The sequence below is a fragment of the Sciurus carolinensis genome, chromosome 17 (genome assembly GCF_902686445.1).
Source record: "Sciurus carolinensis chromosome 17, mSciCar1.2, whole genome shotgun sequence".
Lineage (NCBI taxonomy): Eukaryota > Metazoa > Chordata > Mammalia > Rodentia > Sciuridae > Sciurus > Sciurus carolinensis.
Window position 1 is genome coordinate 31,192,860 of NC_062229.1, and position 62,641 is coordinate 31,255,500.

Sequence of the window (62,641 nt, forward strand, 5' to 3'; positions counted from 1 at the left end):
ATTTCTATTTGCACTTCTATCAATTTTTATCTGTTGTATTTTGATAGGCACATATGCCTTAAGGATTATTATAGCTTCTTAGAGTATTGATCCTGTTATCATTATATATTACCCTTTTTCCTTGGTAACTTTCCTTCTTCTGAAGTCTTCTCTGCCTGAAATTAATCTAACTACTTCCGCTGTGTGTGTGTGTGTGTGTGCATTCATGCATGTGTGCATGCACTGAGCCCAGGGCCTTGTACGTACTAGGCAAGCACTCTATCTACCACTGAGTCCTCTTTAAATTTTTTATTTTGAGGCAGGTCCTCACTAAGTTGCCCAGGCTGGCCTTGAACTTGTGATCCTCCTGCTTCAATCTTCCAAGTAGCTGGGATTACAGGTGTGTGCCACCACAGCCAACCCCACTTTCTTTTAATTAGTGTTAAAATGGTTCATCTTTTTGATCCCTTTTAATCTATATGTGTCTTTATATAAAAAGTGGGATTCTTGTAGAAAACACATTCTTGGGTCTTGGTGTTCGTTTCATTTGATCCAGTATGATAATCTCTGTCATTTAATTGATGTGTTCAGACCATTGACTCTTAAGGTGGTTAACTAGTTGAATTAATTAATATCCACCTTATTTTTTGTACTTTGTACTTTGCCTTCCACTTTTTGAGATTTTCATATCACTCCCTTTTCTCTCTTTTCTTAGTGTATCATTAATACTACTTTTAAAAAGCCTTTATCTAATAAGTAGTAGATTTTTTTTTTAACATTTATTTTGCTTGGTGTTCTCTGAGCTTCCTGGGTCTGTGGTTTGGTGTCTTGACATTAATTTGGGGAAATTCTAAGTTACTATTTTTTCAAATATTTCTTCTTTCACTCTTCATTCTCATTACATGTATTTACACCTTTGGTAATTGTCCCACGGTTCTTAGATAGTATTTTCTGTTTTTGGTTTTGGCTCTGCACACCACCCCCATCTCCCCCGCCCCCCAACTTAGTTTTTCAGTTTGGGCAGTTTCCGTTGATGGCATCCTCAAGCTCAAAAAAGAGTGTCTTTCCTCAACCACGTTTAGTCCACCAGTAGGTCCATGTGGGGCATTCTTCAGGCCGGATGTGGCTCTATGAGCTGTAATCCCTGCTGTTTGGAGCTGAGGCAGGAAGATTACAAATTCAAGGCCAGCCTGGGCAATTTAGTAAGCCTCTGTTTCAAAAATGCATTCATTTGTTACAATTTTTTTTATCTCTAGAATTTGGTTGTTAGAATTTCCATGTCTGCTTACATTGCCCTTCTTTTTTGCTATTTTATCAACTGGATCCCTTAACATCTCATTCATGGTTTTAAGTCCCCAATCTGGAGGGAGGGGCAAGATGGCAGAGTGGAATTAGGCAGCAAATCTCTATTCCTCTGCAGTCCAGAATTGAAGTAGTAAGAGAGCAACTGATCAGAGAGGTGGGACAGAGAGAATGCACTAATACATAATAGTGGACAGTCAGTGACCTGGAGGGAATCAGAAATTCTGGCTACCAGAATAGAAAACAGAAAATAATTCATTAACCCTAAACGAGTCTAAGGGTGGGTCATGGGTGAAGAGTAACAAAGAAAGAAGGGGAGGCAGAGGAGACAAGCTTACTTTGGCAACAATAGTAGAAAAGAAAGTGTTAGGACAGGAACTGAAAAGCCTCTTAGTGAGCAAGAAGTGCACAGCTTATCCCAAATTTGCTGAAAAACTGCTGGGCAGCCATCTTGTTGAGATCACACTTAAGTCTCCCTACCTAGAAGAAATTAAATCTATACAGCTTCATCCTATCTGCACACAGCAGCAAATCCTATTATAGGGAACACCTTTGATATGGGCTGTTCCATTAACCTTTGTGGAGATAACTGCTAGCTAACGTTTGCTGAAACTGAAGAGCAGTGGGGTGGAGCAGAACAGAAAGTAAGTCACTATCAGCAAGTGTGATACCTGGGGAGTGGCAAGTGCCTTAGCTGCTGGCCACAGCTGCAGGATCCATAACCAACAGAAGTCCTCCCTACACACACACCTCAGCAGTTTTGTAAACCCCACAGAGGCAACCCACAATGCAAGCTCCACAGACCCCAGCCTACGCCAAGCATGCCCAGGCATGGACCAGCACAGGCAGAAGCTGCACAATCCCACTGTACTAGCTGCACAAGCCCCTAGCAGCTGGTAGAGCTTGCACCCCAGCAACACTGTGTGCCCTACAGAGGTGGACCACAGACGTGCATCCCAGACACCGTCCCTAAAGTGCCAGATGTTGGCCCATGGCCACAGGTACTCTGGGGGAAGTTGTCATGCTCTTCCAACACGGCCACCCTGGCGGCCACCCTGTGCCACTACCACTGGATTGCTATGACTCTGCTATAGGCCATTGCACTCCAGGAAACCTGGAACCTAAATAAGCAAGCTTACACTTGAAGTGTTTCTGTAGGTGAGCCCATAACCACAGATAATTACAGGTTGTCTCCTTTGACCCTTCAGAAACCTATGTGTGCCTGGAAACACCAAAGAACTGAGGAAGCCTCGTAGATTTACATCACATGTGGATGGGTGAGGTTGCTCCTCTACTCCCAGAGAAACTTAAAGGCAAAACCAAGGAGGAGTGGGCATTTACTAAGCCTCCTAAAACCTGATGGAATCCAAATCAGGAAGACCCAATAAGAAGTCTCTCCATCTCAGTTAGCCCAGCATGGAATGACATAGAAGTCTTTAATGTCAGTTTCTTATTTCACAGATATTATTTTCTATGTTGGTTTGATAGGTTTCCCCTTATTATTTGATATTACATTCCTTAATCCAATATTATTTATGTCTTCTAATGTTTTGGTGTTAGTTGGAATTAGTCTTTTTCTCCTTGTTCATATTTGTACTCACTCCTCTTGTCTCTTCTTGCATTATCTGATCCTACATTTATTCCTCCTCATTTTTCTTTTTCCTTTTTATTCCCTGTATAGTTTAATAGTAATTTTATTTTTTAATACCCAATTTCTCAACCTATTCTAGAAAATCACTCCCATTTTCCACTTGGGTAAATGGAGTTTGAGAATGTTTTCAATGAATTTTTAAAGGTTTTTATTAGTACATGCCTTTGTTCTAAAGTGTCTGCTATTACCAGGATTATTATTTCTTATCAAAACTGTTAAGAGACTGAACATAGCATTGTGATCACAGTAAGTGGAAGTCTTACTCTTAGAAATACACCCAGACGGGGGCACATACAAATAGTAGAAGAGATAGATGATCATTCCAGCAGGTGTGCAAAAAATCAACACAAATACAGGTAACATGAGAAAATGAGGTAATAAGATGCCACCAAAAGTTTATAACACTCTAGTAACTGATCACATTGTTAATTGAAGTGAATAAAAAATTCAAAAAGTTGATGTGAAAATGTAAGGAATTAAGGGAGAAAATTCAGGATATGAAAGGATTTCAATAAGAGAACAGACATTCTGAAAAAAAAAATCAGAAATCCTGGAAATGAAAACCCCAAATAAAAAGTCAATATATTAAGTCACATAGAGGACAAAATTTTAGATCTTGAAGACAAGGTATGTGAACTTGAACACTCTGAAAGAAAGAAAAGGGAAAAAAAAAACATGATTAGAATACACAAGAACTCTGGGACATTAAAAGACCAAATTTAAGGATCACTGATATAAAGGAAGTAGAGATACAGGTTAATGTCACTGATAATCTATTCAATGAAATAATAGCAGGAATTTTTCCAAACCTGGGGGATAATATTGGTGAACATTCAGATACAGAATGCATCGAGAACCCCAAATAGACAAGACCAAAAAAAAACAAAAACAAAAACAAAACAACAACAACAAAAAAACTTTCCATGACATATTATAATTAAAATGCCAAATATACAGAATAAAGACAGATTTCTAAAAACTTCAAAACATAAGGTCACATTTAGAGATGAGTCAATCAGAATAACATATTTCTCAGAAGAAAGCTTAAAATCCAAGAGGGCTTGCAATGATGTGTTTCAAGTCCTGAAAGAAATAACCGAGATTGCTTTATCCATCAAAGAAATCCTTTAGAACTGAAGAAATTTTGAAACCTTTCAAAATAAGCATAAACTAAAAGAATTCATGACTTGTAAGCCACCATTGCAGAAGATACTTAAATCCTACACACAGAAGAAAATAATATCAAACAACAGAGCTCAAGAAATGATATGTCCCATTAAAAGAGTAGTTAAGCAAAGTAGAATTAAGACCAAATTAAATATCAGAAGTAGATCAAAATGGCTGGAAGTAATAAATGCCTTCTATAACACTGTATGAACATGGTCTCAACTTTTCAATTAAAGATGTAAACTGGCAGATTGAATTAGGAAATAAGCCCTGGCTCTATGTTGTTTTCAAGAGACACACCTCACAAGTAAAGCTATCCATAGACTGAAAGTGAAAGTATGGAAAATGGAAAATCTAGTTCCATGCAAATGGAGCCCCAAAGCAAGAAGGAGTAACTACTCTTATCTGACAAGACTTCATGCCAAAATTAATCAGAAGAGACAAGGTCATTGCATACTTATAAAGGGAAAAATTCAATAAGAAGATATTATAATAGTAAAGATTTATGCCCCAGACATCAGAGCACCTAATTACATAAACAATATTCAACATAAAGGCTCAGATACCAATACAACACTGCTAGGTGATTTCAACAACTCTCTTACCGAAAGGTAAGTCATCTAGACATAAAATCAGTAGATACTTTAGACCTAAAACATACTATAAATAAAATGGACAACATATCTTCAGATGATTTCATTGGACAACACATAAATATAATTTCTTCTCAGCTGCTCATGGAATGTTCTCCACAATAAACCATACTTTATGACACAAAGCAAGTCTTAGTACATATGAAAAAGCCTTTATAATGTCTTGCATCTTATAATATAATGAGATTAGAAACCAATGACAAGAAAAACTATTTAAAAAACAGATAAAATACCTCTTTAATATTTTATTAAAAAAGATTTTCCCACACATGTAGGGTAATAATGCCTGTCTCATTCTACTGTCCTTCCTATCCCCACTGCCTCACCCTTCCTCTAACTCCCATCTGCATCATCCAATGTTTTTTTCATTCTTCCTTATCCACCCCCCCACTATGGATCAGCATTCACATATCAGAGAAAACATTCAGTCTTTGGTTTTTTGGGATTGGCTTATTTCACTTAGCATGATGGTCTCCAGTTCCATTCATTTACCTGCAAGTGCCATAATTTTATTCTTCTTTAAGGCTGAGTAATATTCCATTGTGTATATGTACCACATTTTCTTTATCCATTCACCTGTTGAAGGGCATCTAGGTTGGTTCCATAATTTAGCTATTGTGAATTGAGCTTCTATAAACAGTGATATAACTGTGTCACTGTAGTATGCTGATTTTAAGTCCTTTGGGTATAAATCAAGGATTGGAATAGCTGTGTCAAATGGTGGTTTCATTTCAAGGTTTCTGAGGAATTTCCATATTGCTTTCCAAAGTGGTTGCACCAATCTGTAGTCCCATCAACAATGTATGAGTGTACCTCTTCCCCCATATCCTTACCAACACTTATTATTGCTTTTATTGATAATTGCTATTCTGACTGGAGTGAGATGAAGTCTTAGAGTAGTTTTGATTTGCATTTCTCTAATTGTAAGGGATGATGAACATTTTTCATATGTTTGTTGATTGATTGTATTTCTTCTTCTGTGAAGTGTTCAGTTCCTTAGCCCATTTATTGACTGGGTTATTTGGTTTTTTTGGTGTTAAGTTTTTTGAGTTCTTTATACATCTTGGAGATTAGTGCTCTATCTGAGGTGAGTGTGGTAAAGATTTTTTCCCATTCTGGAGGCTCTCTCTTCATGTTATTAATTGTTTCCTTTGCTGAGGAGAAGCTTTTTAGTTTGAATCCATCACATTTACTGATTCTTAATTTTACTTCTTGCACTTTAGGAGTCTAGGAAGTCAGGTCCTAAGCTGACATCATGAAGATTTGAACCTTCTTTTCTTCTATGAGGCACAGGTTTCTGTCCTAATGCCTAAGTCTTTGATCCACTTCGAGTTGATTTTTGTGCAGGGTGGAGAGATAGAGGTTTAATTTAATTTTGTTACATATGGATTTCCAGTTTTCCCAGCACCATTTGTTGAATAGACTATCTTTTCTTCAATGTATATTTTTGGCAACTTTGTCAAGTATGAGATAACCCTATTCCTGTGGATTTGTCTCTGTGTCTTCTATTTTGCACCATTGGTCTACATGTCTATTTTGGTTCCAATACCATGCCATTTTTGTTACTAGTGCTCTGTAATATAGCTTAAGGTCTGGTAGCACGATATCTCCTACTATACTCTTCTTGCTAAGGATTGCTTTAGTTATTCTGGGTCTCTCATTTTTCCAAATGAATTTTATGATTTACATGAAGAATGTCATTGGGATTTTAAGAGGAATTGCATTGAATCTGTATAATACCTTTGGTAGTATGACCATTTTGACAATATTAATTCTACCTATCCAAGAGCATGGGAGATCTTTCCATCTTCTAAATTCTTCTTCAATTTTTTTCTTCAATGTTCTATAGTTTTTAATGTAGAGTTCTTTCACATCTTTTGTTAGATTGATTCCCAAGTATTTTATTTTTGTTGAGGTTATTGTGAATGGGGTGGTTTTCCTATTTTCTCTTGCAGTGGATTCATTGCTTATGTACAGAAATGCATTTGATTTATGGGTATTGATTTTATACTCTGCTATTTTGCTGAATTCATTTATGAGTTCTAGAAGTTTTCTGGTGGAATTTTTGGATCTTCTAAATATAGAATCATGCCATCAGCAAATAATGATAGTTTGAGTTCTTCTTTTCCTATTCGTATCCCTTTAATTTCTTTCATCTGTCTAATAGCTCTGGCTAGAGTTTCAAGGACAATGTTGAATAGAAGTGATAAAAGAGGGTATCCCTGTCTTTTTTCCAGTTTTTAGAGGGAATGCTTTCAGATTTTCTCCATTTAGCATGAATTTGGCCATGGGCTTAGCATAGACAGCTTTTACAATGTTGAGGTATGTTCCTACTATTCCTGTTTTTTTCTACTGTTTTCAACATGAAGAGGTGCTATATTTTGTCATATGCTTTGTCTGCATCTATTGAGATGATCATATAATTTTTGTCTTTAAGTCTATTGATGTGATACATTAGATTTTTTGATTTCTATATGTTGAACCAACCTTGCATTCCAGGGATGAATCATACTTGATCATGGTGCCCTATCTTTTTAATATGTTTTTGTGTGCAATTTGCCAGAATTTTGTTGAGAATTTTTGCATCTATGTTCAACAGGGATATTGGTCTGAATGAAGTTTTCTTTTCTTGATGTGTCTTTGTCTGGTTTTGGCATAAGGGTGATACTAGCCTCATAGGATGAGTTGCAGGAATTTCCTCCTTCTCTATTTCATGGACTACTTTGAGGGGTATTAGTGTTAATTCTTCTTTGAAGGTCTTGTAGAACTTAGCTGAGAATCTGTCTGTTCCTGAACTTTTCTTGGTTGGTAGGCTTTTGATGGTGTCTTCTATTTCATTGCTTAAAATTGATCTGTTTAAATTGTGTATGTCCTCCTGCATCAGTTTGGGTAGCTCTTATGTCTTTAGAAATTTGTAGATGTCTTCAAGTTTTTCTATGTTATTTGAGTATAAATTTTCAAAATAATTAGTATTTCAGTATCATCATGATATCTCCTTTTTCATCACAAATTTTAGTAACTTGAGTTTTCTCTCTCTTTCTCTTTGTTAGTGTGGCTAAAAGTTTATCAATTTTATTTATTTTTTTCAAAGAACCAACTTTTTGTTTTGTCAATTTTTTCAATTGTTTCTTTTGTTTAAGTTTCATTGATTTTAACTCTGATTTTAATTATTTCCTGTCTTCTGCTGAGGCAGGAGGATTGAGAGTTCAAAGCCAGCCTCAGCAAATAAGCAACTCTGTCTCTAAATAAAATACAAAAAAGGACTGGGCACTCTGGAAAGCAGTGTGGAGATTCCTTAGAAAACTTGGAATGGAACCACCATTTGACCCAGCTATCCCACTCCTCGGCCTATATCCAAAGGACTTAAAATCAGCATACTACAGAGATGTTCATAGCTGCTCAATTCACAATAGCCAGACTGTGGAACCAACCTAGATGTCCTTCAATTGATGAATGGATAAAGAAACTGTGGCATATATATATATATATATATATATATATATATATATATATATATATAATGGAATATTACTCAGCCATAAAGAATAATAAAATTATGGCATTTGCAGGCAAATGGATGAAATTGGAGAATATCATGCTTTAAGTGAGATAAGCCAATCTCAAAAAACCAAAGGACGAATGATCTTGCTGATAATCAGATGATGACACATAATGGGGGGTGGGAGGGGGACAAGAATGGAGGAAGGAGGGACTATATAGAGGGAAAAGAGGGGTGGGAGGGGTGCAGAGAAAGGAAAAAACAACAATGAATCAAACATCATTACCCTATGTAAAGGTATGATTACACAAATGTATTCCATTTGTTTACAATAAAAATAAATTTAAAAAAATATCTGGGGAGGGCTTCCTTCAAGAGGAAAACTGTTCTGGACCTTGAAACATCATAAGGAGTCTTCCACAATCACTGGAATTGGGAATTGGGGAGGGCAAGGTTAATAGGAGAAAGAAGTAAACCCCAAAAAATTAGGATTTGAGGACTATTAGAAGCAAAATGAGACCAGTGACATACATTGTTATGATTTGGCTGTGGGGTGTCCCCCAAAAGTTTACATGTGAGACAATGCAAGAAGGTCCAGAGGAGAAATGATTGGGTTGTGATTTAATCCCGATAGGGATTTATCTGAGTGGTAACTGAAGTGACAGGGTATGGCTGGAGGAGGCGGGAATTGGGGCATGACTTCGGGGATATATATTTGTATCTGGCAAGTGGAGACCTCTCTCTCTGCTTCCAGATCATCATGTGAGCTGTTTCCTTTTTCCACACTCTTCCACCATGATGTCCTTTCTCACCTCGAGCCCTGAGGAATGGAGCCTGCTTTCTATGGATTGAGACTTCTGAAACCATGAGTCCCTAAAGAAATTTTTCCTCCCCTAAAAGTGTTCTGGTTGGGTCTGTTAGTCACAGTAGTGAGAAAGTTGACTAGAACATCCATTGTCTCAGTACCAAGATTTGGGGATCATTGTTCCAACCGGAGACGAATTTTAGGAAGGTCTTTAGTCATGTCTTACTTTCCTGTTGGAGGTTTTCTAATCATTGTCTCTCTCTGTATCCAAGAAATGGAAGAATTGCAGGTTGACTAGTTCAAGCTTTTCCTTTACACAGACAGGAAAATTGAGGCTCAGAGGTGGGAAGGGGCAGATTCAGGATGAATCAATAGCAAAACCCAGGCTTCCTATCTCCTAGCAACCATTTTCTTGGCAATTCAGTAGAGGTGATGCTGAGAAGAAGAACACTCCAGTAGACTAGGTAGAGGAAATGATAGATCTGGGGACAGTGATGAGCCTGATCAGGGAGTTTGGAATGGGGCCAATAGGAAAGTGCTCTCCTTATGCAACCTGGAAGGCTCTGTCTTTGTCCTTCACAGTCTGACCTGTCTTCACCAGCAGGGCCAGCTAGGAGGCAATACAGGCACACAGTATCCAGGACTGCCCTGCATAATCTTGCTTCTTTGTGTTTTCTCCACTTGTGCTCCTGTGCCGTCTTTTAAGATGGTTCAGATTCATAGCATGAAGAGCCTTTCCCATGTACACACAAGCAGATTGTGTGTGCATGTGCTGTGGTATATATGTGTGCGTGTGTCTGGAGTGTAGTGGAGGGAGACTTTGTCCTGTGTTCCTGTGATCACTGAGATTATGTGGGATCTCCTCAGCACCGACCTAGGGCAGCTTGTGTTTATTGTTTTCTTGGAAATGATAACAGTTTCTTCATTGATGAGTACTCCAAATGCAACTCATGGTTTTTGCATGTATTTGCTTTGCACTCTTAGATTGTGTATGGTGCTGAAAAGAAAGGGCACCTGTGCTGTGGTGAATCTTCTGACATACCTACTGCCACCTGGACTGACTGGTGTTGCAGACCACCACATACCAGAGGTCCACAGGAGAAGAAGCAGCTCATCAGGGTTAAGAGGTTGGATTAGATTGTTGGCAGAGTTACTATGCATGCTTTTATTTTTTTCCTTAGTTTTGACTAATCACAAGATGTTATTGACCAGACCTGTTGTTCCTGAACAAAGGAGTCAGATGCAAAATGGAGGCAGAGATGCAGGCAAAACTGAACAGCATAAGTCCTTCTTTTTTTTAGCATGTAAGCAAGTTTATTAGGAATTCATTTACATAATATTTATAAAACAAAATTTACTTCTGAGTATGTTAACATTTCTGTATTAAATGGCCTAATAGCACTGACATTATTAATGGCCACTTAAGTTATCAACATATAACAATTTGATACTTTGATCAAAAATCTGTAATTTAGTATCTAACCAGATTTGATAAATATATTTATCAAATAAATAAAGAAGCACAAGTCCTTCTTATAGGAATACTTGGCAATGGAGTACCAAATTATTAATGGAAAAATATGAGAAAATAGTTATGTCCCATGTGAATGCTTTCCAAAGGCGGACCTCAGCTGAGGAAGCTTTCAATAGTCAAGAGTACAGGACAACCTGATCTGTGGATAACAGTCAGCATCTCTCTCTAGTCACCTATGTCACCTCCCAAGGGGCTCATGAACAAAGTGGCCATGGTGATAGGAATGGAGGTTATGTATGGGCTCAGCAACATGGACTTCCTCTCACTAAGACCACCCTGGCCACAGCCACTGCTGAGGGCTCAATCAATCTGCCAGCAGCAGAGAATAGCACCGAGCCTCCCTGGGGCATGATTTCTCAGGTGACCATCTGGTCACCTGGGAACAGGTGGATTACTTTAGATCCCTTCCCTCATGGAAGGGGCAGCGTATTATTCTTCCTGGAACGACATTTTGGATTTGAATCTGTCTAACCTGAATACACTGCTTCTGCCAAAACCACCATCCGTGGGCTCATGGAATGCCATGTCCATCAGCAGGGCATGCTACGTAGTACCACTTCTGATGCAGGAACGGGCTTCACAGGAAACAAAGTGCACCAAGGGCACATGGTCACGAAATTCATGTGTTGGGGACATCATCTCACTGTTTGTACTTCTCTCACGCATTCGATACTTCATTTGGAGCTCTTCATCAGTGCAAACAGGAGCTTGGTTCCTCTGAGGTGCCTATAATGCCTCAGTACAGACAGGCTCACTGTCTATTCCGTTCTTGGTCCTGGACATTAAGTTCTCACCAATCTTGTACTTTCACTAGAGCAGTGAATGTCCTTGAATATCATTCTTTGGACCACACAGGGGTCTAGGTTCTGAGAAGTGGGAGAAAGTCGTTTCCATTTCCATTTTTCTTACTGTAGGTAAAGTGCATTGCTGCTTCTATTACCAAAAGACATGAATACTTCAAGAGAGGCTTTAAGAACCCATCCCACGTCCAATCCAGAAATCACTATGTGCCCTTTGCCCCAACATAACATGACGCCAAACACCACTACTTCTGCAATCCCCAGGAGATCCCCAGGCTGATTTCTTGCTGTCCTCCTGACTTATCCTACACAGCCTAATGTCACCACCCAAGGGGCTCATGAACAAAGTGGCTCTAGGGACCAGTCTTCTGTTTCTCAGAGACACTTGTCTCAGAATTTGGATTCTTCAGCAAATGGAGATATTGAGCTGGTGTGAATTGTTTAAGGTGTTGCAATTGGAGATGGGGTGGGATTGGCTACTGTAAGCTGTATTAATGTTTGGCTAAAGCTCAGGGCCCAAGAAGCTACTCTTGATTCCTCTTTGATGCCTGCTTGCAGTAAATAAAATAGCCTCAGAGGCTACAAGCTAGACTGGATGATTTTTTTTTTATCACGTTCTATTCTCAGATCACAACTAGGGAGCTGTGTGACAGGTGGATCTAGGCAAGGCTGGATTAAACATTAATGCGGTTGTTACCACTGTCCAGAGGAACAAGCACCCTAGAGCTAATCTCCAGAGTTACCTGAGGACTGGTGACTAGCAGTCATGGCTCAGTTTGCCCAGGTTCTAACTGAAATAGGTGACTTTGGTCGCTTCCAGATACAGTTAACGATCCTGACGAGTATTCCCAATTTCCTGTCTCCCTTCTACGTATTTTGCCAGGCCTTCATGGTCCTGGATGAGACCCACTACTGTTCAGTGGCCTGGGTCAAGAACCACACACTCAACCTGAGTGTAGCTGAGCAGCTGGCACTGAGTGTGCCTTTGGATGCTGAGGGCAGACCTGAGTCCTGCCTCATGTTCCGGCCACCCCCCAGTGACGCCAGCCTGGAGGACATCCTCAGCCACCGCTTCAATGAGACACAACCTTGTGAGACCAACTGGCACTATCCTGAGGACAGGCCCCGATCCCTGATGAATGAGGTACTGCTGGCCTTTTGCCTATCTGTCCACTTGTTTTGGGTCCATTGGTCCCTCTGCCTGTCCCCGTGCCTTCAGTCCCTGCCTGTTGCTGTCTCTGTAACTGTTCCTGTGCCTGTATGGCTGACCATTCGTATGCCTGTTTTACCTTTTGCCAGTCATCCTCTTGTTCTGCCTGTTGGTCCATCCACCTCTCTATTTTTCCTATATAGTCTGCCGGCCCAGTTCTCTGTTCAGTTTTGCCTGTCCTTTTGTTTCTTTCTCTGTCCTGCCTTGTCCCTCTGTCTGTCTGCCCAGTGGCCTGCCTTTAAGCCTGTCCTCTGTTTTCCTGCTCTTATGCTGCTTCTCTCTACCCAGTGTTCCCAGCTGTCTCTTTTCCCCTTGTCTTTCAGTCCACCCCTGCACGCCTGCCTGATGACCTGTGCTGTGCTTTCCTAACTCTCAGGCTGTTGCTTTCCCTGTCCACTTTTTCTGCATCCTGCTTGCTTGACTTGGGCTTCCTACTTTCCAGCCTCCCTCTGTACGTCCCAGCCTCTGGGATGCTGGAGAACACTCTGGGCTCTAAGACTTGTCCTGTGGATAATTAAGCACTTGCTCTTACTGACTTCATTCTCTTAGGAGAGACTGGGGTTCATGTACAGAAAGATTTCCTCCCTCTAGCCACTTCTGAGTAAGAGAGGCCTTCAAAAGCCTCTAGCTCCTTGCTGTTGTGGCTTCCCAGGTGGTAAGGTTTAGACACAGAGTGAGGAGATGACTTGGTGATGGCAACACAGTGAGCCAAGCATGGAGCTGCCTCCCCCGACACTGGACTCCTGCTGTGCTGATCCTGCAGCAGCAGGACATGGCATGAACAGTCCAGAAACCTGAGAGGCATAGGTTGTTGAGGTTGTTGGTTGTAAATCTGGAGCCCAGATATTAAACATTTACTCTCCCGCCACACACACGTAATTGAAAAAATAATCACTTTTAGAGACTTTCAAAACCAATGTTTTAACCAAAGTCAAACATTTACTTTTTAAACTCCAGAACCCTGGCAACTTCAAGGTGGGTCCTGCCTGTGTTCCTCCTGACTCTGCCTATCCCACCCACAGGAACAAAGTGGCCCAGGGACTCTCCCAATCTCTGTATCTAGCTCAGCCTAGCTGGTCAGACCCTTACTGGTATCTTGACCACCCCCCAGCACCACCCCCATGGCGGATTCTGGCCTTCACTAGCCCTCAAAGGTTGTGGGTGTACCATCAGGTCCTCATAAACCCTCTGTCCACCTGGTCAAATCCTTAAAGCCCACAAAATCTTTTATATTACTCTGAGCCCATTCTCTCCCTTGTTCACAGCCTGTATTAGAGTATTCATGCAACTTCATCCAGCCAAAGCCCACTGAGTATTAACTGTAGGAAACAGTGAGAGAAGGCAGCCCCCTGTTTCCCTTCTCCAAGGACGCTGGGTGGTCAGGGAAGATCTGGACCCCTTGTGCAGGAATAAAGGGCTGGGTGGCCTCTGAGGCCCAGAATTTGCTTTCTCCTGTAGACAACTTCCTAAATGAACTGGTAATGTGAGCTGGGCAACGAGATGCTCAAAAATGTTGACAGAGAAGATGAAAGTCCTTTGCAGACAGACTAGCAACCAGAAAGAGGTGGTTTTCAAGGTGTAGGTAACTTTGTGTGTCTGGAATAAGGGTAGCAGGGGTATGTGAATGGCATGGGGTATTTTCAAGGATTTGCACCTTTGTTGCTGTTTGTTTAAACAGAGTGCCCGTATAAATAACTGACACATTTGTCAACACCAAGTGAGCTTTAAAATTAGGATTTGGGGAAGGTAGAAAAGATAACATGAACATTGAAAAAAATTGGAAACTGTAATCAAAATAAACTGATAAAATCCCTGCTAATATACTTATGAAGAACCTTCATAAGACTCTTTCCATGATGTCTATGAAACTAGAGAGCCCCATCTGGCTACCCTAGGGTTCCTCATGTATAAAACAGACATGCGGGGATTTCCCTGACTGCCCCCATATGTCAAGTATTCTCCCTAAACCCACCCACTTCTGGCTTCTTAGTGCTACAGACCTGCATCCTCCCAAGCTAAAAGAGGATGCAATTCCTCCCACAGAACTGTTCTCTAGAACCACTCCTGTCCTTCCTCTTTCCCAGGCCTTCAGCTGGGTTTTAGTAGCATCATATCACCTACTATTAGACTGTATATCTACACTAAGCATATAAGACCACCAACAGGTAACGATTGTTTTAAGTTATGAACACCATCCATTCGGTGTGTCTCATAAGGTGCAATCGTTTATCTGTGAAAGAAGTTAAAAATTAACTTCCCCTTTGAAAAACCTAGCAAATGACAAATTTCCTTGAAAGTTAGTCATTAGTTTCATCAAACACTTGCTCTACTCAAGGGTGGAAAGAAAAGGCAACTGTCAAGGAATGTTATAGTTTGGATCTAGAAATGTCCCCCATAGGCTTTGAAGGCCTGATCCCTTTGAGGTGGAACTTTGGGGAAGTGATTGGATCACCAGGGTTCTAAACTCATTAATGGATAGTTCATTGGTGTATTCATAGCCAAATGGACTCCTGGAGAGTGGTACAAACTGTAGGAAGTGGGACCTAGAGACGGGAGTGCCTCCTTGGGGGCATGCCCTTAGGACCAGGAAGTTAAGTGAGTTTGCTCTACCACATGGCCCCTGTCAGGACATTCTGCCTCACTACAAACCCACAGCAATGAGTCCAAGTGACTATGGACTGAAACCATGAGCCAAAATAAATCTTTCCTCCTTTAAGTTGATTTTCTCAGGTATTTTGTCATAGCAGATGGAACACTGACTAACATTAGGAATATATTAATAAATGGCAGCACACACACGAAGCTCTTGTTCAGCTATAGAGGCTCCAGGGCAACTAATATTACTCTGACACATTCATTAGACCTTTTCATGTGTGTATAGAATACCCCACTTGACAGCCCTTTGGTCAAGGACAGCTTTTCAGCAGTTTCTGGAATGGTAGGCTTCTGTTTGCTCTTGGCAAGTTTCTCAATAGGAGAGGGGTCATCTCTGAGCTCAATCTGTGTCTCAACAAGCAAGATAGTCATCACTGGACATGGTGCATTATCTCAGGCACCCCATTTTCTTTCACTTCTAGTAAGGTCAGAGACTCCTGAAAAACAGAAAAGAAATATGTTTATTTGTGGATGCTCAATTGCCATAATCTCTCATACTCTGCTTGTCCTACAGTGTCAAAAAGTCAAGAGTCTATGACTCTCCACCAATCTTGTGACTACATAGTTTTCAAAAACAGCACACACTCAGGTGGAGATTTGATGGTTGTACTGAATACTAGTAGTCAAGTTTTACCAATGGTATCACTGCTCACAACAATAAACTCAGTTGTCTCCATCACTGAAATTGTTTTGTATCCCCTTGGTCCAACACACACAAACTTGAAGCTTACTTCAACTTCTCCACTGGCCTATTGGCAGCTCTCAGAGCTTCTATTTGGCCTCAGTCAGCAACCTAGTCCATGCTGACTGGGTTGGGCTTTGGACCTCTTACTTTCTCGGTAAGAGGTCCCTCCCACTCTCCCTCCCACTTCCACCCTCCCAAGAACTGTGACTCGCAAGGAAATATATAATTTGGGACTTTGTGACCTGTGCCACAGGACAATCCAAACTCAGTTCCAGAGCAGAGTTCCCTTGGAATGAGATCTTTTGCCTCTGCTTTTTTTTTTTTTTTTTTAATCTATAAGGAGGAGCTCTGCACACTGATGCAGAAGGTCCTATCCAAGTGGACACCCCAAATGTCCTTAGTATAACCAGTAGTTTCATACTCAAGCCAAAATAAAAAACACACTAATCTGAAAAGAAAGAACATTTCCTTAAGGATACATGCCCTTGAAGGTCATAGTACGTTTCTATTTCTCAACTTATCAGTGCAACATTTCCTGGGTGCCCATCCTTGGTAAAAGGAAAAGGTGACTCATGGCCCTGTCCATATAGAACTCTGAGGGGGAGGGAAACAGACTGTCAATGAGTAGCAGCAATTGCATCATCTGTTCTGGGATTGAGGACGAGGTTGGAATGGCAAGAGGAGGAGAAGCAGAGAGAAGATAATTTTTAGGGTCTGGAGGCATGAAAATGTCTGGCATATTTGAGGAACACTGACATAAAAGATGTTGGGAAATAGATAAGAGCCAACTCTCGTAGGGTCATAGGTAGAGTGCTAAAGAATGTGGGCTTTCTGCTAGAGATCAAAGAGGACCACTGCGGGTTTAAGAAGAAGGAAGAGATATGTGGTATGTGCTCTAAGAAATGAGGGTGGAATTCTGCAGGCCACTATGGCTGACCCTGAACAGAACCAAGCACTGTTGGCGTTAGGGAGGTGGATGACTGGCATCCCAAGTGCATCCCTCTTCATCTCCATGCCATCTGCAAAATGATGATGCCACATGAGTTTTGGTTTACCTTGGCACCTCTCCAAGACTTAGTCTCAGTTGCTGAGCAATGGAATAAGCCTTCCTGGGGTTGGAGTGAGGATTGAATGACATAAGGGGTATAAACTACAGGGAGGTAATGAGTCCGACCAGGGGTGCCAGACTTGGAAGACCCCCATGGCTTGACATTCTTGCCAGTGAGCACTGTAGCCCTGAGAGCCTCATGAGCACAGGGCCAGTGCAGCCATCCTCGCTGACATCACCTGTGTAACATCCACCAAGCTGAGCAGGTCACATGTGTTAGTTCCTTTAATCCAATCAGATGATACTATAATGGATTTTATCACCATTTTTGTACTGGTGGGAAACCAAGACACAGATACACAGGCTAATAGGCTCAAGGTCACACAAAGCCATTCAGTTCTGACCGTAGAGCCTGGCGATAGTAAGCCTTTATTTATTTTAAATGGTATTTTACTACAAGGGCAATCTAGTTGCTAGACAAAAACCAAACAAGATGGAACAACAGTTAAGAGTCCTGTCCTGTCCCACGTCATTCTCGGGGGTAATCAGTTAATCATTTGACACATACTGAAAGTCCTTAAAAATTAACAGTTGTCCTTGAGAACAGAAGTATGAGCACAATGGTAACTCCTGGATTAGCTAATTTCTTGCTAAAGTTTATTTAACTGATGGTGATTGACTAGTTAGCTAGGTGTTGGCCTTAGTTCATTGGCTCATTTTCAGCAAACATTCTCTTAGACTTTACTCAGTTTCGTTCCCTGTCTAGGGCAATAGAGATGTGTTGATTCCATCAGATGCCAGGCAACTGTGGGACCCAGGATTAGCTGCTAACCTCCCCTCCCTCAGGGGAAAATAATAATAAGTCCATGACAGTTGTGACAATTCTCTGAGGCAATCATGTATGAGGCTGAGTCGTGTGCAAGGGGTGCAGAACTCCCCTGAGGCAGTCGTATGTACTGCATGTGCACATACAGTGGACATGTGTGCAGAGCTGGGCGGATCCACATTTTTTTTTCCACTTCATTTCCTAGACTGTGGATCAGGCTGTCTCTAAGCCTCCAGGTGGATTGGCATCTTTTGCACAGATATACTCTCCCACCCCCGCTCCCACCTTCTCCCACTCTGTGTGCATGCTCCTCTGTTCCAAACAGAAGGTGTGTGTGCATGCTCCTTAGGATTCTGATTGCCTGTGATTGGTGAGTGTTTCAGGGGGATTTTGCAACCAGATGGGAAAATTTGGAGAGGGCCAACTGGGTCGCAAGGATGTCTGAGCTGAGGAGAAGAGACCCTTCCTGTCAGGATGAGGCATCAGTGGATTGTCATAGATGCTCAAATTTTAAATCCTTAGTGAGTCAGGAATTTTATATGGCACCCTTAGGCTAAAAGAAATAGCTTATAGTTCTATGTATTGTTACCGCCAAAGCATAATATGTGTTTATGTCCTGACAATTTACTAGTTGTTTTAAAGAATAGTACACGTAGTACACATAAATTGAAAGAGAAAAACATTTTATTTAATTCTTTTTAAAAATTTTTAAAAATTTTGTTTGTTCTAATTAGTTGTACGTGACTGGAGAATGCATGTAGACACTTTGATAGATCATAGATAAATAGAGGGTAATCTCTCATTTTTCTGATTATACATATTGCAGGATCACATCGGTCATGCAACAGCTCACTAATGGAACGTGTGTGGCCCCTGAGCACACCTTGGACACTTCGCAGCCCTTGGACACTGCTAGGTCCATTTCCAGTTCCATGCTGATTTGTACACGGTTTGCTTTTTTTTCACAGTTGCTGCCTGAAACAGGACTTCGCAGAGATAAGATGTCATTGACAGAAAAGTAGTGTGATCTCATGTTGAAGCATAGACTATCCTGGGCTAGTAGTTTGTGTGATGTCAGACAGATTTTAAATATCACTGTATTTATTTCCCTTTAAATATACTGTGCTGTGCCCAGTGAGTTCACTGTGGTGCCCTGGGGTGCCTTGGAACACAGTTTGGAAACCATAGGCATGAGCCCTAAGAGCTCTGTCGCGGGCTAGGTGGTGAAGGACGTGCCCTCAGTACTTCCCCCACACTCACATCTGCCTGTGTTTGCCTCAGTTCAACCTGGTGTGCCATCGGAAGCACCTGAAGGAGACCTCGCAGTCGGTGTTCATGTCCGGACTCCTCATTGGGGCCCTCGTCTTTGGGCCACTCTGTGACTGGTATGAACCCTGACCAGCTCTCCCCTGGCCTAGCATGCTTTTAGGTTTCTGGTACAGGCCCAAGTTTCCCCTTGTGCCCCTCATGCTGGCCTCCAGGAAAAGACCTGGTTTCTTCCCCCCTCCGATGGGGCTCCCAGAGAAAGGCCGTGTCTTATCTCTCAGAGAGCCCAGGTCTGGCCTGCCGGGTTTCCTCTGCTTCCTTCCTAGCAGTACCCTTCCCTCCTCACACAGAACTGTGCTTTTTTACCTCAGGATTGGCCGCAAAACATCTCTCCTGGTACAGCTGCTCCTGACTACGGTCGTGGGCCTAGTCACCGCCTTTGTGCCCAACTTTGAGTTATACATGGCCCTGCGCTTTGTTGTGGCTACTGCTATCTCAGGATTTATCTTAAGCACGGTTGTCCTGAGTAAGTCTCTGGGCCCTGCCTGTGGGGGTCTTATAGGCATCCCATACCTGAGGCAGACCCCGTGGAGCTTCTCATGGAGGGACTGAGGCCCCCATGCTGACCTGGTGGCATCTGGGGAGTGGCAGGGAGTGAATGGGCAGGGTGTGGTCCAGCCTCAGCCTTTCTGTCCCCACAGTTTCAGAGTGGGTGAGCCCCTCATGGAGAACTCGGGCTGTGATCCTGACCCAGGTCACTTTCGCCTTTGGGCAAATGGTGCTAGCCGGACTTGCATATGGTATCCGCAACTGGAGGCTCCTGCAGATTGCTGGTGCCGCACCTATGTTGCTGCTCTTCTTCTACATCTGGTGAGGAGCCACTTGCCAGGAGCAAACCACCCCTAGGCTGGCTATGCTTTGTGGCGGGGAGTAGTGCTCACACTTACCTCATGGGGGCAGTCAGAGGCTAGTCTGGGAGAGGGAGTCTCTTAAGTGTGCAGGGGTGTGGTTCCCCGTGTACTGGAAGGGCTGGGAGAGCTCCACAGGACTTCAGACCCCAAGGTCACAGCTGCTCCTGGTCGACAGGGCTCTGCCAGAATCTGCTCGGTGGCTCCTCACCCAGGGAAGGATAGAGGAAGCCAGACAACTGGTCCAGAAGGCAGCCTCAGTCAACAGGCGGAAAATCTCCCCGGAGCTCCTAAACCAGGTACTTCCAGCAGGCCAGGGCTTGACCCTGTCCCTAAAGCTGACCCCCATAGAGCCTCTGCATGACCCCTCACTCTGCTTCTCTTTCCAGTTGGTCCCAGAAAAGACAGCCTCCTCAGGGAATGCCTTGGATCTTTTTAGACACCCCCATCTTCGGAAGGTGACCCTGATTCTCATCTGTGTCTGGTGAGTTGTCCAGGATTCATGCGCTTCCCTGGGGACAGTGCCAAAGCACTGCCCCTTCCTTGGCCACTTCCCTTTGTGTCAGGTGAGTGGCGACTCTCAGGTTGGGTGCTCTCTCCCTAGCTGTGCCAGTGTCTCCTTTAGTGACACTGACCAAGGCAGGTTCTTCCTCTGGGTGTGATGGTGTTACACACCAACAGTGACAGGGATCCTTGGATGCCTTATAGGTTTGTGGACAGTCTGGGGTACTATGGCCTCAGCCTCCAAGTGGGAGACTTTGGCCTGGACATCTACCTGACACAGCTAATATTTGGAGCCATCGAGGTACCCGCCCGTCTTCTCAGCATCTTCATGATGGAGAAGTTTGGCCGCAAGTGGAGTCAGATGGGGACTCTGATTCTGGGTGGCCTCATGTGTATCATTATCATCTTTATCCCAGCAGGTATGAGCTGGCCATTTCCCTCCCTCCCCCACCCCTGCTGTAGGGGCTGGACCAAGGGCCATCACTCCCCTCTCAGGAGTATAGGCTTCCCCAGGGGTTGGGTACAGAAGAGGTGAGGAGTTTGGGTGGACCAGGTGGTGGGCAGGACCTAGGGAGTGGGCGGCTTACCTTCCATGTGGTTCACCAGCATCTTCCTGCAGATCTGCCCTTGGTAGTCACCACGCTGGCTGTGGTGGGGAAGTTCGCCACTTCTGCTGGCTTTACCATCTCCTACTTGTACACTGTTGAGCTCTTTCCCACAGTTGTCCGGTAAGAGCTGCTGGTGTGACTCTTGCTCTTCTGCTTCTAGGGCCCTGATTTTGGCCAGTCCTCTGCTACCCTCATTACCAGTCCACAGATAGTTAATGAGACTGATTCTGGGGCCCTGACAACTAGAACTGTAGTACAAGCTCCCAAGATGTCTCCAGGCTGGTGGAAGACAGACATGGATATAGGCCACGGCCTGACCTTGTTGGGACAGGAATATGGGCAGTCTCAGAATGAATGACCCAGGAGAAGGAACACTCTGATGAGGGGAGGGGTGGTGGGCAGTCACAGACTTTGACCTTAGATGGGACAGGTTAGACAGGGAGTAGGCAGACAGGGAGGCCTGGAGGTGGGAGGTGCACGCAGGGGCAGGAGTGCTGGATAGGCCAGAGGAGACTGGAGATCCTGCTGGCCTTTGGGGGGGGGCGTGTCACCATAAGGGGTCTGGAGGTGGAGCTGTGCTGTGACTCCGGGTTGCGGCTGGTTCTGCTCAACTTGTACTGGCCTTCCCCCAGACAAACAGGCATGGGACTGGTGAGCATCTTCTCAAGATTGGGTGGCATCATCACACCACTTGTGGTCCTGCTGGGCGAGTACTATAAGGGACTCCCTATGCTCATCTATGGCAGCTTCCCCATCGGGGCAGGAATACTCTGTATTCTACTGCCAGAGACACGTGGCCAGACTCTGAAGGACACCATCCAGGACCTGGATCAGGGGCCCCACGCACGGTGAGCAGCTTGCTTCCTCTGAAGCCCAGGACCTGGGCCCCACATCAGAGGCCCCTCTGCCAGAGACCCAGACCTCCTCCTCACCATTAGTCCATCATTGCTTAGAGGCCAATATGGGTCCCTGTGGAACCAGACATCTTACTGACTTTGGGTCAGATTTCCCCTACTTTCAGAAGGGAGATGGTGAGGGATTATGCCATGGGACCAATTTCTGGACAACCAATGACTGCCTTCTGTTCCCTGCAGGTCCCTGGTGGCAATGCCCCCAGAAAAAGAAATGGAGGCCACGGGAAGAACTTCTAGTCCAGGGGTGACCACTGTGAGCAGCACCTGCTTCTAATTGTGGTCTCTAAGAATCAGACCACCAGCAGCAGGGAACTGCCTACACATTCCCTTGCGTCCCCACGACCATTACAGATCAGCCTCGTTTATAGAGGCAGCACACCAGAACATGGCCCCAGCCCCTGCCACTGCTGAGTCCAATCCTGGAAGCCACTGGGACAGGACTTCCCTCCTTCCTTCTCCTCTCTCATTCCCAAAGTCCCATTCCCAATGCCCTGGGTTAGGGTCTTAGGTGTGTCATGGGCTTCATTTGTTTTCTGATAGTTTGTGGTGCTGTGGCATCCCTGGTCCCCTCAATCTGGAGTAGCTCTGCCCCCCAAACATAGTCAAACCCAGAGCAGAGCACTAGGTAGGGCCTTCCTGAGTAGTGGGACCAAGTGGAGAAGAAATAAATTTTGAAGTTATGGACTCTACCCGGCAGGTAGATAAAGGGCTGTGGATGAAGAGAAGGTTGTAGTTTCTTCCAGTGGCTGGACCAGGCTCCTCTGGCTAAGGTGTGAGGACATTTGATCCTGCTAAGAGAAGACTATCCTGCATTCTCTTTGAAGATGCCCCATCTTGCCCTACACTCAGCTCTCACCTAACCTACATTGGCTCAGGGATGAGCACTGGGGAGGGAGGGAGAGAAAATGGCTCTGCCCCAAACCATTGTGCTCTGCTGCTTCTGGTTCCTCCAGGGCCAAGGCAGGGAAGGGAAAAGGACAGAGGTCTTTTTACCTGGCCACTGGCCATTCTTTCCAGGCTTTCACTGATCTTCCAGTGCATTTTGACAGGCTTCTTACCTCTGGTTCTTCCAAGGGACCCTATTCATGAGCCTGTCAGAGATCTTCTCTGGGCCACTGTGTTGTTCCTTAATATGAGTGACCTCCTCATAACTGACCTCTTTAGACCCCTCTTTAGTTCCCACCCCAGCATTGTTCCTTATAGTGTTATTGCTGGCATCGCCTAATTTTAAAAGACCACTTCCTTGGGTAGCAGACCCCTAGCAAGCTACTTCAAGCCAGGTTATCTTCCCCAGAATCTGTTTGACCCACAAGAACACCATGTATCATTATGTCACCAAGTGGTGGAAAAAGAGCTTGTTCATCTATTTCCCTCAACCCTTGTTCCAACTCACCTACCAACAGGCAGAAGATTTTAGTTTTCTTTGTCATAGGCACCCCGATTCCTAAGAAGGGTTCTGTATTAATGTCTTTTCATTACTATAATGAGATACCTGAGATTGGGTAACTTTATAAAGAAAATAAACTTACTGAGCTCACAGTTCTGGAGGTTCAAGGGCATTATGTCAGTATCTGCTTGGATCTGGTAACGACTTCATGGTAGATGGCATCACAGTGGTGGCAGGGTGGGGGAGAGTGAGAGATCACATCACAAGCCAGAAGCTGGGGAGGGGCCACTAGGCCCCATCTCTTGAAGGTCCTGCCACCTCTCATATTGCCATACTTTGGACCAAGATTCCAACACACGAACCCTCAGTGGGGATGGTACTGAAACCATTTCCAAACATGACAGGTTCTTCCAGAAACTTCCTCCCTCACACTTACCTTTACTTCTATAACCTGGAGGGGTGGTCAGTGATGGACCAGTTTTTTGTGAATCCAGCATGGAAGTATCCAGCACCTCTCTTTCAAATACATGGATATTTCATACAGTTCTCAGCTTTGAAGTGATGGGTAAAAGTTCTATTTAGCTTCCTATAGCATACAAATTCATGAAATCCCAAGCAAAACTCTCCTCTTAGGGACACACAAAAGTCTGAGGCCCTGGGTTCAATCCTTAGCTCCACCACCAACCACCATCACCACCCCCCTAAAAGAGAAAAAGAGTGGTTGATTTCATAGGTCCCTTTGCACTAATTCTCCAAGATTATAATCTTGGGAGCCCCGACGGGGCATGGAAAGCAAAGGAGTCTAGCAATGTGCCCTTGTCAGGGGGACCTCTGAGATTAAAACCACCATTCTGCTCATCTTATGTTCTCTGCTTTCATATTCAAAACCTAAGATGTCCCCATACTTCCCCAGATAATTGCACCTCTACCTTGACACTGTCCCCACTAACCTATCTTCCCCCTCATCTAGTTCTGCCCATAGGCGCAACTTGCACATGTTAGTTAGCTTTTCATCACTGTGACAAAACACTTGAGAAAAAGATGCTCAGAGGAGAAAAAATTTTTTGGTTCATGGTTTTAGAGGTCCATAGTCCCCTGTGGGCTTGTGGGAAGGCAGAGCATCATGGCAGGGGAAGCACGTGGCAGAACAGAGATGCTTGTCTGATGGCAGCCAAGAAGCGGAGAAGAAACAGCCGGGTCAAGCTATAGTCCCCAAAGGCACATCCCAAAGCACTCACTCGCTTCCACAAGTTCACACCATCTCCCAAAACCTCCCAATAGTGCCATCAAGCCACAAATACATCCATCAATGGATAAATACATTGATGAAGTTAAAACTGTCATGATCCAATGGCTTCCCCAAATTCTCACCTCTGAACATTGCTGCACTGGGGACCAGGACTTCAATATAAGTCTTTGAGGGATGCATCATATCCAAACCATGACGCTGTGTCTCTGGAACTGCCAGCAGATGCCCCTGCATCTTCAGCCCTTCCTGGAAGACTTTGCATCCCTTGCCTTTTCTTGCTCACAGCTATAAAAAGAGCTCTTCACTCTCCACTGCTTCTCCACCATCATGCCCCTGTCTCCTTGTAAACCCCCTCTTTGTGGCAGCCTGTTTCTCTTGCTCCCATCTCTTGACCTCCAGATCACACAATCCCATTTATCTTAAACTCTGCTGCCTGCTTCAGTCATCCCTTCTCCTCCAGCTCTGCCATCCTCTTAGGGAAATCCCTCTCCACCTCCAATTCTTAAAAAATATTTCTGGTGTGTAAGTGAATAGATGAATGGCCCTCTAACTCGACATCTTGCCTTCTGGCCACTGCATTCCCTCCTGGTCATTCTGCTTCATTATTCTCAACCTACCCAATCATCTAGGGCTGCCTCAGCAAAATATCATAGACAGTGCCTTAAAAACGTATTTATTTTCTCAAAGTTCTAGATGCTAGAAGTCTGAAATCAGGGTGCAGCATGGTTAGGTTCTGGTGAGGGCCCTTGTCCTGGCTTGCAGATGGCTACCTTCTCTCTATGCCCTCTCATGGCCTTTCCTGGGTGCGTGTGCATGGAAAGAAATTTCTCTCTTTTTTTTTCATGAGGCCACTAATTTCATCAGGAGGGTCCCACCCTTATGACTTATCTAAACTTAATTACCTCCCCAAGCTCCAGTCTCCAAATACTACAACATTGGGGGTTAGGGCTTCTATATGTGAATTTGGAAGCAGGGGAACACACAAATATTCTCCCTATAACACTGTCTTTGGTCTCATTGGGCCCTCTGGTCTGTTGACCCTTTACTTTCTCCCCACATCGCTCTATCCTCTCTACTCAGATGAGAGGATGGAGTCAACCTTTTAATTCCCTTTGAGAGAGATCATTTCCATCTCTGTTGCCAATGCCGTACACTTTCTTTTACCCTGTGGTTGTATTCAACTAGCAAAACCCCAGCAGCATATGAGCCCAATTGCTTACCTGCTCTATCCCTGTACCCCAGACCACTGGTCATTGCTAGGGAGTTACATACTGGGCAAGTCTGTTTCCCTACGGATTCATGGTCGCCAGCCTCAACCAGATCTGTTAGGGCCCAGCCTCCCTGCTAGGGTTTCATAGCTAGCTTGCCTTTTGTCTAAAGTGGCCGTTTCTAACCTCCACCTGGTGTGCTTCCCATCCCCCACTTCCTAGTTGAAAGCACCTTCTCCTCCTTTTAGAAACGGGGCCACTGTGTGTGAGTACCCTGGACTGCCCACCACCTCATTGTTCCCTGCGGCTACCTGAAGGAACCATCCTGCACAGAGATGGCAGTGACCCCACTGAGGGCAAGGCCCTTTCCTCTGCTCCCCGCTCCAACACCACAAGGCCTGGGAGCTGCTGAAGGTAGGGCCTTTTCCTCGTCAGACTCTCTTCTCTCTGACCCCCATCTTAGGCAAGCGTACTAGACATCAGGCAAGTTTGTGGGAACCTCTGAATTGGATTTGCTTTTGCCCCTGAGTTCCTAGGAGGTGAGAGACTTCAACTTCTGGAGTTTTTCCGGATCCCACTGGTCTCCAGATGAGTCAATGGTTCTCTACTGAGCCAGGATCACCAAGAGACAGAGAGTCCAGGTCACTTGCCTACAGAGGGGCCTGGGACAGGCCTTGATGGTCATCTGTATCAGGGCTGGGAAGAGTCCAGCTTCCAAGCACCCAGTACATGCCCAGGGCTTCCCTGGTGCTGACCTTCCTTTCCCGTGTAGGTGGAAGTGGTGGCTTCCCAGTGCCTGGTTACCTCCCTCCTTTGAGATTAAGGCAATGGTGACCATCAATCCTGAGTATTCAGCCCAGGTGAGTGTAATTTACTAATTTTCTCAGTCTCTGATCAAGAGAAAGAAATGACCTCATGATTTTTAAATACAGATAATTAACATCTGTAGCTAGTATAAATAAACTCATGTGTGTAATAAATAGTACGTTTCTTTTTTTTATATATTTATTTATTTTTTTTAATTGTATACAAATGGGATACATGTTGTTTCTCTATTTGTACCTAGAGTCAAGGCATACCATTTGTGTAATCATACGTTTACATAGGGCAATGATGTTTATTTTTTTTTCCCTTCCCCCCCACCCCACCCACCCCACTTTTCCCTCTATACAGTCCTTCTTTCCTTCATTCTTACCGCTCTCCTTATCCCTAACCCTAAACCTAACCCTAAACCTAATGCTAACCCCTCCCACCCCCCATTATATGTCCTCATCCGCTTATCAGCGAGATCATTCGTCCTTTAGTTTTTTGAGATTGGCTTATCTCACTTAGCATGATATTCTCCAATTTCGACCATTTGCCTACAAATGCCATAATTTTATCATTCTTCATTGCGGAGTAATATTCCATTGTATAAATATGCCACAGTTTCTTTATCCATTCATCAACTGAAGGGCATCTAGGTTGGTTCCACAATCTGGCTATGGTGAATTGAGCAGCAATGAACATTGATGTGGCTGTATCTCTGTAGTATGCTGATTTTAAGTCCTTTGGGTATAGGCCAAGGAGTGGGATAGCTGGGTCAAATGGTGTTTCCATTCCAAGCTTTCTGAGGAATCTCCACACTGCTTTCCAGAGTGGCTGCACTAATTTGCAACCCCACCAGCAATGTATGAGTGTTGCTTTTTCACCACATCCTCGCCAACACCTATTGTTGCTTGTATTCTTGATAATCGCCATTCTAATTGGGGTGAGATGAAATCTTAGGGTAGTTTTGATTTGCATTTCCCTTATTACTAGGGATGTTGAACATTTCTTCATATATCTGTTGATTACTTGTACATCTTCTTCTGTGAAGTGTCTGTTCATTTCCTTAGACCATTTGTTGATTGGATTATCTTTGTATTATACACCTCTGCCTCACTGAGCTGATAGAAAATTCTGTCATTAGGGCTCTCCTCTATCCAGAGACTGGGCCAGAAGACAAGGCGGTCTCTTATAACCAGAGCAAAGGGGACTCTCTGCCCTAGTCCTCAGCCTCATGGATGACAGCTAGGTGACACCAGCTTGGTCCCTTTGGCCCCAGCAGTGCTGTTCTTAAGACTGGGGAACTCAGAGGAGCCTAAGGGGACTAGGACCAGCTGATCAGGTGACCCACAGACATCAGGGAGACCTGGTGAAAGAGGGAGGATAGCAGAACCTGCCTCAACACATGAAGACTGAAGCCAGAGTGAACCTCAAAGTCACTGGAGGGAGGTTTCCCCGTGATTAAAATTTCTGTGACTTTTCTCAAATATAGTACATCCTTCCAAAAAGTTTTTTTCAATGTATTTTGGTGCTCCAGTTTTGCCGGCATCCTGAGTACAATGCTGTGTTTGCTGATCAGGGAATCAGGCAGGCCTAAGTCTCAGGCTCCCTTGCTGTTCCCGTTTCTCTCTGGAGCTCTCTGGGCCCTGTCCTGGGTAGTGGGAGGTGGAGAGAGCTCTCTGTTACTGTAACCTCCGGAAGCAGAGTGGCATCTCAGGAGCTGTAGGGCATGTGGGGGCTCTGTCCTTCTCGGCTTAGGCTGTTCAGAGATTTAAAGCTTTCTCTTCTTCAGCAAGAGTTCTTCAGTTTCCCTCCAGGATCTGCCTCCTAATGGCCCTATGTTGATTCCCCACCTCTACTCAGCACCAAGACTGGAGCCCTGGCCCACAAGCTGGCAGAGGAGGCCTCTGGCTCGTGGTGAGATGGGTCAGAGGCAGGTGGCTCCCACCAAGGCTGGTTGGCTGCGTCAGACAGAGCAGAGGTGTAGGGGGCAGGGATAAGCTGTTCCCAGCTGTGGGATCAGGAAGGCTTGAAGGACAATTGACAACTGAGTGGTACCTAGAAAGATGAGAGAATTTCCCTGAGTGGAGGTAGGGCCCTTATGGGAGGGTGGATGTTGCAGGTACAGGAAACACTTTGAGCAAAGGCACAGAGCTGGTTCATGTGCACAACCGGCCTTGTCCCATTCTGTCCCTAGGGGCTCTGCCAGTTGTGCCCCTGGAGTAGAATTCTGCCCTCACCATTCCCAGCCCACCCTCTCCACCCCATTGTGACACCACCACCCCCCAATCACCAATGGAACCCAAGGATTCTGCTTCCAAGGGTCTGGCTGGGCCTGGACTGTGGTCAGGTGGGCCCTGGCTTTGGCTGTCTTCCTATCTCCGGGAGGAGGGCCCGGGAGGGGGCAGAGGGTGTCAATTATGATAACAGCCGGCAGTTGCGCAGCCATGTTCTCAGCACAGATGTGGACAGGAGCCTGCCTGGGCCTGTTCGGCTGTGGGGAGTCTGTGGAAAGAGCAGACTGCCCTCACAGAAAGCGTGAGTCCCCAGGCGTGGCATCTGGCCATTTCCTGCCCCAGGTGGAGTGCTCCTCCTGGCCGTACCTCTCTCAGGCCTCAGCTTCCTTGTTCGTATGTTGAGAGGTGTTTGCCTGGGGCCTGCCCACCTGGCCGAGGACTGGTGGCCTCAGTAGAGGGAGGGAGTGCTCTGGGGTCTTGCACACGGTCAGTCTCTGTGGGTATTCAGGTGGTGCTAGGGAACACTGAAAGGAACCCTGCAGGGGGAGGCGGGTACAGCTGGGTCTGGTTTAGAAATCAAATCTGTTAGGAGAGCAGAGATCCCCTCCCTGTTTCTATGGCAGTCTGCCCATCCTCCTCCCTCCCTCCAGTTCTGTCTGTGCACGCAGTGCCTTGGTTTCCTATGTCTGCTGCAGCCTACTCTCACACGCATGAACACCTTACGATTCTCCAGTCAAGGTGTCTACAGGGCTGCATTCCTTTCTGGAGGCCCTGGGGAGACTCTGTTTCCTGACCTTTTCCAGCTTCAGCTGGCTGCTTGCATTCCTTGGCTTGCGGCCTCCTTCCATCTTCAAAGCTAGCAATAGCCAATCAAATCTTTTGAATGCTGCCTTTCTCTGCTTCTGACCCTCCTGCCTCATCTTCCACATTCAAGGACTCCAAGATTACATTGGGCTCACTTGGCTCAGCCAGGATAATCTCTTTCTTTTAAAGTCAGATGATTAGTAACCTTAATTTCATCTTCAGCTTCAGTCCCCCTTGTCAGGTAAGTGGACATAGTCATAGTTTCTGGGGATTAGGATGTGGACATCTTTGGCACGGCCAGTACTCAGTCAACCAACTCCATTTCCGTATCCAAGCATGCTCTTCCTCGTGTGTTTTCTGCTTCTCGTATCCCTTCTATTCCTATTGATAGGGATCCCAGGCTCAGGGGCTAGGGGAAGGAGGTGTAGACAGTGAAAAGGGATAATGATGCCAGATGCTGCTGGAGCTCCTGTTGCAACAAATCAGAAGAAGCACAACCCAGGCTGAGCAAAGTGGCTCCTCAGTCTAAGAAGTGGACCCTACGCAGCTTTGCCATGTGGGAATGCTGTCCCATTGACCAAAATTCAAAAAGAAGATGCCGAATTTATGGGAAATCTGTTGGCAGCGAGTTCACTCTGTAAGACAGAGAGAAGCCTCAACAGGGACTAGCCAAAGGACATGTGTCTGTGGGCTGGATTTGTCCAGTGAGCAACAAGTTGGAGCCCTCTTGCTTGGATTATAGAACAGCAGAATCACGATCTGAGAGGGAGGCAGCCTCCTAGTGTGGCTGGTAGGAAACTAGGACCCCAAGAGGGAAAGGGATATGTCCTTGAGCCTGTGTTCAGGACTCACCCCTGACCCCTTCTCCCTAAGCAGAGAGCAAGCTCTTCTCCAGTCCTGTCCACTCTGTCCCAGAGTGGAGTGCAGGGCTTACTGTGGCTTCTGAAAGTGGTCATAGCCCTAGCTGGAGCTACCAGGGCAGCTTGGGAACATGCTAGGTGAGGACCACATGAGGACTGACCACCAGGCTGGGCCACTCCTCAGGAACCTGGCTTAAGGGGAGAGATTTGGTGTGTGCAGTTTGACATTCCTACAGCTTCTCACCCTCCAGCCCCACCACTGTGCTAGCCCCAGCCAGGCGAGAGCCAAGACCCTCCTTGAAAGACCTTTCTGGAGAAACTTTCTGGAATACAGAGTCTGCAGGGAGATTGACAGAATTGAAAGGAAGAACTTGGAAGAGATGCCCCCGTTCATCATCTGAACTATGTCTCAGCGTGTCTTGTTCAGTGCTCAGGAAACGAGCTTCTGCTGAAGGCCAGAGCATCGGGCAGGTGTGAACACATAGAGGGATGTCACTTCAGAGGACCTGGCCTGACAATGTGGGTGCTCGGCCTCCATCAGAATAAAAAGAAACACAAGGGTAGAGATAAGGAGTCCCATCATACCTATGAAATCACCCCCAAATCAATACAAGTTATAAAGCCCAGTGCTGGGGGACCATGAGGAAATACCCACGTCATAAACAGCTGTGGGCTGAAATAGTTTGCTCCTTTTGGAGGACACCTGAACATAAGGTACAAGAGGTCATAGGACTGCTCCTAGTTCTTGGACACAAGCCCAGGAGACAGAGAGCCCTGTGCACAATGATGGATACAGAAGGGTTACCTGGGATGCCAAGAAGCCGGAGTGGAAACCCTGATACCTAGCAGCAAAGACAAAGTAAACAATCCCTTAATGAAAACTGCAACCAGTAACGAGGTCACCGTGAAGATGAGTTCAGACTGGAAAACAATGACAGTGAGGAGGAGCAGGCAGAATCTCACAGGACAAAGCATACCCTACATCACAGGGCGTCCCTGCCACCTCCCTCCATCTCCATCAGAGGGTGAGAGGTCCTGCTGGAAGGGTGAGAATGTGCCTTTTAGGAAAGGGTCCTTGTGCACCTGTGAACCAAAGAACCAGCGCATTACTAATAACTTAAATCCACCTCTTCAAGTTATCCCTGTCTCCCCCAAGAGATGATTACCCTGAATTTCATCCTCGCTGTCAAAAAACTTGCAGGTTTATTGCAAAGCATACCTATCCAATAAGTAGTTTGGCTTGCTTTTGAACTTTATAAAAAGCTCAACCACCCAACTTGTTTTTAGACTCACCATGTTGATAGATGGAGCTGAAGGTGATTGATTTTCACTGCTGTATGTCACTGTCTCAAGACATCGCAGTGTAGGCCTGCTGTTGACGGGCATTTGAGCTCTTCCTCCCACCCCCTTATTTGAAGTGTGTCGTGGACATTTTCATTCTTGTGAGTGACAGATATATTCCATTAGTCAGTATTATCAAACCTCTCAGGTTTTCTCAGTCAAATAAATGTAAAAATCTTATGGAAAAAAATCTTATGGATTTGCTTACCCCTCATTATTAAAGAGGCTGAGCATCTCTTTCTAAGTTTGTGGGTCACACAAGCTTCCTCTTCTTGAAATTCCTGTTCATGGCTCTTGCCCATTTTACTATCATCATCTTCTTATTGATTTGTGGGGGTTCTTTACATATTCTTGATCCCCATCCTTTTTAGTTCGTGTGTGTATAAATATCTTCTCCCAGTTGAGGCTTGTTTTTTTCTACTTTTTAAGTAGTTGGATTTATTTTAAAATTTTATCGTTAGCATAAAATAGCTGAATATTAATAGTGTCCTGATTAAAAAAAAACTTTCCTCATCCAAAAGTCAGAAATACATTTCTCTGTGTTTTCTACTAAAAGTCTTTGTCTTAAAACTTAAGCCCTTAATAGGACTGGGAATTTTATGAAGCAAAAAATCCAATTTTAATTATTTTTATTTTATTTTAATTATTTATATCTGTCATGCCACTTTCTCTGTTTCATATATTAAAACTTTGCAAAGTTATATTTCTGGGCTTTCTCTTTAGTAGTCCTGGGTTAATACCACCATGTCTGTAATTAATATAACTTTATAACAAATCTTAATTATTCCGATAATGATGCAAATCATTCCTCTTTACTATTCAGTAGAATTCTCTTAGGTATTTATACCCTTTTTTTCCATATAAATTTTAGGAACATCTTGCCAAATGATTTAATGAAAAATACATTTTGGGTTTTGACTAAAGTTTTAGTGAATCTGTAGATCAAAAAAGGGAAGAATCGACAGCTTTTATTCATGCCCATCAGCTATCTTTCCATTTATTTTTCTTCCTTATCACATTTCTGTAAGTTTTATTTTATACTCATAGTCTTACATATTTTAAGCCATTTTCTAAAATTGTAGTTAAAAAGTACACAGCATAAAATTTACCACCTTAACCATTTAAACGTGCAGTTCGGTGGCAGGAAGTACATTCACCTTGCTCTGCAGACATTACCACCCCATCTCCACAACGATTTCATTCTCCTCCATTGAAAACCTGAACCATTAAACACTGATTCTCCTTTTCCTCCTTCCTCCTGCCCCTGACAGTCACCGTTCTCCTTTCTGTCTCTATAAATTTAATTACTAAAAGTACTTCATAGAGGCGGAATCATGTGGTAGTTGTCCCTTTGTGATTGGCTTATTTCACTTTGCAAAATGTCTTCCAGTTTCATCCCTAGGGTAGCAGATATCAGGATTTAACTTTTTTTAAGACTGAGTAATATTCCATGGTATGTATATACCACATTTTGTTTATCTGTGCACCTGATAATGGACACCTGAGTTGTTTCCACCAGCTGGCTATTGTGAACGAGGCCACTATGGACATGGGTGTGCAAATATCAGTTTGAGTCTTGCTTTCAAGTCTTTTGTGTCTATTTCCAGAAGATTGTTGGACTGATTGGAAACTCTCTTTCATACTATTGGGAATTATCATATTGCTTTTCTGCAGTGGCTGCACCATTTTACATTTCTACCAGCAGTGCACAAGGTTCTAATTTGTCTACATCCTCACCAACACTTATTTTGGTTTTTGTTATAATAACCATCCCCATGGGTGACTTGCATATATCTTATTAGATTTGTTCCTAATGTATATTTTAGTATTATAAATGATGTCTTTTTGGTTTTCCCTGTTTTAAAAAATCTCTTTAGTCTGAAATAATTTTTAGAGTTATAAAGAGTTGTCAAAAAGGTACATAGAATTCTCATTATCCTATACTCAGCTTCCCTTAAGGTTAGCATCTTAATGATCTCTACCAGGAAATTAACATTCACCTGAAACTATTAAATAATCTACAGATTTTACTTGAATTTGACCAGTCAGGGTCTCACACCTCTGAAGCCAGTTACCATGTCTTAATGTCCTCCAACCTCAGAAAGTCCTCAGCCTTCATCTTTTCTGCTTTGGCACTTTTGAAAAATAATGGCCAGCAATTTTGTAGAATGCCCCCAAATTTCTTTGGTGTTTTCTCACAATTACTTGAAGGTTATGCAGAGTTGGTTAGAGTCGCTCAGAAGAGATGTGCATCCTTAGTGCATCCTACAAAGACTAAGTATATCAGCGTGTTCTGTTCCTGGTGGTTTTAATTTTGATCCCTTGGTTGAGGTGATATTTGCCAAGTTTTTTGCTATAAAATTTTTATTATTTTCTTCTGTGTAAATGAGGAATATCTTATGGGGACATGCTTTGAGACTGTGCAAACATTTGTTTCCCATCATATTTTCATTCTCTAATTTAAATATTATAGATAAGAGTTAGGTAGAAAGAAAGAGTATCTTCTATAAGATAGAAAGCCCAGAAATATATTTGTGCAAAGTTTCAATATGTGAGAGAGAAGGGGGGGGCATGACAGATCAGTAAATAAAAATAATTAAAACTGAACTTTTCACATCATAAAATTCACAGTCCTATTAAAGACTTAAGTTTTAAGACAAATACTTTTAATAGAAAATACAAATATTCTATAGTAATGAAAAAATGTCCCTTTTTCCTATTTATTTATTCAGTTATTTATTTATGGACTCACATATATTTTTCTATGGGTTATTATCTATTGCTGTCATTATTTCGTTGCTAAAATTGTCCTGTATTTGGCAGTTGGGGACTCCTTTGGTTTGCCTCCTGTTTCCTTTGACATATTGGGGGCACTTCCTTACTTTCTGAAACCATAATATATTTCACATTCATCTCGTGTTTTCTCAGGCCCAGGCCTGGAATCAACCATTGCTCTGAATAACTCTATTTTTGTTTTTAAAGATCTGAGTACTAGGTGTGCTCATTACTGCTAAGGCATTATTGTGTCTAGGCCATCTCAGTGGACAGAGCTGGAAAACACACACACACACACACACACACACACACACACACACACACCTCTGTGTAGCTAATCATGAGTTCCTACTGATACCTTTGATTCCAGCCCAATGCCGGGGGCTTCACCTGTCTTAGCTGTGACTCCTTTCTCTGGCAGAAACCCAGCTCTTGTCTACAATGTACAGATGGCCCCTGACTTTTGATGGTCCAATGTACAATATTGTTTACTGTACAACAGGCTTCTCAGAGTATTAAATGCATTTTCAACTTAGTATATTTTCCATTTATGATGAATTTATCAGCATGAATTTATCCCCACTGTAAGTCAAGGAGAATCTGCACTAACTCGAGTTAGTAATAAATTCACTGACTAGAGTAACAATATTTGTCTATAGTTCTTTTTTATCTTTAAAAAAATAGCTTTACAACATACAGTCAACATACTATTTTTCAGTTATTTAGATGAGTTCTTTTCTTCCCCCTCCTCCTTTAACATGGTTATGATGCCTATTTGTGTTACAGTTAGCTTTATTTGTTACTGTTTGGGTTCTCTCCTCATCCTGGTTGGTTTTAATTAATGATCTCTTTGGGGAGGGCCTGTGTATGAAACTTAGCTATGTTTCCTAGAACTAGAACTAACAGGAAAAGCCATGCTCAGAGAAGTGTTACTCTCCTCCCCTGCACCCACCTCCTCCCACCCCTCCATCCTTTTCACCTGTTCCCAACTACTAGCCCTTGCAGATAACTAGTCTGATTAGACTGTGACTTATCTTCCTGTATTTTTTTTACAAATGAGCAGACCGATATTTTCTTTTGCTTACCGGAGGGGTAGCATCCCATAGACACTCTTGACATATTGCTTTTCTCACTTATCAATATCACCTGGAAATCATTCTTTATCAGTTCATAGACATTTTCCTCATTGGGGGGCAGAGTTTGCTAGGGAGTGAACTCAGGGCTCTATGCATGCTAAGCAAGTGCTCTACCACTGAGCCACATCCCAGCCCCTGCGTTTTCCTTGTCCGTTTCCACAGCGGCCTCACACTGGGTTTGTGGATGAACCGCTTCTCTGATGTGTGGACATCTAGGTTGTTTCCAGTACTTTATATCACATTCAGTGCATGGTAAATAACCTGGTGAATATGTATTTTTTAGTTCTGTAAAGCTTATCTTCAGGGTAAATTTCTAGCAGTGGGATTGCTAAGTCAAAATATAAGTACACCGATAGTTTTTGTAGGGATGTATGTCAATGGTTCCCAAGACCATCCCCATTCTTCTGTGATTCACTAGAAGATTTCATGGGCCTCAAAAATTAATTATAGTCACAGTTATAATTTCTTACAGCAAGAAAGGCATGTGGCAAAATCTATATGGAGAAAAGGCGCATTGGGTGGAGTTTAGATGATACTGGATGCCACCTTCCAGTAGTCCTCTCCCATGGGAATTAAGGGTGCCCTCACTCCCTGAGCAATGATCTGTGGCAATTTGTGTGAGGTCTTTTCTGCCAGAGAACCTTCGGAGCCTAAGTTTCCAGGGTTTTATTGGGAGTTGGTCACGTGGGCACATAGAGCCTTTATGACCAACTGAAGTTACGGAAACTTTCACTGTCCAATTTCAGACCTCAAGCAGGAAAGCAGCTGTTCAGCAGGAGACACAAACTATTTAGACAAGTCAGTATAGTGTTGAATCAAGGTGCTAAGGATGCAAAACACTATTCTTGTAGCACAGGGAGCATCCCAAGAGCTCAGTACCCAGACGCCAGTCAAGGATTGGCTTCCCTCTGATTTTAAAGGGAATAATTCTGTTTCCCTTTTAGGATTTTGTTGTTGTTGTTGGGAGGGGGCAGATAGTTTCTCTTAGTAAATCAAAGACATTCCACTTTTTCCTAGGATTTTTTTGGGGGTGTTATTAGGGAGTAAACCCAGGTCTTACACATGTTAGGCAATTTTTTTTTAAAATTTTAAGTTCTAACTAAACTTTTTAAAAAGTGTATTTATTTTGATTCATTGTAAACAAATGGGGTACAACTTGTTTCTCTGGTTGTACATGAAGTAGAGTCATACCGTTTGTGTCATCTATACATTTACACAGGGTAATGGTGTTTGTCTCATTCTGTTATTTTTCCTTCCTCCCTCCCCTCCCACGCCTCTTTTTCCTCTATATAGTCCCTCCTTCCTCCATTCTTGCCTCTCTCCCACCCCCCATTATGTATCATCATCCACTTATCAGAGAGATCATTTGTCCTTTGATTTATTGGGATTGGCTTATCTCACTTAGCATGATATTCTCCAACTTTATCCATTTAGGCAAATGGATAAAGGCTGGCCTTGAACTTTTGATCCTTCTGCCTCAGCCTCTAGAGTCACTGGGATTATAGGCATGTGTCACTGTGCCCAGTTTTCAGGATTCTTTTTTAAAAACCATAAATCAATGTTGAATTTTTCCAAATGTATTTTCTTTACCTGTAAACATGATCATGTTTTTTTCCACTCATCTATTAAATATAGATAGCATATTTTCTTTTTAAAACACTATAAAATTTGATTTACTAATATTACGTTTAGAGTGTTCACATCTATTTCTATGAATGAAATGAATCAATAATTTCTTATAATATAGATTTTATAGTTTTTAAATCAAAGTTAATTTTTACAGAAACTTCCATTGTCAATTCATCTTTTCCTATCTGTTCCATAAAAGTTTCATAGATTGGTGTTTTCTTTGTAGGAAGATTCTTCACTTTTATAATTTGTTTCATCAATAGAAATTTTAAGACTTTCTATTTCTTTAAGCCTTATAGAGCCTAATGATCTGTTTTGATTAATTTTGTTTTAGGAATTTAATTTACCTAAGTTTTCATATGTCTTAGCATAAAGCTGATGTTAGTAATTTTGGGGGGGTACTGGGGATTGAACTCGGGCACTTGACCACTGAGCTACATCCCCAGCCCTATTTTGTATTTTATTTAGAGACTGGGTTTCACTGAGTTGCTTAGTGCCTCGCTTTTGCAGAGGCTGGCTTTGAACTCACGATCCTCCTGCCTCAGCCTCCCCAGCCACTGGGATTACAGGCATGTGCTACCATACCTGGCTTAAAGTTGATGTTAGTATTCAGTTAATATTTTAAATTTTACCATATTTGGATATTCTTGTTTGCATATATAGAAATCTCACTTGTAACTTCTGCCTTTTTATTTATTCCTTAATTTCATGAAAGTTTTGTATCTTTTATGAATCTATTGAAGAATCAATATTGGACCTTGTTGATCCTCTATTTTTCTATTTCCTTTATTTTTGTCTTAACTTTATTATTTCCTTTCTTAATTTGATTTTATTCTTTGGGTATTTCTTAATTCCTTGTGATGATGATCAATTTTCAGTCTTTCTGTTTTTCTATTAAAAGCAGTTAAAGCTATAAATTTTTTATAAAGTATCACTTTTTATTACCATCCACAACTTTTGACATGTTGTAAGTTATGTTATTACTCATTTGTAAATATTTTAAAATTTCCATTATGATTTCTTCTTTGATTTGTGAAGGAACAACAAGATCCTTTTTTTTTTTCTTAAAATATATGGAGATATCTATATCTGTCTTTATCTCATGTCCATAGACTGAATTACTACTCCTCATGTTAAAATGCTAATTCTTCCCCCATTACCTATAGATTAAATACAGTCTGAATCAAAAACACAGCAAGCTGTTCTGTAGATAACAAACTGGTCCTAAAGTTCACATAGGAAATCAAAAGACCTAGGAAAGCCAACATAATAGTGAGGAAAAACCAAGTTAGATGACTCACATTGCCTGATTTCAAGACTTATTACTAAGAAGCTACCACAATCAAGATTGCATGGTATTGACCAAAGTATATACACATAGATTTCTGGGATAGAATGGACCCACGCAAATACAGTTCACAATCTTTGACAAAGGCACAAAAGCCATTCATTCTGTAGAGAAAGGGCAGACATTTCAATAAATGGTAGTGGAACAATTGGAGTACCTATGCAAAAATGTTCACATAGATATAGATCTCATACCTTTTATAAAAATTAACTCAAATTAGATCAGAAACCTAAATGTAAAATAAAACTATGAAACCTCAAGAAGAAAACATAACAGAAAATCCAGATGACCTTGGGTTTCACAATGAGGTTTTTAGAAACAACACTAAGAGCAGAATTAAATAAAATATAGATAAATTTGACTTTATTAAAGTTAAAAACTTCTGCTCTGCAAAAGACATGATTAAAAGAAAAAAAAGGCAAGTCACAGGCTGGGAGAAAATATTTGGAAAACATTTCTGATAAAGGACTTACATAAAACATGTACAAAGACTTCAAAACTGAATTTCAAAAATTTAAAAATAGGCAAAAAATCTGAAGAGATAAGCCATCAAAGCAGATTACCGATGGTAATTAAGCATATGAAAAGACAGTCAACATTATTTGTCACTAGAGAGTGCAATTTACTACAATAAGATTCCACCACACATCTATTAGAGTGGACTTTAACCCAGAAAACTGACAATATCAGTTTCTAATCAGAAACCAGAGCAACATGAATTCTTATTCATTGCTGGTGTAAATGCAAAATGGTACAGACAGTTTGGAAGACAGTTGGCAGTTTCTTAACAAAGTTAAACATATTCTTACCATATGATCCAGCATTCATGAGACTAGATATTCACCCAACTGCTTTGAACATTTATGTCCACACAAGTTTTTGAATTTATACAGTTTTATTCACAATTGCCAAACAGTGGAAGCAACCAAGATGTTCTTCAATAGAGATGAAAGGGTGAGCAAAATCTGTGGTACATGAATACGAAAGAGGAATATTCAGTGATTTTTTTAAAAGTACGATTAAGCCACAAAAAGATAAAGTTTTGCAAATGCTCCAAATAAGCTTGAGAAAATGTTTTCTCTAGTTAAAAGACATGGATTACCCTTAAATGCATATCACTAAGTGAAAGAAGCCAGTCTGCAAGGATTGACATTGTGGAAAAGGCAAAGTACACAGTAAAACATCACTAGTTGCCAGGGGTTTGAGAGGGGAGAGGAGGTTTGAACAGGCAGCACAAGGGTTTTTAGGGCTGTGATGATACCTTTTTTTTTTTTTTTTTTTTTTTTTTTTGCACGGGGGATTAAATCCAAGGGTGCTTAACCACTGAGCAACATCCCCAGCCCTTTTTATTTTTTATTTAGAGACAGGGTTTGCTAAGTTACTTAGGGCCTGGCTATGTTGCAGAGGCTGACTTTGAACTTGCGATCCTTCTGCTTCAGTCTCCAGAGCTGCTACTGTATATTTTCATGGTGAATATATTACCCTGTGCATTTGCAAAACCCATAGAATTTTATCACACAAAGGGTGAAACTTTTTTTTTTGGTGGTTCTTAGTTATATATGACAGTAGAATCTATTTTGAAATATTTATACAAGCATGGAATATATGAATATGTTATTGTAATTAGGATCCCAGTCTTGTGGATGTACACAATGTTGAGATTCACTGTGACATATTCACATATGTATGTAGGAAAGTTATGTCAGATTTATTACACTGTTTTTCCTATTCCCATCCCACCTCCCTTCCCTTCCTTCCCCTTTGTCTAATCCTCTGAACTTCTATTTCCCCCACCCCTCAGGGTGAACCTTAATGTATACAAATTTTTAAAAAATCTTCAAGGAGATGGAGAAATCCTGGGATGGAGTGCAAATTGTGACAAATGAATCCAAACTGTATTTTAAAAAATAATACAAATTTTAAATCAAGTTCTTAAATGGTTATTGACTTATAATTTAATTGCATTATTTCAGAAGACAGGTCTATATGAATCTTTACTTTGAAATTTGTTGAAGTTTGTTTTACTGCCTACCACATGATAAAGTTTTGCATATGCTCCAAAAAAGCTTGAGAAAAATGTTTTCTCTAGTTATTAGATGAAGAATTTTGTAAAAAAATAAATAAATAAATAAATACAAAAAAAAAGAATTTTGTAAATGACCATTAGATAAGCTTCTCCATGATGTTATTCCATCTATAAATTTGCTAAAGTTTTATATATTTGACCTCTTGAAACAGATGCATTAAAATCTCTCATTATTATATTGGGACTGTGTTTCTCCTGTTCTACGTATTACCATTTTAAGTAATCAAAGACATTTATTAGGCCAGATATTTTAAAAATTAACGCTTTTGGTGTGCTGAATGTTTATCTTCAGGTAGTGAATCTCTCTATTCCAAATGATGCTTTATTTTCACATTTATTTTGCTTGCTAGTAATAGGAAAGGTACATCCGCTGACTTTTGATTAATGTTTCCCTAATATAATTTTCCCCATCTTTATACTCCCTGCCTTTTTGTGACCTTGTTTTAAGTGTGTCTTCTTACAGGGTGACCAAATTGTTATCCACATTACGACACTTTTGAGAGGGAAAGCAGCAAGATGAATGACCACACCAACCAAAGTAAAGTAGACAGGGTAAGTTCTGGGGAAACTGGGGAACATTGGCCATGCTTTAAAAAAAAAAAAAAATAACACTGACTTCATTTTTTTTTTTTGCCTTTTTATTTTTATTTACTTGATTAATATTTTTAATTAACACAGTAATTGCACATTTTTATGGGGTATAGTGTGGCACTTCAAAGCATATATACAATGTGTAATGATTATATCAGGGTAATCGATGTATCCACCACCTTAGACATATATCATTTCTTAGTATTGAGAACATTCAAAATCCTCTCTATCAGGTACCTTGAAATATTCAATTAATTGTTGGCAACCACAGTTCTCCTGTTATACTGTAGAACAATAAATGTTATTCCTCCTACCCACCTGCACCCCTGTACCCATTAACCATCCTCCCTCCACCTCCTTCTCCCCCACCTGTCCAAGCTCTGGACTACTTAGTTTTCTACTTCTACTCCTCAATTTTCTAATTCTTCAAGATCAACTTTGCCTTGTGCATAAATGAGAACATGGAGTGTTTGTCTTTCTGTGCCTGACTTATTTCACCTAATGTAATGTCCTTCAGTTCTACCCATTGTTGTTGCAAATGATGGAATTTTGTTCTTTTATGGCTTGACTAATACTCCATAGTAATACTTGATGGAACACACACACTGTAGTTTCTTTATCCATTCATCCATTGGTGGACACTAGTCTGATTCATAGCTCAGTCTTGAAAATAGTGCTGCTCTTTGACATACTGATTTCATCTCCTCTGGGTACATACCAGTAGTAGATCATACATAGTTCTGTTGGTAGCTTTCGGAGGAACTGCAGATGATTTCCCACAGTGGCTGTAATAATTTACTTTCCTACCAGCAGTGTAGTTGAATCCTCATTGGCATGTTATTTTTTTAAAAATCTTTTAATCATAGACACTCTAACTGGAGTGAGGCATACCTCATCATGGTTTTGATTTGCATTGCCCTGATAAAGTGTGATGTTGAACATTTTTTTCATATGCTTTGACCATTTGTGTGTTCTCTTTTGAGAAATACCTATTCAAATCATTAGCCCATTTTTAACTGGATTATTATTGTTTTGTTGTTGTTGTTGAATGTTTTTAGTTCTTTACATATTCTGGATATTAAACCCTTCTCAGATAAATCTTTTGCAGGCTTTTCTCCCATTCTGTGAGGTTTCTCTTCACTTTACAGATTGTCCTTTGCTGCACAGAAGCTTCTTTAGTTTGATATAATCCCATTGGTCCATTTTTTATTTTGTTACCTGTGCTATTTGGGGCTTTATCTAAAAAAAATTTTTTTTTTTTGCCAAACCAACTTCTTAAACTGTTTTACCTTGTTTTCTTCTAGTAATTTCATAGTTAAGTTCTTACATTTAGATTTTTTTTATTACTTTTGAGTTGATTTGTGCATAAGGGTTACATAGAGGTCTATTTCCTTCTGCATTGGATATACAGATTCACCAACTCCATTTATAGAAGAAAGTGTCTTCTCTCCAACCTCTGTTGAAAATTAGGTGGTGGTAAATTCGCAGATTTATTTTTTGTTTTCTCTATTCTGTGCCATTGGTCTGTACATCTGTTTTTATGCCAGTACCATGCTATTTTGGTCAGTGTGGCTTTGTAGTATATTTTGAAATCAGATATTATGACACTTCCAGTTTTGTTCCTTGCTTCTGATTGCTTTGGTTATTCCATACTTTTATGTTTCCATGTGAATTTTGTGATTTTTTTTTCTGTGAAGAATGTCATCAATATTTTGATAGGAATTACATTGAATCTGCAGCTCACTTTGGATACTATGAATGTTTTAACAATATTCTTTTTTTTAACTTTTATTGTTTTAAAATTCTTTTCATTTTTGCATCCTCAATGTTAACAGAGATCCTGTTAAACAAACATTTAGTCAGATCAAATAAGTGGAAGAAATAGACTCATCTGAGTCATACTTTCCTATGACAAATCTCCTGGTTCAACATATGGATCTAAATAAAACCTTGCCTAGGGGGAGGGAGAAGGGAAGGGAAAAGAATATTCTGGGAAGGAGATTGGGTAACTAATGTTACGTGCATGTACGATTAGGGCATAACTAATCCCATTATGTATAATTATAATGCTCTAATAAAAAAATTTTAAAAACCTTGCTTAGATTCTGACCTATAACAAGGTCAGGTACAGTATGATTTCACATAAACTTGGCTATAATAGGACTTACGGGGAGCAAGTTCACTTCAGTGAAGAGAAAGAATCCACTAGTGTCTCATAAGGAGATTCAGCTTCAGTACTCAGCATTGAGGGGGTATTCCACCCAAGGAGCCTGGTCAGCCAGGACATGGGCCCCTCAGTTTCTGTTGAAGCTGAGTATGAGCACTGCCTCCTCATCACTCAATTTGAAGTCAAAAACCTGAAAGTTCTCAACAATGCATTCTGGTGTCACAGACTTGGGAATCACTACCACATTCCTCTAGATCTGGAACTGGATCAGAACCAGGGTCAAGGATTTGTTTTTACTTTGTGGCAATCTCCTTAATATTGGGGTCCTCCCTTAGTGACCTGGAGGATTTCTGGTTTGGCCCAAGGTCTATCTGAAGAATCCAGGGGGCCGTAGGCTGTGACAGTGATGCCGTTGGAGTGACAGTACTGGATCAGTTTCTCCTGGGTGAGTGAGGTATGGCTGACACTCAACTTGATTAGTCACTGGTTTATATTTGAGTCCAGGCTTGTTCAAGATCCTTTCAATCTGAAAGTGGTTAAAGTTGAAGACACCAAGGGATTTCACCAACCCCTCATCCTCCAGCTCCTCCATGACTTCCCAGGCATCCAAGAATGTTACTTTACTGATGAGGTTGCATCTTTGGGGAATAAGTCCTTGCCAGACTGAAATCCCTGGGACTGGTGAATAAATAAGACAGACATCCAGATAGTCCAGTTTTAGATTCTGGAGGGTCTTCCAACAGGTTCTCTCAAAGAAGGTGCACCACATCTTGCTAACAATAAAGAGGTCCTCCTGCTTCACCACCTTCTCTTGGATCTTCTTCCTCCTGAGTCTCATTCTGATAGACGCAGGCACAATCTATGTGGTGATATCCTGCATCAATGGCCAACTTCATGACTTCTTTAAATTTACTTGTGGGGGAGTCTCCCAGATACCCAAACCCAAAATGGGCATCATGGCTTTGGTGTTAAACTCCATGAAGGTGGCCATGGTAGGAGCAGAAATGATTCTGAGAGAGCAGATAGATGTCTAGTGTTAACAATCTTCTAATATATGAAAATTGGATTTTTTGTATGTCCTCTTCAATTTCTTTCATCAATATTTTATAATTATCATTTTAGAGATCATTCATTTCCTTTGTTAAATTTATTCCTATGTGTTTTATTTTACTTTATTTTTGTAGATAATGTAAATGGAATCACTGTCAATTTCTCAGCAATTTCCTCATTGTTGCATAAAAATGCTACTTCTTTTTATATGTTGTTTTTGTATCCTGTGACCTTACTGAATTTGTTTATAGGTTCTAACAGTTTTTGGTGGAGACTTTAGGTCTTTCTCTATATAACAGTATGTCTTCTGCAAACAGGAATTATTTGACATGCTTCTTTTCTATTTGGATGTCTCTTGTTTCTTTCTCTTTTCCTATTGCTGTGGCTAAGACTTCCAATGCTATATTGAGTAAGAGTGGGCAAAGTGAACACCCTGGGCTTGTTCCTAATCTTAGAGGAAATGTTTTCATTTTTTTTCCCATTCAGTGTGCTATAGGCTGTGGAATTGTCATATATAGATTTTATTATGCTGAAATAATTCCTTCTATACCTAATTTTTGAGAATTTTTATTAGGAAGTGATGTTAAATTTTATTAAGTGCTTTATTTTCATCTCATGAGATGATCATACAATTTTTATCCTTCATTCTGGTGGTGTGATTATTATATTTACTGATTTGCATATGTTGAACCATCCTGTGTCTCTGGGAGAAATTCCACTTGGTCACGGTGTATATTCTTTTTTATGGGCTGTTGGATTTGATTTGCTAGTGTTTTGTTTAAAATTTTGCATCTATGTTCAGTAAGGAAATTGCTAGAAGTTAGCTTGTTGGTTGTGTACTCATCTTGTTTGAGTATCAGGATAATACTGGCCTTGTAGAATGACTTTGAAAAGGGTTCTCTTTAAGGTTTTAGAATAGTTTGAGAAGAATTTACTTTAGTTCTTTAAAAGTTGAATAAAATTCAGTAGGAAAGTCATCACTATGGTTCTGGGCTTTCCTTTATCGGGAGACTTTATTACTGGTTCAATCTTGTTACCTGTTAGTCTGTTCAGATTTTTTATGTCCTTGTGGTTCAATTTTGGTGGATTATATGTATCCAGAAATTCACTGATTTTTTTTGCAGGTTTTCTAGTTTCCATATAGTTGTTCATAATAGTCCCTAATGATCCTTTATATTTCTCTAGTAATTGTTGTCTTGTCTCCTTTTGCATCTCTGATTTCATTTATATGAAACTTCTCGTTCTCTTGGTTAGTCTAAATAAAGGGGCATCAATTTACTTGTATTTTAAAATCTCTTCATTTCACTGATTTTTTTGTATTTTTGTGGTCTCTATACCATTATTTCTGCTCCTCACTATTTCTTTCTTTCTACTAATTTTGAGATTGACTTTTTGTTAACTTTCTAGTTCCTTGAGTTGTTTCAGTTCTTCCTATTAGATTTTACTATTATCTTGATGCAGGATCTTATTGCTATAAGCTTCTCTCTTAGTACTGTTTTCGGGGTATCCAATAGGTCTTGGTATGTTGTGTTTTGTTTTCATTCATTTCAAGAAATTTTTAGATTTCTCTGTTGACCCGTTGGTCATTCAAAAGAATATTGTTTGATTTCCATATTTGTACAATTTCTAAAGTTTCTCTTACTGATTTCCATTATATCGCATTATGCTCAGAGAAGATATGTGTTGTGATTGCATTTTTAAAAATTTGCTGAGACATGTTTTATGGCCTATCATGTCCTCTATCCTCGAGAATGTTCCATGTGCCAATGAGAAAAAAGTGTACTCTGCAGCGGTTGAATGTAATGTTCTCTCTTGGAATTGTTGAGACTGTGGGGTGTTGCTGCCCACAGCAACAGTCCTGCGGATATTTGTTACTGCCTGCAGCAACAATCTTGCGGGTATTTATCGGAGGTGGACTGGAAATAAACTACTTCTATTCCTGAGCTACTTCCTTGCTTGCTTGCTTATTCTCTAGCTTATAGAGGAAAAGAGGCTTGCTTGATTTTAGAGGAAGAAAGGCTTTGAGAGGAAGAAAGACTTTGCTTAGAGGAAAAGAGACTTTGCTACGCTTTCAGAGATCTACTTCTTCTTAGAGTTCTGCTTCTTCTTCTTAGAGATGCGTTCTGCATCCTGTGAACTAAAGGTGGGTGCTAGAGGTGCGTGCTAAAGGTGCTGTCTATCATTGTCGCTTCTTAGTGGTGCATCCCGCGTACTCCGATCTGTGATCTGTGACCTAGAGGTGTGTTCCTAGTCCTCCACTCTGCAATCTGTTAAGTCTTCTTGTAGACTTAACTGGGTGAAATTTTCCTCAGAGAAGTCTTGTCTCTTCTACTGGTGGCCAAGGAGTGCCCTGACCCAGGACCTCTTTAAACCCTGCTGTGTATTTTGGTTCAAAACAGTGTTGAGCACAGTTTCCACCCCTTGCTGCTATCCCAAGGTAACACCCTTAGTCAGTCTTCCACTTACCTGCCTCTCCATTATGGCTGTATCCCACTGTTTTGGTGCCCCCAACTAACCCTTGCCCCCCTTAGCTCTTGGCCAAAGTCTCTGTCCACTCACCTCAGCCCTATCTCTTAACCAAGGCCTCTAGCTACTCACCTGCGTCTCTGATCTTGACCATGGATGCAGGTATTTGTTATTGAAGGAAAGGCCCTGTCCTACCTCTTGCAACTCCAGTGGTACTTTAGTATGTGTGCAAAAAACGTTTCTGTTGTGGAGAAGCTGCAAGAGAGTTCTTTAGAACTTACCCATGACAACAGAAGCACAAACATTTTCTAAAACATTAAAAATTTTCTTTACGCTAAAAACCATGGATGGCGTAGCCAAGGTGGGTGGGAGGCAACACTCTATATGAACTAAGAAACTCCAGAAAGAAAGGAGGGAACCATGGAATCCACCTTGTTCTAAGCCAGATGCCATGTTCTGGTAAGTGGCTCCTATGCTGGTGTCTGATGTCTGGGAAGTGGTAACAGGAAACTGAGCTGCATCCTTTCTTTGAACAGATGTCAGGAGAAAAGAACTCTGAGGCAGAGGATGACTCCCAGGTTCCTGGGAGCTCGAACAGGCGTGGAACCTCAGGGAATTCCCATTCCTGGAGCGTGGATACTCTGTTACAGAGATTGAGGGCCATGGAATCCAAGAAGGATGACAAGTTTGCTGATGTCCTGGATGCAGTGGGGGAGTTTGGCACGTTCCAGCGGAGGCTGATAGCCCTCACTTTTATTCCCAACATTTTGTCGGCCTTCTTCATGTTTGCTGACCACTTCGTGTTCTCAGAAGAGAAGCCCTATTGCAACACCAGCTGGATCCTGGCATTGGACCCCAACCTCTCAGAGGCTGAGCAGATGAACCTGACCCTGCCCAGAGCACCCAATGGCAGTTTTCTGACCTGTCTCATGTACTTGCCTGTGTCCTGGGATCTCGAGTCTATCATTCAGTTTGGCCTCAACTACACAAACCCGTGTGAAAATGGATGGATCTACCCTGAGTCCAAGAAGAGATCGCTTATCAGTGAGGTGTGCTTTGTCCTGGGTTGTCTGTACCTATGCCCACACCATGCCAGAGACATGCCCCACCCTGCCTGAACAGGTGGAGAAACTGAGTATCAGAGAGGGTCAGCAATTGCCTTGAAGTTTCCCTGCAGAGGTGGGACCTGGGCCAAAAATCAGAATTCCTAATGTCCACCCTTGACCATGCCTACCTTAGACTGGAAGCTAGAGCACATTGGGGGACAGAGGTAGGTGATGGATGGCAGAGTTTACTATCTGTCCAGGGAATTGCTTTCAAGTTTGTGCAACTTCTCTCAGTTGTTTCTCACAGGGTTTCACAACCCAAGTCCTTTCCAGCAAAGACATGCCCAGCACCTGTGCTTAGGAAAGGACCTTTAGTGATTCATGACTGTGCATGGTTACCTCCCTACCCATCCCACTTCTTGGTCTGTGCCTCTGGTCCCTCTCTCCAGGTCTAACTCCCAGGGTCTGTTAGGCACAGGATGAGATACAGAGAGAATACCCACAATTACCACAGGTGCCCTCTGCCTATAAGTCCACCCAAGCCAGGGTCAGTCTCTGGAACCAAAAGACTGATTCTGGGTGGGAGGTCTGTGGCCAATCTCTGTGTCTAACCCCCAGTTCGACCTCGTATGTGGCAAGGAACCGAAAAAGGAAACCGTGCAGACCATGTTCATGACGGGCCAACTGATAGGGTCTCTCATCTTTGGGTTATTAAGTGACAAGTGAGTCTCCTGGAGTTCCCTTTGGTCCCTGGGAGGCCCTGCCTCCTACTCGAGGGTATTCAGAGTTGAAGAATCTCAAGCTTGGGGAGGCAAAGGTAGGGGTGCTCTAGGGGCCTGGGACAGCTTAGAGCCTGACTCAGGTGTCCAGTGGGGGCCAGCCAGGGCGGTGGGGCACTTGGTGCAGCCTCCCCTCAATGCTTGTAGGCTGGGCCGCTACCCTGCCATCCTGCTGTCTCTGCTGGGGCTGCTCTTCTTTGGCTTCGGGACAGCCTTCGTGAACAGCTTTCACCAGTATCTCTTCTTCCGCTTTGGCGTCTCCCAGGCCGTGATGGGCTACGCCATTGTCAGCCTGACTTTAGGTGAGCCTGGGCCTTAAAATCAGGGTGGGATGGGAGCAGGGACCCCAGACAAGGCAGGGGTGGGACCAAGAGTGAGCTGGATCAACCTTCTGGAAGCCTAACTGGGGAAGGTAGAGGTGGAAGGAATTTCCACTCCTGCTGCCTGGAGATGCCAGAAAATCGGTGCTCAGACTGCCCTTCCACCCTTGTCCTGCATTCTAGTCCCCTGTGTCCCTCACATTCCCCTTGTCTACCCCTCCCCCAACATAGCTTATATCTATCGAGCCCTTCAGGGTAAGGAGCTGCTGAACCTTTTTATCTGCCTTGGCTCATTTCATTCCAATGATACTCTTTGGTAGGCACTAATCTATCATTCCTTTAGCCGAAGAGGATATTTGAGCCTCAGAGAAGTTAGCCAACTTTCTCAGGGTCCCACGGCAGTAGGAGCTGGGGTTTCAAAGCAGGCCTATGTGGTGTTAAAAGTCCCCAGTCTGCATATCCTAACCTCAGTGACTTTGGTGCCTAGAATCTTATACCTGAAATTCTTGGCATGCTCAGGTTTCTCTGGCAAAAGACCTCTTCTTATTGGGAGCCTGTCAGAGGGAACAGGTCTGGGTGACCAAAACATGAGTGTATGCCAAGACAAAGATAGCGATTCCTTGCCCGGCTATGTGACAAGGCTAGGTGAGGTCTGTGGTACCTGGAACAGGCCTTCTTGATGAGAGGCACTGGTCAGGCAGCAGGTGGGAGGCAGCAGCCAGGGTGAGGAGGGATGAAGGGCATGAGTGTGTTGGGAGGCCCAGCGTGCACCCTGGTGGGAAGTCACAGAGGCCGTCTGCCTGGTTGTGAGGGGTGTCTTGGACCTCGGGGAGCAAAGGTGGGCTGGCACAAACCGACTGGAAGCCAACAGGATAGAGCTGGATCATAAGCAGGCCCAAGAACCGTTGTTGACATGGCAGAGTGTTTTGGTGGCTGGGTGCAGGGGTGGCCCGAGGGACCCTGAGCTGAGCGCGGTTTTGTCCTTTTACTTCTGTGCAGTCACCGAGTGGCTCGTGGGGGAGCACCGGGCCCATGCGGTCATCCTGGAGCACTGCTTTTTCTCTGTGGGGGTCATGTTCCTGACGGGGCTGGCTTACAACCTTCCCCACTGGCGGCTGCTGTTCCTGGTGGGCGGGGCACCTGTGTTCCCCCTCATCTCCTACATTTGGTGAGCACTAGAGTTCAGGGTGTGCGTGAGGCCGGGTCTGATGGGCAGAGATGGAGGGTGCCGAGGGTCCTTGTGGCTGCGGGAATGGCAGGGCTCCCTGGGGGGGGAAGGTGCAGGTGGACCAGATGAGGAGCAGGGTCTCTGGAACCCCAGCACTCACCCCTCCTCAGAGGACACCCTCAAAGAGATGTCAGAAGAGCAGGAGGAAGTTGGCTAAAGGGCAAAGCCCAAGGTCAGGGAATGGTCAGGGTGGAGGCAGGAGAGGTGAGTGAGGAAGGGTGGGCGGGCCTTGGTGACCTTGAGGTGACCTTCAGAGTGGCAGGAGTGGAGGAGTAGAAGCTGCAGGGAAGGAGCCACCTGGGAAACACCTGATTTGGTAAAGGAGCGGGGAGAGGATGGTGTGCGTGGGCAGTGGAGGCAGGCAGGGGAGGGTGTCTGGGGCTTTCCACCGTAGGGAGGCACAGACGGGCACCTGAGAGATTGGAGCTCTGAAGGGACAAAGGAGGGAAGGAAGCTTGGAGGAGTGAGGGGTGGGGGGTGGGACAGGAGTGAGAGGGTACTGTTGATATGGGCAGTGAGACAGGAGAGGAACAGAAGGCCCAGGAGCTGAGAGGAGGGAGCCGCCATAACCCACCTGTTAAGGGTTAGGCAGATGTGTGTGAAGAAATCACCATATTCAATCTGGACATTATGTCATTTAATCTTGATAAACCTGAAAGATAGGCATGGGGGTGGAAAACCAAGGCTTCAAATGATGAGTCCAGGGTCACATGGCTAGAAAGTGGGGGACCTGGGATTTAAACTCAGTTTGTCTGGCTCCAGAGCCCCTGTGCTTTAACCACTGCACCATACACAGGATGGATTATAAGAGGTGGGGTTACTGGTTAGGAGGGAGAGCATGGATGTGGCTCAGGGACTTTCCCAGTTCTGCAGAAGCTAGAGACCATCATTGACAGTCCTTGATTTACCTCAGGGAGTGTGGGGCATGTCCTTGTTTTGTAGCTGGGAAATAGAGGTTCAAGCATAGCTTGACCTAAAAACATTTTTGGAAACGTTATTAATGTAACAGAAGGATATGTCTGCAAATTAAATAATACAGAAAGGTTTGTGGTGAGAATAAGTTCCTGGTTTCCTCTCCCCACAATCCCTAGTTCCTTTTCTAGAAACCATCACTCTGAATTCTTAGCTTCTTGTTCTGGTAGATGTCTTTGTAGCCCCTGAGCACTCAGAGCAGCCGGATTTTTGGATGGGTTGAATTCTCTGGGGGAATTTTTTCTACAGTCTTCAGACATGTCCCACCAGCTGTCCCTTCCCTGACATATGGTGGTAATATGTTGGGCAGATTCCATCTCTTTCCAGTCATTCTTAGTTATCAGAACTAGTCTCATTTTGATAATAAAGACTCAACGTCAGCCACTAAAAAATCCAGTTCAGTGCAACTTGAAACCTCAGCTTATCTTAAATCCTTTGCTTCTCCCTGACCCCTGCTCAGGCTAGTGGCCTAAGGCAATGCGATCGGTCCCTGCCATCTTCTTCCTCCTGTCTCCCTCCTTTGATTTTCCAGATTCTAGGAAGGGGATGGGGCATCAGGGAAAAGAGAACAAACGCTTGCATGACAAGAGCTGTTGTGATCTGTCAGTGTCCTCTGCAGGCAAGATCTTCAAATTTCCAGTGAATCTTCTGGGCATTGGAGTTTCCTGATGGTCCTGCCTTCTTTGTGATTCCTTTCCCCCCTCCCCCAACTCCTGCCCCTGGCAGTTCAATTCACACCTTCTTCTGTAGGAGTCTCCTCACCTTAGCACGCAGCATGCCTGCAAGACTGCAGGGTTCACTTGGCCGGAAAAACTTGCTGTCCCTCAGTCCCCACCCTGACACAGTTGCTCTCAACAACTTCCTGCCTTCCTCTTAGCCAGATGAGGGAGCACACCATTCTCTAGGTCTGTGTAGCCCTCAAGCTTCAGGAGACGCCTGTTGGCCCTCCCGTAAGCCCTCTTCCTGTCTGGAGTACCAGGGCAAGACCTTGAGTTTCTGACTCAGCAAACTCCAGCCAGCGAGTGGGAGGGCAAGACCCCCTTTCTGGAAGACAGTCCTTGAATCTACGGAGTTTGCCTGGACTCCCCTTGGCCTGACCAGAGTAGATGAGAACAACATGGTGGGGAGATGATATTCAAGACTCTTTTACTGCCATTAACTGAAGTTTCCAGCCTGTCTATGTGGCAGGGCAATGGCCACTGGGTCATGTTTTGTTTTTGTTTCTGTTTGTTTGTTTTTTGTTTTTAGCAGCTCCACTCCTTAATGTGGTTGTACCTCTTTTTAGAATGTGAGTTTTTATCCATTGTTCCCAGATTTGGGGTTGCAGCTGAAATCCCAGGACAGAAAAAAGTTCACTTACCATTCTGTTACACTGTGATTCCTTATTCTCTGAATTTTTTCCCCTCAAAAAAAGCATTCGAATCTTTATGAATATGAAATTGCAAAACATTCTCAGATGTTCTTGAAGAATACAAGTTAGAATCTCATTTACTTTTTTCCTCCCATTCCCTAAGTTATTTATGTCCTTCTGGGTCATTTTTGTTTGATTGTTTTGCAGACTCTTAAATTTGGGAGGTTTTCTTCATTATCCAGTCATCTTGGGTCATTCCTTCATACTTAAGAGAGAGTCACTAACGAGCTAAAGGGAAACTATGAAGTGCAGCAAACTGGCTGGTAACCTTTAGGAGAATGGATCTCAAATTTGCGTGAACGTCAGCATCAAATGGAAGCTTGTTGAGGTGTCGGGGTCGGGGCAGGACTTCCTCCCAGTTTCTGCATCTGCAGGCCTGGGTGGTGCCTGAGAATCTGCATTACTCGTGCTACTTTGGTGACACACTCCTGTCAGGTGCTGGTTCTTGGAGGATCCCAAAGCTAGGTCATCGCCAGGCTCCAGGATCTGTGCTCCCCACTGAAACTGGGGGCTGGGATTCTGACTGTCATCGTGAGAATCTTCTCTTAACTCCCTGGGTCTGTCCTCAGTCCTTGTCCTTGCCTTGTCCTTTGTCCCTGCCGCTGTCTTTGATTTCCCCTGCCTTCCTTATGTTCTAGGTGCGCACTATAGAGGGAGTAGAACAGTCCCATTTGTGGGAACTGGGGACTCAGGGTCAGGACAGTCCCCCGCATCTCCCATAGTATTCCATGTAACACAGGTTTTGCCTGCGTGTGAGTCTGTCAGGCTGCTAAAATCCTTTAGACCAGGTAGTTTATAAACAAAAACTTCTCACTCCCAGTCCTGGAGGCTGGGAAACCCGAGATCAAGACCCAGCAGATTTGGTGTGTGGTTGGGGCCTGTTTCTTACGGATGAGAACCATCTATGGGTTTGCACATGGCAGAAGGGACAAACAAGCTCCTTTTGGGCCTCTTTTACGAGGCCACTGACCCCATTCAGGAGCGCTCTGCCCTTATAACCTCATTGCCTCCTGAAGGTCCCACCTCTTACTACTCTTCCACTGGGGAAAAGATTCAATATGTGAATTTTGGGGGACACAGACATTCAGACCACAGCACCTCCTGACTCAGTCAGAAGTACTCTCTTACCCACTTTGAAGCTTCAGTTCACTTGTTATCTCTCTCCCACTGTGTCCTCTCTCATTCTCTCTGTCCTTGAGAGTCGATTGTTTTAATTCTTGTTTTCTAGGGGATATGCAATCAATCCCCTATCTTCTTTGAAGTCCCAGTCTTAGGACTTTCATGAGAACAGTTCCATAGTCTTCCAGTAGAAAAGAATGCCTGATTTCTGGACCCTGTGGGAGGAGGGTAGGAACAGGGCAGATAAAGTGGTCCCCAGTGTCCTGGGTGTATATCTGCAATAATCAGCAAGCCACAAGTCCAGGCCCTGGAGACAGTGACAGTGTGGCCATGGGTGATGGCAAAGCTCTGTAGAGAATGCCTTAGCAGGGGACCCAGGTTTTACCAGCTGTGCCTGTGACCTGGGCCAAGTCCTTACTCCCTGAGGCTGGGAATCAAATGGGATTATCACATAGCTCTAGGGATGGGCAAGGATTAAACAAGATGATATATACAAGGGCACAGAGCACAATCCCTGGCACTTTAGATGTGCTTTAGCCAAAGAGGATTAGGAGAAACAGAGAGGAGTGAGTTATTCTGAGGTCAGAGGCAGCAAGGTGTGGCCAGGGAGAGATGGGACACAGCAGAGAGGTTCACTCACCCCTCCATTCACCCAGGCAGGGTGCTTGGCTCTTGGATCAGAGCCAGAATCCTGCCCCCATACTCTCCAGGCTGTTAAGGAGGCTGAGAGGGAACAGAAAGAACTCCAACTATGAGAAGAAGGGATCTTGTAGAGAACATGGGCATGGAAGGCATCCCTTGGCACATGTGGGCAGATGGTGATGACCCCTGAAGTAGGGAAGGAGAGAGCTCATAGAGACTGAGAGTGAAGGTGGCTTGCAGGGCAGAGGCAGCAAGTGGCTGTGTGTATATTAGACAGAGGAAGAACTGACTGCCAGAGAAGGGCAGAGGGCGTCCTGAGGTTGGCAGTGACCTTGGAGGCTCCTCAGTCATCTCATGCTGGAGCAAGATGGCCACAGCTGAGGCTAGGATGTGGCCATCTTGACTCTCCTGGGTGTCCTGGAATGACCCGAAGAGGGGTGGGCCACGCAGGATTCTCCCAGAGTCCCCACGGTGGCTGATGATGAAAGGGAAGGTGAAAGAGGCCAAGGAGATATTGTGCTACGCAGCGGAAGTGAACAAGAAGACCATTCCTCTAAACCTGCTGGATGAGGTAAGAGGTTTGGGGCCGGAGCGGGGCCAGGGCAGTGGGCTGGAGGAAGACCCTCATCCTTCCAGGTGAATGATGATAACAGAACTAAACCCCACCAGGGCAAGGCCAGAGTCGGGTGGGGGGGAGTGCTGGCCTTGTGGATCCTGTGGGGGCGTGGAACCAGCTAGGGGTCTCAGCCCTGCCTCTGGCTGGTCCTGCCTGTCCTATAGCTGCAGCTGCCTGGAAAGAAGGCGACTAAGGCCTCTGCCGTAGACTTCTGCAGCAATAAGTACCTCTGTAAGGTGACCTTGGTGATGGGCTGCGTGTGGTGAGTATTTATGGTGGGCTGGCGGGGACAGAAGACTGACGTGCAAGCCTCGAGCTCTGGGGTGAGCATCGGGGAGGGTTGGGCTGCAAGGGCCTAGGGACACCTCTCTCAGGTCTCTGTGCTTACTTCTTTTCTCCAATCCTCCCCGCCCCTCTCTGTTCTGCCTCTGCCTCTGTTCCTGGCTCCATCTCTCCCTGTGCCTGTGTGTGTGTATATGTTCCAGGCTTACTGTCAGTTACAGCTATTTTACAATGAGCCTCAAGTTGAGAGAGTTTGGAGTGAGCATCCACTTCAGACAGGCGATCCCTGGCATCTTGGAGGTGCCTGCCCGGCTGTGCAGCATCTTTCTCCTCGAACAGATGGGGAGGAAGTGGAGCCTGGCTCAGACTCTCATCCAAGCCGCCTTAATGTGCTTGTTTACGCTTCTCCTCCCGCAAGGTACAGCCCGCCCTGCCCTGATGGGGTGCCTCCAGCCTTCCTGCTTTCTTAAAACCCTCCTGGTGCCTTCTGTCCTGGCTAGCTGGCTAGGCCATGATCTGGCTTCCTGCAGGCACAGCCCACCCACCCTGAGGTAGCCCTAGCCCCTCAAGAGCAGGTTGCTAGTGGGAGTCTTTAAGAAAGAACATTCATACATTCTCAGGAGGCTCAGAGAGGAGGGTGTGCTGTTCAGAGAAATCATCCCAGTGCAGGAGGGCAGACCACCTGATTCTAGGCCACATCAGAAGCAGATCTAGTGGTTCAGTGTGAATGAAGGAAGGCAGATAACTCCTTCAGTTGCTACCCCAGGCCCTGCCTCTCATTTATAACCCCTCTGATTGGGAAGCACCTGTTGTTATCTGTGACTTCAGGAATAACCTACTCACTAAAAACTGGGTGTAAACTCAACCCACAGGAACAGTTCTTGTTCAAAAGCCTTTCCTTCCCAGAGGCCCAGGGCTAGCTCTCTGGGTTCAGGAAAGGAGGCAGGGGAGACCTGGCAGTATTTTCAACATTTCAAAGAACCTTAGACAATGAACAGGTCTGAGGTTCTAGGGATGCAGCAGGCAGGGTTGTAGTGTCAGTGTACACCTGCTTGGAATTGCTGACCCCAGGAGCCCCTTCAGTCGCCGGGGCCCAGGCAGGGAAGGTCATGTCTGGGGCCTGCCCCTCGGGGTTTCCTCCCTTTCTCTGGTTGCTGGAATTGTATATGTCTCTGCTGAGACCCTTCCTCTCCCAAACGTTGGCAGATGTTGATGGACTAAAAGAAAATGGATGAACAAATTCATTAGTAGATTTCTACTGCTTAGTGGTTATTTTAAAAAGCAAGCCCACACTGAGTCAAGCAGAAACATTTAAAACTCTCACATGTGTGAAAGGAACTAGGAAAAGGATCCCCAAAAGATAAAAGTTGTCAATCTTGATTTCATCCCAGAGCCAAGAAAGGTGGGATTAGGTGGGGAGCAGAGCTAAAGCAGGACCCTGCAGAGAGTGACAGGAAGAACTGGCAACCTGGCAGGCAGTGAACAAGGGCTCCAGCCCTGCTGCACCTGCTGAGGGACTGTCCCCTAGATGCTGAGTCTTTCATTTCTCCTTCAGAGCGCATGTCTAGCTGCCATAGGCAGGCATCCTGGAGCGTTTAGGATCAATCCCAGCCATGCAGGCCCCAGGGACCCAGCATCCCCTGCCCAGTCCACCTTGCACAGCACAAGTGGGAACCCTGAGTGAGGAACTGGGTGCGAGCGATGACTAAGGAGCTACAGCTGGTTGAGGATGTAGAATAAAAACAGCCCTATACGCAGAGATGTCGGGGCTTGGCCCAGCATGGTGGTCAGTGGCCTAAGAGGCCTATGGGTTTCCAGTGGAGCCTCTCCAACTTCCTGGCCAATTCTCCTATAGCAAATACACTAACTTCTGGCCTGGCTGGGCCTCTACAGACTGACCCTCCTCTGACAGAGGGCCTGAGTCTGCAGGCCAGCTGACCGGGTGGTAGGGGTGGACTGCTCAGACGCTTTCTGTGAGGGATCGAGGACCGATAGGCACTGAGGGGAAGATGGCCCCAGACTCAGGCAGTTGTGTTTTCTGGACACAGGTTTTAAATCCATCTTAATCTTGTTGCTTATGCTTGGAGGGTGCAGCCTGGCTGCCACTGTCACTGTGGTCTTCATCTACACTGCTGAGCTCTTCCCCACCATCCTCAGGTATGGGGTCTTGTAGGTGAGGGGACTGTGGAGACCATGGAGAGCAGTATGGGACAATGACAAGGTTAACACAGCAGCTAAGATTGAGCATCCTCCTGCTGGCCAGGCAGTTCAAGTAAATGGCCTCACTCAACCCTCACCAAAAGATCTCCCAAATGCCATCATTAAGCATGTTTTAAATAATCAAAGCAAAGAGATCAGGGCACTTGTTCTAGGTGAGACATAGCAAGTGGCAGGGCCAGGATTCAGGCTGGGTGGATCTGACTCCAGTCCCTGCCTCACACTCACTGGCTGGAATGTGTTTGGGCCACCTGAGGCTCAGCCCCCACCCTGCAAGAGCCCTCTGTGACAGCAGCTGTGTCCTCCTGTCCACCCAGCACCGCTGGCTCTGTCCTCTCCCTGCACATCCCACAGTCCCCTGTGGTTCTGACCTCTCTCTCCTGACACCCATGAAAGAGGGCTAAAGAATAACTACCTATTTGAATCCACGGAGAACTCAACTCCCCCAGGCCACAGAGTGAACTGGAGTGGGTGGAGGCTGAAGGGTATGGGGTTTCAGGTAGCTTCTCCCCTACCCTACCTGGTCTGTGGGTCTGAGGAGCCTTCCAGACCCGTTCTCACCTTCCCTTTTCAGGTCTACAGGTCTGGGGCTGATGTCTCTGGCCTCATCAGGTGGAGTTATCTTGTCCCTGACAGTCATTAGCCAGCTCCCAACCCTCCTGCCCATCTTTCTCTGCTTCATCTCATCTGTGGTAGCTTTGTGTTTTTCCTTCCTGCTGCCAGAAACACAAAACCAGCTCCTCTCTGACAGTCTGGAGCAATTTTCAAGAGCAAGGTAGGTGGGTGAGACCCCCTGATTTAAAGCCCTTAGCAGTGAGAATATGTCAGGCACTGTCCATCCCTGCCCCTTTGCCAGAGGGCCTGTGATACCAGGAACACCCTGTGTCCATAGCAGCCTCCCCAGTCCTCTGGGTGCTGCCACTCATCGGGGTCCAGCCCAGCCTCTGGCAGCTCCTACCCTGCTTGGCTCTCTTTTTCCCTGTTTCATTTGCCTGTATGGACTGGAGTACTGCCCTCCAGGGATACTCCAGAGGTACCCTGGCCTCCTTCCCTCCCCAGACACAGGGGACTGACTTGGAATTGTCTGTCGAGTACCTCTCCTTTTCTGTCTGAACCCCTACTCCCTCATAAAGGACCCAGGCTTGATTAATGATTCTGGACTCTTAGCCCCCAAAACCCATGGAGAGCAGTATGGGACAATGACAAGGTTAACACAGCAGCTAAGATTGAGCATCCTCCTGCTGGCCAGGCAGTTCCCTATTTGGGAACTGAGCTTCATTCCCTTAGGCAGTTCTGGTCTCTAATCCCCTAAGTGTCCCCTGGATACAATTTGTCATAATTGGCAGAACCATCTCTTCTGGGATTTGGGCCAACAGAGTCCATCACTGTTTCCCTGGACCTGAGGGGACCTGAGCAGCAGTGAGGGGCAGAGGTCACCTGAGGTCCTATAGTACCCTCTGCTCTGTACCTTAGGAGTTGCTGCCTCTGGCTTTCCTCTGCCCTCCTCTCCGCTAGTCTCCTTCTCCTCTGATCCCCTTAAACTTTTATTGGACCATCAATGCAAAGAATTATTTCAGGGCTGGGCTATCAGAGGTCAGAGGTCCTTACCTTTGAACAAGTCATAGTTAATGGGGAGATAGATATGCAAACAGTCAGTGGTCTCTGAGAGTGGGATGTATAGAACCTACTATAAGAGCCCAGGAAGGAAGAACTTTATTTGGGGAGTTGGGAAAAACGTCACAGAGGAACTGATATTCATGCAGAACCTGAAGTATAGATAGGAGGTTGCCTCACTGTAGAGAAGGAAAATAAAATGAGACTGAGCAACACAGCATAGCTGTGATGAACGTGGGTTCTGTAGTCAAAGGGCCTGGATTTCAATTTTTGCGCTACTGCTTCCTAGTGTGTGCACAAGAAATTACCGAACGCCTCTAAAGCCTAGTTTCTTCATTTGCAAAATGGAACGAGAACATAGTAACGACTCTAACAAACACTTATCGCACGTTTACCATATGACAGGTCCCGTTCTATGTGTGCCTTCTCTCACTTTGTCCTCAAAAGAACCAAGTGTGAAGTAGGACCTGTCACTATCACCCTTTTGCAGTTGAGGAAATTGAGGCACAGAGAGGGAAAGTCATATAGTCCAGACTTCCTCTTCCATAGAGCTTTTGAGAGAGTTAGAGCCAACATAAAATTGGCACAGGGTCTGGCATATGGCAGGTGCTCAGTAAGTGCTAGCAAAGGGAAGGGTCTAGATGGGGCCGGGAGATAGAACCGGCCTGCTCCGCGAGGCCAGGATCCCTCCTGTGCATGTGGAAGTGAGAAAGCCCCACTTCCCAGAGTGCAGGGCTGGGCATGGCTGAAGGTGCCTCAAGGTAGCCACTTTGTCTCAGCTTACAGAAAGATTCGATTCAGCACTCTGACAGCAACTTCAAGAAGAGGAAGGACACTGTGGTGCCTGAGGATGTCTTCGATGATATGTCTGAAGAAGTGGCAAAGAACACCATTCTCAATGCCCAGGTTCTGAGATTGGACCCAAACTCTTTCCCCGACACCACCTTGGAGAAATCCAGAGAAGAGCAAACAAACAGTCAGGTTTCCTGAGGGGCAGCCCCCAGAACATCTCGGGTTGGAGATGAGTGGTTGGGTACGAGACTGTGGATTCCAGGTCGTGAATTCCAGGCCCAGCCCAGTGGGAGGGCAAGGATCGGTCTTGCTCTGAGGCCAGTCCTTGAGATCAAAAAATGGCCCCTTTTAGGGGAACTTGACTGTGATTCATTCCAATAAAGGTACCATGTTGGTCTTGAGATGGCTAGGTCAAAGTTGGCTGTGTCAGAGAACCCCGAAGCCCTGCCTGGAGGAAGGAGTCAGAGAGGCTCCCCAGACTCCTGAGTGCCTTTGGCTAAACTCAGGGACGGTGAAGTGCTCTCTAGATGGGGTGGGGGTAGGGTGGTCAATGTCTCTGTGGGCTAGAGGTGGAACAAGAGCGAAACTGACTATGGCTCTGTATCAACCAGCCCTTCTGCCCAGACATCTGTCAGTGTGTTGGGCTCCTAGCTCAAATGCAGGGTGAGAATGGGCTCTTCATGCAGGGGGAGATGTAGAGGAATATGAGAACTTTTCACATCTGTCCCATGTCCCAAGTTTCTTGTTTTCCTTTTATATTTCCAAAACTCAGTCCTCAACCCAGGGAATGGCTTCATAGGGGTTCTAGTCTAGCTGGTCTCTGAGATAAGCCCCACACGCCAGGTCACAGTCCCAACAGCCCTGGATCAATCTTCCCTCCCCAGCCAGCATGGGGCTACTCCAGGTGGGACTAGGACTCGTCATCCATTAGCTAGACTGGGAAGCCCTGGGGTCAGGCCCTGACAACATCCCTCCCTGGGCAAGGAGTTCCTGAGGTCACTACCTGATTCATCTCCTCCACTCTTGCCCAGTTTGTTGGAAGATTATGAACTTGTAAGGAGTAGCTTTGCTCTAATTCCTAGGAGCTTCTGAGGTGGAGGAGGACAGAATAACCTTTCAGTTCTCACAGAGTCAGGACAAGACCCTATGATCTCATACATTATTCTTACCATACAGGTGTCTTAGTGTAACACTGACAATTAAATGCCAAAATTGTATGAAATTAGATATTGTTAATAAATTTTCTCTCCCACAAATCTGATATTTTCATGATACACTAGAAAGGATCAAACATGTTAGCAGGGGTCTCCCTGTGTGCAAAGAGACAGGTAAGTAATGCTGCAACTTGTGATGGTACATGCAGATGCCTGGGAATTCTGGGACTCTCATTTCTTTGGTCACTATGTGAAATTATCATCTCATCTTCATCTTTCAGTGGCTCATATATTTCCACCACTGTGAGACCCAGCCCTTATCCCATGACATTCCCTTCTATCCCCACCCCTGACATGGGATGCTGCTCACAATTTACCAGAGGCCATGAGTTTGTGATGAGGGACTACACATGGTGAGTGTGAAGGAGCTCAGGACTGGGCTAGGTTCCCAAAACATGGGCAGAAAACTCAACCCCATGAAAGCCAAGCCTCAAACCCAGCAATAAATGTAAAAACCTGGGAATCCTGTTAAAGTCTTGGCAGAAGCAAACACTAAATCAATTCATAGGAAGGTTGCCACAACAATGCAAACCTCATAGAGTTTTCTGGGTAATGCAAACTTCAATGAAAATGAACTTGTAAGTAAAAATTACTGAGCATGTGAAGAAACAAAGCAGATGACAGCAGAATTGATAAAAGGGGGGTTTTCCACCAATGAACAAGTAGTGATAGAACTCCCTGAAGACTACTCAACATGTGTTTAAACTGTTCAGAGATGAAATAATGCAACTCCTAAGACCTGAACTTAAAAAATGACACCTATAAGTCCTAGAAATGAACAATATAGTGACTGAAGTGGAAAGCAACAAAGAAGTGAAATTAGAATAGACGCAATGAATTGTTTGAATATTCTTTGGTTTGATTCTTTTATCATGAAATATTATCCCTCTGTTTCTATTAATGTTTTTTGCCATAAGCACTATTTTGCCTGATACTATTTCATACCAGTCTTTTAAACTTTTAAATTGAAGAATAATATCCAAATAAGCATGTGAATCATTTGATGTATGGTCTTGAGTTATCACAAGGTTCATACCTATACCAGTACATCTATCACCTATAAGCCCCACCCACCCACCACTTGCTTTCCAGTCACCAATCTGCTTCTTTAGAGATGATTATTCACCCCTGACAACATACATTACTTTTGCCCATATTTGAACTTTGTAAGAGGGGTCTGTTTGAACTCTTGTGTATGGCTTCTACTCAACTCTAAGATTCATCCATGTCACAC

General features: G+C 44.0%; 2 protein-coding genes and 1 pseudogene across 2 annotated transcripts; 2 read left to right on the forward strand and 1 right to left on the reverse strand.

Moving 5' to 3' along the window:
* Positions 1-12,156: 12,156 nt before the first annotated feature.
* On the forward strand, positions 12,157-22,288 carry Slc22a13 (solute carrier family 22 member 13). Its single transcript, XM_047532322.1, has 10 exons — positions 12,157-12,534; positions 19,096-19,199; positions 19,452-19,606; positions 19,782-19,950; positions 20,167-20,287; positions 20,378-20,472; positions 20,697-20,911; positions 21,112-21,220; positions 21,733-21,948; positions 22,195-22,288. Exons 1-10 carry the CDS (start codon positions 12,157-12,159, stop codon positions 22,286-22,288), a joined length of 1,656 nt encoding a protein of 551 aa, XP_047388278.1.
* Positions 22,289-43,766: 21,478 nt separating this feature from the next.
* LOC124969370 (aldo-keto reductase family 1 member B10-like) lies at positions 43,767-44,630 on the reverse strand (annotated as a pseudogene).
* Positions 44,631-47,691: 3,061 nt separating this feature from the next.
* On the forward strand, positions 47,692-60,391 carry Slc22a14 (solute carrier family 22 member 14). The gene is made up of 10 exons (XM_047530539.1): positions 47,692-48,204; positions 48,820-48,923; positions 49,128-49,282; positions 50,300-50,468; positions 55,123-55,243; positions 55,453-55,550; positions 55,774-55,988; positions 57,619-57,727; positions 58,362-58,562; positions 60,181-60,391. The coding sequence occupies exons 1-10, from the start codon at positions 47,692-47,694 to the stop codon at positions 60,389-60,391; spliced, it is 1,896 nt and encodes a 631-aa protein (XP_047386495.1).
* The last annotated feature ends 2,250 nt before the right edge of the window (positions 60,392-62,641 follow it).

Coding starts and splice junctions, on each gene's coding strand:
- Slc22a13 (XM_047532322.1), top strand. CDS start 12,157: ATGGCTCAGTTTGCCCAGGTTCTAACTGAAATAGGTGACTTTGGTCGC. Junction 12,535..19,095: donor CCCGATCCCTGATGAATGAG/GTACTGCTGGCC, acceptor TGTTTGCCTCAG/TTCAACCTGGTGTGCCATCG. Junction 21,221..21,732: donor CTCTTTCCCACAGTTGTCCG/GTAAGAGCTGCT, acceptor GCCTTCCCCCAG/ACAAACAGGCATGGGACTGG.
- Slc22a14 (XM_047530539.1), top strand. CDS start 47,692: ATGTCAGGAGAAAAGAACTCTGAGGCAGAGGATGACTCCCAGGTTCCT. Junction 48,205..48,819: donor AGAGATCGCTTATCAGTGAG/GTGTGCTTTGTC, acceptor TCTAACCCCCAG/TTCGACCTCGTATGTGGCAA. Junction 55,989..57,618: donor TACGCTTCTCCTCCCGCAAG/GTACAGCCCGCC, acceptor TTCTGGACACAG/GTTTTAAATCCATCTTAATC.